Source organism: Dasypus novemcinctus, chromosome 18 (genome assembly GCF_030445035.2).
Source record: "Dasypus novemcinctus isolate mDasNov1 chromosome 18, mDasNov1.1.hap2, whole genome shotgun sequence".
Classification (NCBI taxonomy): Eukaryota; Metazoa; Chordata; class Mammalia; order Cingulata; family Dasypodidae; genus Dasypus; species Dasypus novemcinctus.
Window position 1 is genome coordinate 80,874,760 of NC_080690.1, and position 72,089 is coordinate 80,946,848.

General features: G+C 43.3%; 1 protein-coding gene, 1 long non-coding RNA gene and 1 pseudogene across 2 annotated transcripts in view; 1 reads left to right on the forward strand and 2 right to left on the reverse strand.

Moving 5' to 3' along the window:
• Positions 1-2,734: 2,734 nt before the first annotated feature.
• Positions 2,735-44,976, reverse strand: NLRP9 (NLR family pyrin domain containing 9). The gene is made up of 10 exons (XM_058280869.1): positions 44,700-44,976; positions 36,282-36,287; positions 29,605-31,142; positions 28,710-28,894; positions 22,225-22,392; positions 19,916-20,086; positions 15,395-15,565; positions 6,465-6,635; positions 5,842-6,012; positions 2,735-3,042 (listed from the first exon to the last, which is right to left on the reverse strand). The coding sequence occupies exons 1-10, from the start codon at positions 44,974-44,976 to the stop codon at positions 2,940-2,942; spliced, it is 2,961 nt and encodes a 986-aa protein (XP_058136852.1). The 3' UTR covers positions 2,735-2,939.
• A 19,508-nt stretch (positions 44,977-64,484) lies between these two features.
• LOC101436257 (calcium-binding mitochondrial carrier protein SCaMC-2 pseudogene) lies at positions 64,485-66,390 on the forward strand (annotated as a pseudogene).
• A 1,030-nt stretch (positions 66,391-67,420) lies between these two features.
• The window catches only part of LOC139436818 (uncharacterized), a 7,757-nt gene continuing 3,088 nt past the window's right edge, over positions 67,421-72,089 (reverse strand). The window contains exons 2-4 of the long non-coding RNA XR_011646242.1: positions 70,331-72,089; positions 69,781-69,957; positions 67,421-67,674 (exon numbers count right to left, since the gene is read on the reverse strand). The exon at positions 70,331-72,089 is cut by the window's right edge and continues 1,546 nt beyond it. This is a non-coding gene — a long non-coding RNA (uncharacterized lncRNA). The remainder of the gene's footprint in view (positions 67,675-69,780; positions 69,958-70,330) is intronic.

Here is a 72,089-nt window from a genome sequence, read left to right on the forward strand (position 1 = left end):
CCTCCTAAACAACTCGGGGCTCTGCACTGTTACACTGACTTTAGTTTCACTTGAAGTGATTCTTCTTCTCTTTGAGTCTCTGTTCAGGCACCAGTTGCTGAGACCAGCTCACCAATAGGTTTGCTTGAAGGGAAGGTGATGCAGAACTTAAGAAATAAAAGGACAGAAAGAAAGGCACGAGAGGAAATAAAGATGGGACCAGGGGGCTCACAGCTTCTTGAACTGAGAGCCTCGACCATAGTTTCCACATTGTATTTATTAGAAATTACCAAGCAGTAGCTATATATGCTTACTTTCAAGGTTGTTATTAGAGGTGCAACATCTACAATAATAGGTAACAGGCCATACAAAGTTCAAACTTCTGCCTACACAATTTTCATGCTGACCAGTGTTCCATCTAGTCAAGGTCTGGTGTTCCTAAGCCCGCACTTCTTACCTGCATTATGGAAATGTTTCAACTTCAAGTTCCCATGTTCAAATTCAAGCTATTTTCCCATATCCCACCAGTGAATTTTTCAGTTTTTTGCACTTTTCAGCACCAGAGTTCTATTATTTTAAAAATAATTTGTTCTTTATTAATGTTCTCACTGTAGAGCCATAATTGTCCTGGGGTCCTTTAGTTCTTTGTTCTTCGTTTCCTTTTGCTCTTGGACCATATTTAAAATAGGAAGTTTAAAGTTTTTTTCTAGTATGTTCAATGTGCTTCCTCAAAAAAGTTTATTTTTCATATGAATGAGCCATATGAATCCCTCATAGTTTTTGGTTGAAACTAGAATTTATGAATTTATTTGATGGTCTCTTATTTGAATGAGAAGTGGAGCTTCCAATACCAAGGACCCTCTTGTCTTCCTTTGATTGTACCCTCGTGCTTGCCCAAGTGCCTGTTTTGGTGAATATTCTAAGTGGTCCTTGATCCTATTTTTGCTTACTCTTGTGAATTGTCAAACTTTCAATAAAACATCTTTAGAATAGTCTTGGATTTACAGAAAGAAGGTTGAGAGAGTTCCAATACACTCCACACCCATTAGCATGGTGCATTTTTTACAAGTGATTACTTGTAAGAGGCAATATTGATACATTACTAACTAAAGTTCATACTTTATCTTTCCTAATTTTTTACCTAATATCCCTCTGACCAAGATGCCACCCAGGATACTGTATTACATTTAGCCACCATGTTTCCTTGCACTGCTCTTGGCTGTGACACTTTCTCAGACTTTGCTTTTGATGGCCTTGAAAGTTTTAAAGGATATTCATCAGATATTTTGTAGAATTTCCCTCAAGTAGAATTTTCCTCATGATTTTCTCATGATTACACTGGGATTATGGTGTTTGGGAGGAAGACCATAGAAGTAAAATGTCATTCTAATCACATCATATCAAGGGCACATACTCTCAACATTACTGAAAACTGTTGATGTTGATTTTCATTTTCTGGCTGACATAGTGTGTTAGATTTCTCTACTGTGATGTTCCTGTTTCCTACTTGAAATATTGCTCTCTTTGAATTTACTTACAGATAACTTTGCGTGTGCAACCCAATCCACAATATCAACTATGAAAAAAAAAGTGTACAGAGGGCCACATGGTCTTTCATTGGCTGAGCTTCATGTATTTCTCTTCACAGTGGATAGGACTATCAATATTGACACATCCAATCAATTTGTCACCATATCATAGAACTTGAGGAATGCCCAAAGTGATATTTCAAACAAAATTGACAAGAGTGTGATGAGAAATTCAACTATTTCCTAGTCTCCTCTCAGTTCAGCCGTGACCAGGGTGTCATTACTGGGAGGTGAATTTGACCAAAGCAAAGAATGTGATCTGAGTGTGTGCTAAGAATCTACTAACCAGCAAGAGATGATCCACTCAATTCATACTGGATTCTGGACACCATGTTTAAAAAATAGAATATTTGTCAGCATTATACTTGGAACTTCCTTTTGCAAAATTATGGTGATAGGGGATTTTCTTCAATATGGACATTGGAGACATTTCAGTTTTCAATATGAGCAATGGAATCCATGTCTTTACTAAAATTTCTCTTTACGATACAGTCTTTCTTTGCTCCCTAAAATCCAAGTCGTGGTGATCAAGAAGTCTTGCATATCTGAAGAATCCAAGCACTGTAATTCCTCTTTTTCAGAGGCATCTGAAGTTATATTCCTATGTAATTGGAATTGAATTTATAGGATAATCTAGCTTCCATGCTGAGTTGCTTTTATATAAACTATATTTTAATAAAAATTCTGCATCATGCCATGAAACATGAATATTTTATTCTAAAGGCTGTGGAGAAACAGGATTATGGCAGTGAATTGTTTATGTACATTTGAAAATGGTATTGACTTAAGTAGCTTAGATACATTTGAAAAATAGGATATTTAATTCAAAAATTCTATTGCAGTGGCATTTTTCTAAAGGGCAAACAGAGTTTTTAGAATACTCTTTTAGACCAGAAAACTGATCAAATCTAAATTTGGACAGTCAAATTAGAAACAGGAAATTCAAGTGGATGTCAGGTCTAGTGATACCAATACAATCTAATGGCATTCTAGCATCACCTCCAAGTATGATGTGTCAGAGGACTGTAGTTTCTTCAATCCAAGATCATATACTCCAATATATCCACTAAGAAAAACCCTTGCTTTCCAAAGTTTTTAACATCCATTCTTTGTTCTTCTGAATACTTTTGTGAAATAGGAAGGGAATTTTAAAGACAAGAGGATAGAAGACTTAGGCAAAGGAGAATTTCAGATGAACACTGGATCACATTCCCCAGTCCTATTACTAGAACATTGTGAAGGTGTAGCCCTGAAATCACAGTCCCCATTGCCATGATGTGCAATTGCAGGGCAGGGTATGCTAGAAGGAGAGACTTCCACTGTGACCAAAAGAGAACCCCTTGGGAGAGGATTATCCCAGTGTGTTTTCTATCAGAGAGCCCAAGGGTCATGTGAAATGATCAGCTGGGGATTTTTCTCTTCAACAGCTGAAAGCAGCATCTGTGTTTCCTCATCAAAAGAAGATTTGTTCAGCCTGGGAAAATAGAAATAAAGATTCCTTTACTTCACACATGAGTACTTGCTTCTCTACATCCTAATGCCTACTTCCTCTTCACTCTGAGAAGTGACTGGGAGAAGTGACTTAACTTTGAAGAGAAAGCACAGTTCTTTCCAATAGAATAGGACTCCTCTGACACACTTAATACAATGAAAGAGTCACATAACTTGACTTGTCAAGAAGTCAGGGTTTAAGTTGAAAAACGGTGGAAGTTTGATAAGAATAACAACTTCCATTAATTGGATGTTTATGAGCCCAGGCACACTCTCCGCTCTTTTCACTCTTTCCTATACATACCTTTGCTTTTCTAAAAATGGAAATATGGTATTATGTACTATTCTCAAACATGAAGAGTAGAGTGACTAGTACAAAGAATCTTATGTACCCATTACTTAACTTCAACTATAAGTATTCAGTTTGAACCATTTAAAACCTACCCACTTTCTGTGAGATAATTTAAAGTCAAATGCTAGGCATAATTTCACCCATAAATACTTCAGACATTCTTGTCTATTCTTGCTGTTTCCAGTTCCTTCCATGTCATTGTCTCCAAAACTAACTTCATCAAAGGTGGTTTTAATGGTCACCAATAACTTAACAAATCCTATTGTAAATTCTATCTTACTTACCAGCCTGGGATATAGTTAATTACACCTTATTCCTTGAGATATTTTCTCCCCTAGGCTTTTAGAACACTGTCCCCTCCTGGTTTTACTGCTTCCTCTCTGGTTGGTCTTTCTTATTTGTTGGAGCATTCCTTTAACACTCTATGACCTGTAAATGCTGAAGCCTCCAGCTCTCAGGGAAATATGAAAGTCAAGATGTTCATAAATAAATGGGAAGATCGGAAAAGAGGTTTTCTTGAAAGAAGATGACTGAGATTCCCAGTATTTTACCCCTAATTTGTCCTTCTTGCTTGCCTTATACTTATAATCCTGTGCTTTTTTTACCTCCAGTTGTAAAAGGATGTTGGAGAGTGTTCACAGGTTATAAAAATTATTAGATATTTAGACACTGTAGTGATGGGATTTAGTTACCTTCAGATTTTCAAAAGTAAGGAAGATAGTTAAGTTTCTTTTCAGTAGTAGAAAGAGTATGATAAACAGTTTATCTAGTAACAACCAGTCAAAATGGTTGCTAATGTGGATATGACAAATTTCGAATGGAGGATGGTGGTTGACTAAGAGGGAGACTGGCTAAGGATTATTATTTTGCAGTGCAAGTTTTAAATCCTGGCTTGCCTTATGGACCAGGGTTTCTGATGTTTTTTTTTTTAAACCACCTTTATTTATTTTTATTTCTTTTCCAGTCACATAGTCTTAAACACGGATGTGTTTCATTATTCAGACATTCAGGCAATGTTAACTTCATTAATGTTGACATAAAAGAAGCATAAAAATGTAAAATATTGTTGGCTGAACCTGAACATACCTGCGTTACCTATTATTGACCAGTTTGTGTTGCCAAAAGACTTATTCCTTGGCATTAAAATGGAGCACTTAAAAAATATTGCTAAAAAGCTAATGTCTACGTACTGGTCTTTGCAGCAAATAAGGGTACTTATACTTTTAAAATATTTCAAGTCCATATTGGACTAATATACACACCTTCTTGATTGAAAAATATTTTGGAGAGGATGGGTCTGATCTTTGAATTCATGTTGATTTTCGCTCTTATCCTGATACAGCTGCTCAGGACTTCTTGCTGACCCTGGAGAGCAGAAAGCCTGCCCTCGCTCACGCCCTTTGCACTTGCTACGCCCCTTGCTTGGGATCTTCTTCCCTAGACAGTCAGATGGCTCATTTTAAGTCTTCAGATCTCTCCTCAAAGGGCACTTTGGGAACATTTCTGGACAATGATAATGGTCAAGAACCCAGTGCCTGGAGTCTTGGTGCCCATATTCTAATTCTACCTACAGGACTTCCTAGTCATGTGTCCAAAGGCAGAAGAACTCCTCTTAAAGCACAGTGTTCCCTTAACGTGGGACTATGAGTGCTCCACTCCTGTGGGCTATTGTGAAGATGAAGTGAGCTGACATACTTGCAGCACTTAGAGCTGTGCATGGATCATTCGGCTGTCTCCATCCATTTCAGCCCTGCAGCTCGTCTATCTTCTCCAATGTTCCCCAACCTCAGCACTTTTTCCTGGCCTTGCCCACTCTATTCTCCCTACCCCAGTCCTTCTCAGCATCTCACACATTAACCCTCTACCAGTATACAACAAGATCACAAGGGTAGGGTGTGAAACATTTAGTTCACACACACATCCTGAGCTCATCACTCAGGGCCTGGCATTCAGCAGGGGTCCAAATATTCATTCTATCATTGTTGGATATTTATTCTCTAAAGGCAAATGCAACCCTCAAAATGATATTAACTGCTACTCTTTAGTGACTCCATTTCTGCGTTGAAACTCTACTTCAGCCCTTCTCTTTATGAGCTTTCCCCAACTCTACCTCTGAACTGGGGCTGCATTTTCATGGGTAATATAAGGAAGAGATGATGTTTATAAGAAAACTATTGTTCCCTCCTGGGGATGATTTTGCCCATCAGGGGACATTTGACAATGTCTGGAGACATTTTGTTGTCACAATGGGAGGGAGGTGCTATTGGTTTCTATTGGATAGAGGCCACGGATGTGGCTCAGCATCCTGCAGTGCAAAGGATGGCCCCACCTCAAAGAGCTTTCCAGTCTACACATCAGTCACACCGAGGCTGAGCAGAGCTACTACCAACTATCCTGCTCTGAAGGCACTCACTACAAGCACCCACTCACCCAAGAGTCTGCAGGGGACAATCTATGTGGACCAAGGCCTCACACAGCACCAGAGCCCCATCGTGGTCCAAGGGAATGCAGTGCAGACTCAGGCTTCTTAATGTTCTGCTGCTGGTGAGAGCAGAAGCAAGGTCCTCACAACAGGCGCTGGTAAGGTGACATCTTTCCAGCCTGCAGCAGGGAAGCACACCAAAGAAACAACCTTGGCTTTGGGCAGGCTAGAAGGAAGACTGTTGTTGGTGTCAAATCCATGACCCTGAGCAGGAGACTTGACCTTCTAGACCAGTTGTTCTCAACCAGGGTGACTGTTGTTCCTGGAGGCCATGTGGCAGGGTCTGAAGACACCTAGAGTGGTGCGAATGGCATCTTGTGGGTAGAGCCTGGGGATGTGGCTAAACACCCTAGAATGCACAGGGCAACCCACAAGGAACTATTCAGACCCAAATGTCAACAGCACTGAGGCTGAGAGACCTTGGTCTACTGAGACAGCACTTTAAATAAATATCAGATTGTCCAGACAGAACTTTTTTTAAACCTCCTTCCATTCAGCACTGTTAATCTTCCACCTTTTCCTACTGTTGATAGAGGAATCTTCCCCATAAAGACGGTCAGTGGGTACTCACCCAAGATTCTGTAATTTACATTTAGGATGCTTCAAAGCTTCACATAACTGCTTGACACCATCATCCTGTATTTCATTATTGCCAAGTTTCAGGGTCTTTAATTTTTCATTACTAATAAGAACAGAAGAAAGGTCCGTACAGCAATCTGAAGTGAGGTAACAGCCCACCAACCTAGGAGGAAATATACACACACACTCATGAGATCTAATATTAATGGCTCGCCCTATTTCTATTCATTCATGTGAAGCAAGAATTACGCGCTACATCTGAGATCATGATTCTAGTGAAGATGTAATTATGGGGAAGCGGACTTGGCCCAGTGGTTAGGCCCATGTGGCCTACCACCTGGGAGGTCCACTGTTCAAACCCTGGGCCTCCTGACCTGTGTGATGAGCTGGTCCACGTGCAGTGCTGATGTGCACAAGGAGTGCCGTGCCACGCAGGGTTGTCCCCCATGTAGGGGAGCCCCACGCGCAAGGAGTGCACCCCGTAAGGAGAGCCGCCAAGCGCGAAAGAAAGTGCAGCCTGCCAAGGAATGGCGCCACACACACAGAGAGCTCACACAACAAGATGATGCAACAAAAAGAAACACAGATTCCTATGCCGCTGACAACAACAGAAGTGGACAAAGAAGAACACGCAGCAAATAGACACAGAGAACAGACAACTAGGGCGGAGGGAAGGGGAGAGAAACTAAAAAAAAAAAGATGCAATTATGTCTCAGCTCACTCAGAATGAAAGTCTTATAATACTCAAAATCTTTGCACCCCCCACCTCCCCATGACCTATTACTCTCTACTTCCTCACTCGGCTCTAAGCTTTGGTCTCCCTGCAGTTCTGCCCTGCCTGGAACTCTCTCACCTGATGACCTCTGCTTTTGGACTCTCAGGTTGGGAAGCAACCTCTCCAGATACCAGCATGAATACTCCATCAGCCCTTCAAGTATCTCACAAATGCCACCTTTTCAGGGAGGCCTACTATGACTATTTCATAAGATACCACGTCCTCAATCCCTTTCCAGCCCTCAAGCTCATGCTTCCCTAAAATACTTATTACCTTAAAAGATATGGAGACATGTATAGGTACATATATGTACATGCCTGTCCCCTGCTCCCACCCTGCCTTTCGCTTCCTTATACTTTGCCCGCCTGTTCCTCGTAACCTCCCTGTATTATGGCCCTTCTCAGCAGCAGTTTGTGCTGCTGCCTCCCTCCGCCCCTCCTCCCAGGCACTGTTATCTTCCCCCTCCCAGCCGATCGCTGTTCTCCCCGCCTCATTTCAACCGCCCTCATTCCGTATCCGCCCCGGCACAACCTCGGAAACAACCCCCTCTGCCATCAATGGCTTACGTCATAAACCGCAGGTCCGCCCTTGCCTCTGCAGCCAATCCTCAGCTGCCCCGTGGACATGCCCCTCCCACAACCTCCCCGCCTCCATGACACTATAAAACCCCATGTACTTCCCGAATAAAATCAGACCTGCGCATAGACCTCGTCTCCGTGGTTTTTCCTCCATCGAACCGCGCGTCCCCACCAAGCCTTGAGCCGCCCGCTGCCGCCCCGGTCAGGCCGTGGCGTAGGCCCGATCCCCGGCAGCGACTCGCCTGCAGTGACCCGCCTGCAGTGCCGCAGCGGAGGCCAACAGGTGGCGCCCGAACAGGGACCCCAGCTACGGCCCCTTGTCTGGCCAGCCCGCTGCTGACCCCTCACACGGGACCCATCGCCGTCCTCCCGTGCCGCCGCTCAAGGTAGGGACTCTCCGGCGTTGCTCCCTTCACCCCCCCTCCTGAGCCCTCTGCCGCGATGGGGGCCTCCCTCTCATCCCGTCAGGTTCCTCAAGTCCGCCTGCTCGCTGCCCTCTTAGAGACTCACCACGTGAAGGTCTCTCTCCGTCAGCTACAGCGGTATTGGGACCTTCTCCTACCCTTTAACCCTTGGCTCGTCACCTGTGCTCTCTGGAGCCCAGAGACCTACGAACGTCTAATTCAGCGGGTGACGTCCGCTATGGAGCACGATCGCAAGCAGTTTCCCCCCGGCCTTATCCCGACCCTCGTCGCTATCCGCGCCTGTCTCCAAGGTGTGCCCTCCCCTGCCTCCGCTCTCGCCTGTGAGCCTAGCCACCCTCTCACCTGCGATCCTGATGGAGACGACGATGCTCGTTCTCTGTCCGCCCAGCTAGAGGCCGCGCTTGAACTGGATCCCCCCACAGCCTCCGATCCGGACCCCAACCAACATGGCGACACCCCGTCTTCTCCCCCCCCCACCGCGTCCTGCAAACAATGCCAACATGGCGCACCTCCTCCTTCTTCTTCCTCGGCGCCCTCTTCCCGCCTTTACCCACCTCTTCCTGTCTCGTCGCCATCCGGTCCCGTCCCGGATGCCTGCCGATCGCCATTTTCGGCTAAACCGGCAGAGCCTCCGGTGCCATCTTGGCCTGTACCTGGAAATGACGTGGCCACTCCTCCATCTTGGCCCGAGGCCAGAAGTGATGTCAGGCGTGACGTCACCGTGCCGCCATCTTGGCCAATCAGGAACACCGTTGCCGCCGCGCCCTCCTGGCCGGCGCCCGGTGGCACCGCCCATGCCTCACCTCCATGGCCCGCTTCACCTCCCGCCTGCCCCAGCAATAGCGGGAGCATCGGGAATCCTCCTCCACCAGCGTACGACACCGCCTTTCTCACCGCTCCCACTCCGCCTCTGGCTCAGATGTTCCCCCTCAATCCCGCTCGCACTCCGCAGAGCCCACAAGCGTGGGTGCCCTTTTCTCCCAAAGACATCCAAATGCTCCGCAACGCGATAAAAGAGGATGGCCTTGCCAGCCCTCATGCCCAAGACCTTCTCGAGCGTATGACCATCCCTGGCTGCATCCCTTACGATTGGATCTCCCTAGCCCGAGCGGTTCTCTCCCCCGGGCAATTCATTGACTGGCGAGCCCATCTCGGTGTCCTGATCGACAATCAGATTGCCGACAATGCTCGTCAGGGTGTGCATTACCCTGCCAACGCATTTCTCGGGTTCGGCCCTTACGGCGATCCCAGCGCCTACACTGCCACCCCGCCTGGGTTTTTCATCCAGCTCCGTGACTGTGTTTTTCGAGCCTTCCGTTCGTGTGCCGCGGCCGCCCCAGAGCCCCTCGTGAAGCTTTTCCAAAAACCCGAGGAGCCGTTTAATGAGTTCGTAGCTCGTGTGCAGGCCGCTGCAGAGAGGCGAGTCGTCGGCAATGCAGCCCGCGAGTCCTTCGTTAAGGACATCCTGCAGGAGGGGGCTAACCCAGCTTGCAAAGCCATCATTCATCCCCTTCGTGACAAGCCGCTCCAAGACTGGGTCCTCGCATGTTCCGGAGTTTCTGGGCAAGCATCTGCGCTTGCAGCGGCTATTGTCGCGGCAGTCCAAACAACCAACACCTGCTTCCGCTGCGGCGAATTGGGCCACTTCGCTCGTGAGTGCCCCAACCTTCCGGCTCCGCCGCAACCCGTAGTCCAGCCTATGGTGCCACCACCGCGCCCTGTTCCTGCCGCCCGGCCGCCCTCCACCCCCTGCCCGCGCTGTGGAAAAGGGTATCATTGGGCTCGCGATTGCCGTGTTCCGAGACAGCCTTTAAACGGGCAGCGGGGCAAGCCTCAGCCCCGCCACCAAGAGGCTCCAATCGCCCCGCGCCAGCCCCGCCCGTAGGCATCCACTGGTCCGTTCCCATGTCGCCCGCTTCGCAGCCGCGCCTCACCATCAAGGTCAATGGAAAGTGGATGGACGGCCTTCTTGACACCGGCGCCGAAATCTCCTGCATCCCACTCTCCCAAGCTCGTGACTTCCCACTCACAGCCGGACCCGTCATCGTAGGCGCCACAGGCCAGTCCTCCTCGCAACAGGCGGCTGAAGATCTTGCCTGGCATGACACCGATGGACGGTCAGGGTTCTTCCGTCCCCTGGTTCTCAGGGATATCAAGCAAGTCCTTTGGGGGCGCGACATTCTTCACCAGTCAGGCGCCGTTCTTTTTACTTCGCAGCCATCGCTGCCCCCCCAATAGTTTTGGCCGTTGCTCGCGTTCGACCTCCAGCACCCGTTCCTCTGCAATGGGACACAGAGGAACCCATTTGGGTGGAGCAATGGCCTATGACTGCCCCGAAACTAGCTATTCTTCAGGACCTCGTGGAAGAGCAGCTCCGTGCTGGCCATGTTGAGCCCTCCACCAGTCCATACAATACTCCCATTTTTTTCATCATCAAAAAATCTGGCAAGCCACGCCTCCTCCACGACCTGCGAGAGGTTAACAAGCACATCAAACCCATGGGCTCTCCTCAGCCCGGCATGCCTCACCCATCAGCCTTCCCGCGAGATTGGTATGTGGCAGTCCTCGACATCAAGGACTGCTTCTTCTCTATCCCCCTGCATCCGGATGACCGCCCACGGTTCGCCTTTACTGTTCCCCAGCCCAACCACCACCGGCCTGCCAAACGGTATCAGTGGAAAGTCCTCCCCCAGGGCATGAAGAACAGCCCTGCCGTCTGCCAGCTGTTTGTGGCTACTGCTATTGAGCCCTTAACCTCCGAGGCCACTATCGTGCATTACATGGATGACATCCTTGTAGCCCATCCGAGCGAGCCAAAACTACAAGCTATAGTTGCCAGTCTTCTCTCCAATCTGAAAGATATCGGTCTTCAGATCAACATAGAGAAAGCCGTTTTCCACCCACCGTTTCAATTCTTGGGCTTTGAAATCTCGGAAACGGTCACGCCCATGGCGCTGCTTATAAACGTCCCCAAAACCATGACGCTCCATGATCTCCAACAGCTTTGTGGCCAGCTCAACTGGCTGCGCCCGTTGCTGCCAGTCACCACACATCAGCTGCAGCCTCTGTTCCAGCTCCTTCAGACCACTGGCCCACCATCACAGGCACCCACAAAGAGGGTCACCCTGTCGTATGAAGCAGAGTGCGCCCTGAGCTGTGTCAACTCTGCCCTAATGGACTGCTTGCTCCAGCGAATAGACCCAGACAAGCCATTTGCAGGACTTGTCCTTCCCACCCGTGGGACCCCCACTGGCCTCATCTGGCAGGACGGTCCACTCCTGTGGGTCCATTTAGCCAAAAGCAAGCTTCGCAAAATCACCCCCCAATCCGTCCTGTTCGCGCAGCTCGCCATCGCCCTTGTTGAGCGCTCCACCCACCATTACGGGCGTCATCCAGATGTCATCATCTGGCCCCTTACAACTCAGCAGGTCACTCACTTGCTAAAGGACTCCATAGATACGCAGGCACTGTTCCTCCTATTCTCCGGCCCATTCGATAATCACTTCCCCCAGCACCGCCTCATACAAGGCCTCAGCACGCTCCCCGTCGCAGCTCCTGACCATTTCCCGTTCCCGTCCTCCAAGCCACTCCCCAACGCCGCCATCGCCTTCACTGACGCCTCCAAGCACTGCCTTGCTATAGTCCTCTACAAGCCAAACTCCACACAACCCCTCTGCCACACCCGCCGACATAGCAGCTCTGTCCAAGTGGCCGAATTGAAAGCCGTCACTCTGGCTCTCCAATACCTCCAGGACCAGCCAGTAAATATCTTCACAGACAGTCTCTACTGCCTGCAGGTCTCTCGTATCCTTGCCTTTGCGGCCTTCCTGCCGCCTGCTAGCATCGGCAACCGGGACATCAACCTGGCCTTAGCTGACCTTCAACTCCTCTTAGAGAGGCGGCGACAACCCTGGTTCATTGCCCATGTTAGGAGCCACTCAGGCCTCCCAGGCCCCTTGGCTCACGGCAACCATCTCGCTGACCAGGCCGCCCAAGGTGCTTCCATCAATGCCCTTAGCCCCGCAGCTGCCGTAGGAGACATTATCAACCAGGCAAAGACCTTGCATGCGCGCTTCCATCTTGGTGCGCCCACCCTCCATCGACTCCTCCCAGAACTTCCCATCGAGACATGCAAACATCTGGTGCGTGCGTGCCGCTCCTGCGCACCTTTGCTGCCCCTGGGGCCACTCCAGCCCCAGGGTGTCAACCCGCGCGGATTGCGGCCCAACTCTAGATGGCAATTAGATGTCACACATGTCGCTTCCTTTGGCCGATGGAAGTTCCTTCATGTTGCCATCGATACGTTTTCGCACCTCTGCTACGCCGTCGCCCTCCCGGGAGAGTCTGCCAAATATGCCACTCAAGCGCTCCGGGAAGCCATCCTCTTCATGGGAGTCCCTTGGGACATAAAGACAGATAATGGCCCCGCCTACCGCAGCGCCGCCTTTGCCGAGTTTGTGAAGCTCTACAACATCACCCACCACTTCGGCATCGCATACAACCCGCAAGGCCAAGGACTTGTTGAAAGAATTCACCAAACCCTCAAGATCCTCGTCCAGAAGACTAGAGAGACTCAACCCCGCCTCACCCCACGTGAAACAGTCACGCAAGTACTCATCCAGCACAACCTGATGACCTTTGACTCTGAGGGGCTTTCGCCCATCCACAAGCACTGGGGGCCCTCTTACCGGCCCACTCCGGCCCCTCTCGTCCTCTGGCGCGACCCGCTCACTAGCAAGTGGACCGGACCAGCGCCCCTTCTCACCCAAGGGCGAGGATTTGCCTGCGTCTTCCCGGAATCTGCACCCCAGCCTGTCTGGATCCCTGCTCGTCTTGTTAAGCCCTTCACTCCACACGGCCCTGCCAACCTTCCACCTCCCGACCCCCTTCCCCCTGATGATTCCCCCCTGCCATAATGATGGCCCCTCTCCGCACCTCACCCCCCCCCGTGAGGTTTTTCTCCTCTTGTCATTGCAGATGACGCCTCCAGTCGCCCAGTCGAGCCCGCCTGAGTCTGCCCCTCCTGCGCCATCACCCGCAGGGACCACGCCAGCTCTCTCCCGCCGCGAGCGACGTCGACGTCGTCTTCTTGTCCGCCGCTTGAGCCGTCTCTCCCTCGAAGATGCCTCCATCGAGCAGCAAATTCTCCAGCTTCTCCATCGTGCTCGCGCCTCCCCTGCCCCGCGCCCTCCTACCACCCCCCCCACACCTTCTCATCATTATGCTCTCCTTAGCCTCCTCAGCCCAGGCCACGCCCCTTTGGGCCGCCCTTCTTCAACCGCCTGGTTTCCTCTTTCTCTCCCCTCACTCCCCCACCTTCCCCACCATGTACTCCCCCAACTGCGACTTCCTCCCAGAAAGCTGTGACCCCCTCGCCCTTCCTGTCTCCTCGTCGTTGCCAAATGTCTCCATCCCTATTCCCCTCGCACAGCTGTCCTAGTCCTCTCCCAAAGCCATCCCCTTCCCGAGGAGGCCCGGCACGCCCAGGTGTGGCTCACGGAGGTGGCAGGAGGCGGCCATCGATAGGGCCCATCGTGGTCACCTTGAGCTGCGGGTACGGGTTCTCTGCCCTCCGCATGGGGAATCGGGCATTTCAGCCGCCCTCCCCTCTGCTCACGCCCCCCTCGTGCCCCCACGCCCTCTGCCGGTAGCCCCCCCTCATTCCTTTCTCTCCTATTTCCCCTCCTCTCACCCCCCTCATCTTTCCTCCCTACAAAATGTCAATCCTGCAAAATCTACGCTTTCTTCAAAGCCGCCAATGGTTCTTATTTTTGAAAGAGGGAGCAATTGTCCCCTGCTCCCACCCTGCCTTTCGCTTCCTTACACTTTGCCCGCCTGTTCCTCGTAACCTCCCTGTATTATGGCCCTTCTCAGCAGCAGTTTGTGCTGCTGCCTCCCTCCGCCCCTCCTCCCAGCCACTGTTATCTTCCCCCTCCCAGCCGATCGCTGTTCTCCCCGCCTCATTTCAACCGCCCTCATCCCGTATCCGCCCCGGCACAACCTCGGAAACAACCCCCTCTGCCATCAATGGCTTACGTCATAAACCGCAGGTCCGCCCTTGCCTCTGCAGCCAATCCTCAGCTGCCCCGTGGACATGCCCCTCCCACAACCTCCCCGCCTCCATGACACTATAAAACCCCATGTACTTCCCGAATAAAATCAGACCTGCGCATAGACCTCGTCTCCGTGGTTTTTCCTCCATCGAACCGCGCGTCCCCCAAGCCTTGAGCCGCCCGCTGCTGCCCCGGTCAGGCCGTGGCGTAGGCCCGATCCCCGGCAACGACTCGCCTGCAGTGACCCGCCTGCAGTGCCGCAGCGGAGGCCAACACATGCCTATATATATTCATCAGTGATTCTCAAGCAGAGATGATTTTCCCCCACAGGGGATATTTTTGGTGTTCACGCCAGGGTGAGGGGTACTATTGATATGCAGGGAGACAAGGGACGCTACTAAACATCCAGTAATGCATAGAATAACCCCCATCTCCACCCCCCAAATAAAGAATAGTCTGGCTTAAAATGTGAATAGTATAAAGACTGAGAAACCTTGACATATACTAATATGCCCACACAGCCCCATACACACATGTATGTGGGTGTGCATATACATACATCCTATATGCCATGAACTAGAAGTCCATGGGGCAAGGGTATAGGAGTGTTTCATTTACTAATTTATCTTCCCCATCCAGAAGAGCTTCTTGTACCCAGTAGAAGGAATGGATCATCACACTGATCTCCTAGTATCATAAATTGAGCGATTATGGGCCAGTCATTAATAACAGCTCTTCACATGCATCATTCAAACTCATCATCTACATTATTTAATGTGGGGACTATAATTATCCTCATGTTTCAGTTGTGGGACGGTGAGCCATCTGCACAATCTCACACAGCCAGTCACTGCTCAGGGCTCCAGTTCAGGTTTGAAGACAGCTCCAAAGGAGCTTGCTATACTACTCTCTCCTATCATCCTCTTAAATTGAGATACATGTCAATGCACCCACTGACCATTCCGAGAAGAATCACATAGCCTTTTTTTCTTTAACATCCACAAAGGTCTTTCTCCTTCCCATTTTATTCCCAGGATACCAGTATCAAGAAACAAAACCCTGTTGCTAAAGCAAATAAAGGCCAGACCTACCACAGCTCCTGGATGTTACAGTTTGGGTGCTTCAAGCCTTCACATAGAGACTTCATTCCTTTATCTCCCAGGAAATTGGACCCCAGATTGAGAAAGGTCAGTGATGAGGTGCACAAAAGGACCTGGGAGATGTAGTCACAGGAGATGGAGGTGAGACCACAGTGCATTAACCTGCAGACACATGAGCACACAAGTGTCAGCCTGCTGAACCTTTATGTGTTAAATTCTCATTACACCATGTAAAAAAAGTTCAAGTTGTTCCTTGCACACTCCTGTTCCTGATTCTTCCCATCATTTCTTCATTTGAGAAAATAAGGGGATTTCTATAGAAATTCAGAAGAAATAATATGGAATACATCATCCTGAACAAGGTAACAGAATCCCAGGTTCAAGTTGCACCTCAGACCACAATGCTGGATGGCCATGGACAAATCCACCGATTCCTTTTTATGTAGTGTACTTAACTGCTTAGTGGGATATATTGGGAAACATCCTGCTTAATTTTTTGCTTGAAAAATATTACTTAAAATTTCTCAGGAGGGTGGTGGCCACACTCCCTCACCAGCATTCTGTGCAGCAGCACACTTCCCTTTTCTAAGACAGGACGCTGGTCAGAAGCCCGGGTTGGCTGTTGGAAACTGCAGTCATGTCTGAGATTGGGAATCATGATGGGGAAACAAAGAATTATCAACAGAGGAGGAGGAACTAGAGGATTCATCACAAAGGGCCATTATAGAAAAAGTTATAGAAGAATATCTTAAATGTTCAAATTTTAACAAGGACTGGAAATTATACTATAGAGAATTTGGAGAGCAAGCATGGAAATCAAGTGGAACATCTCAGACCACTGACCCTCGCCTTTAGAGGAAGACCCACTCAGGAAAGTGTGTGTGAATACAACATATTTAGTAGCATCCTCCGCTTAAAGGTCATTTTTTCTGAACCACATAGAATGTCTTCTGAAGGAAAAGTCACATAAATACATATGGTTGAAAAGAGTTTACTTAAAAAAGTCAATTATACACAATGAGAAAATTAACGATATCCAGAAACTTTTGAATTCTAATGAAAGTTCTGCAGCCTTCAGCCTGAGCAAATATCTTACCAGTTACCAGATGTTTACTAGAGTAAGAAAAAATCTATATATCCAGTGAATGTGGAAAAGCCTTTGACAAAAAGCAAGACTTAGTCACCATTGGAGAATTCATACTGGAGAGAAGCCCTACGAATGTCATGAACGTGGGAATACACTTAGCCATAGCTCGACCCTTTTTTTTTTTTAAGATTTATTTATTTATTTAATTCCACCCCCCCTCCCCTGGTTGTCTGTTCTTGGTGTCTATTTGCTGCGTCTTGTTTCTTTGTCCGCTTCTGTTGTCGTCAGCGGCACAGGAAGTGTGGGCGGCGCCATTCCTGGGCAGGCTGCTCTTTCTTTTCACGCTGGGCGGCTTTCCTCACGGGCGCACTCCTTGCGCGTGGGGCTCCCCCACGCGGGGGACACCCTTGCGTGGCAGGGCACTCCTTGCACGCATCAGCACTGCGCATGGGCCAGCTCCACACGGGTCAAGGAGGCCCGGGGTTTGAACCGCGGACCTCCCATATGGTAGAGGGACGCCCTAACCACTGGGCCAAAGTCCGTTTCCCGATAGCTCGGCCCTTTATCGACATCCGATAAGTCGCAGTGGAGAGCAGCCTCACAAATGTGTTGAATGGGGGAAGGCCTTTAAGCACGCCTCATCACCCCCAAGTCATCAAAGAACTCGCACTGGAGAAAAACCATTTGAATGCATAGAATGTGGAAAAATCTTCGTTATGTTACGTATCTCATTAACCGTCTGAGAAATCATACTCAAGAAAAAGTCAGTAAGTGTCATTTAGTGAGAAGGCCCTCATTCTTAGTTCATCTCTTTCACCATCAGAAAATTCATACTGGAGAGAAACCTTATGGATGTAGTGAATGTGGGACAGCCTTTTGCTGCAACTCGCACCTTGTTTGACATCAAAGAAGGCACACTATAGAGAAGTAATATGCATGCAAGAAATGTCTGAAAGCCTGGTAGTAGCCTTTCATTTTTTCAACACCAGAGTATTCATACAGAAGAAAATCTTTTGAATGTTAAATATGCAGGAAGACTTTCAACCAGCCTGAATAGCTGAATTTGCATTTGAGAAAACCCACTAAATTGAAATCTTAAATGCAGCATATGTGGGAAAGCTTTCAGTCATAGGTCACCCCTGTTTCACTCTGAATTCACTCTGGAGTGAATTAAATATATATGAATGTATTTAAATGTGTATTTAAAACCTTCAGTTGCAAAGCAAACCTTCCTGTATATCACAGAGTGCATACTGAAGAAAAGCCATGTAAATCTAATGAATGTTGGAAAGGTTTTTTTTTGTTTTTTTTTTTCCACTATTTTTAAGTAGATACTGGCACCAGGGCTTGAACCCAGGACCCTGTATATGGGAAGCCAGCAATCAACCACTGAGCTAAACCAGCTCCTGAAAGCCTTTAGTTAAGGCCCAAATCTCATTGTCCATCAGAGAATTTATAATGGAGGGAAACCTAATAGCCCAGTAATTGTGGAAAAGACTTTAGTTCATATGAATCAATTTAGATGTGAGAAATCATACCAGAAAGAAATCAAATGGCTGCAGTATTTGCCATAGTAATCTTAGTCATTGGAAAATTTATATTGTGGGAAAATCCTATGAATGTAGTAAATACGGGAATAGCAATAGTGCAAACCTGAAACTGCCCATCAAGTGTTCAAACTGGAGAGAACCCCTACCGATGTAGTCATTGTGGGAAAGCCTTTAACTAAAGAATTCCTTAACTGAAATAGACAAATCCATACTGGAGAAAAACCCTACACATGTAACAAATGTGAGAAACAGCCAAGGCAATAAGAATACTTTATAAGCATGTCCTAACCCATACATGAAAGAAGTCCTAGGAATGTAATAATTTTGGGACATTGCTCAGTTCAAATACATCCCTCATTTTATGTCAGTGAATTCACACCAGAGAAAAATTTCACATAAGAAATGTAGCAGTGTTCACTAAGGGGTCTTGTTAGATATCAGGAGATTAATTCTAGAACTACCTGAAGGTAGTTCTACCTGCATGAATTATGCAGGAATCTTTGCTATTTAGTTTTCAGCAAGCACAGAAGTCCACAAGAGAGAAAACCAGCAGGTAAATGAATACATTTCTTATAGCATTAGCAGTTTTATTCAACATGATTCCTACATAGAAATTAATTTAGCTAATGAGCATGAAATGTATTCAGTCACTCGACTGGATGCAGTAAATACAATAAAGTTGAAAACCACAGCTGCAAAAGAAAAGGTGAGTAAAATTCTTGAACTCTAATAAAATATTTTTGTATACAGAAATATTACTTAAAATTAATCCAGTGATTATAAGATTATAAAATGAATGCTTACATGCTAAGTGATGAAAATTTGGAAAATAATAAGTCACAAACTGGTGGCTATTGACTGAATATGCCCCTTAGGTGTAGTTTGTTTAGCTGACATTGTATTTAACGTACTGCCGGTCAACATCCTACAGTTGCCTAAGCATCAAATCTCTTCATCGTCCCATAAATCATTTCATTTTTCAGTTCTGAAGATATTTCATTCTAATTTTTAATATTTTCCTCCTTTTTAGTAGTTTAGTTTTAATATTTCATTAATGTTCCTGGAATTTCACTATTGATTTCTTCTACAGTCTAATCATCTCAATAATATTTTAGTCCTCCTCTATTTTAATGCCACTTTGTTTATACATGTATGTATATACATAGATACATTATATATGTTTATAACAAAACTTTCATTTGTGTGTACATGCATATGTACACAAACATCCACATTTGCACATATTTTTGCACATACATGCACAAACTAAAACTGTTCCTGAGCTACCCACTCTCTGCCACATACTCGTATGTTCTTGCACCTGTCCCTACTTTTAGGCACCACAGCATTTTGCTTGATTTAACACTAAGCTTGAGTAGTTTCCTGGGCACTTAGATAATCCGCTTTGTTGTAGTCTCAGGCCATGAGGGGAAGTGGTTCACCTCACATATTAGCAACAAGCTAGAGGTAGAGACACTGGAGATACCCAGTAAAAACTTAGAAACTGTAGAGCCCTCTACCTGGAAAGAATCAAATTCCTTCTTCCTGATTATTTACAATCTCCTTCATCCCCACTGCTCTCAGAACCCAGGATACCTGTAAGCATCCCCCCGCCTCTTCATGATAACCAAGATTAGACTGAGTGCCAATTAGATGTGAGGCATCTAAGGGCTAATTATAGCTCCTGAATTGAACTTCATGGCACCTCTCTGGAGCAAGTGTTTGTATTTGCTCCATTGTATGGATGAACCTGTGCTTTTGAACCCCATTTCTGTTGCCTCCCTCAGTGAGCATTTGATTGCCTGGATGGTTGATGGGTCAGTATGCACACTTCTCCATTCTCCCCCAGAGTGCAGTTTTCCCAGCCCAACTTACAGCAGTGTCTCCAGGGCATGGCTTGGGTGCTTCAAGGCATCACACAGTAACTCCACGCCTTCGTCCATCAGGGGGTTTTCTCTCAAGGAGAGACGCTTCACCTTATTGTTGCAGATAAGGGCAGAGGCGATAGCTTCACAAGCATCCTTTGTGATGTCACATTTTCCCAACCTACATGCAAGATACATGCCATGGGAAGCAATCAAAGGATTTAGATGTTTTTTCCCAAGGGTGGCCATGGACCAAACGGATAACCCTGCTTCTAATCTTGCAAACTCCAACCTGTTCTCTTCATTCCAGACCTTTTAAAACCACAAATGGAATCACATAACTCTTCTTATTAATCATTTATTCTTTTCCACTGAAGTTAGGAAAATGTCTAAGCTAGTGGTTCTCAACTGAGGGCAAGTTTGCCCCTGCCCCCTAAAGGGGACATTTTGCAATGTATAGAGATATTTGTCTTGGTTGTTACAACTGGGTGAATGATGCTATTGCCCTCTAGTGGGAAGAGGCCAGGAGAGCTGCTCACCATCTTGCAATGCACAGGACAACTCCCCACAGCAAATGATTGTCTGGCCCCAATTTTTAAACAGTGCCATGGTTGAGAACCCCTGGATTTTAGAATGCTAAAAGCTGCAAAGGAAATAAACAAGATAAAATGGGTTAGCTTTTACAGTGGGGATTTTAGTAACTTATGCGTTTTCTGCATCATTTTAGCTAAAACAGGATGAATTCCCTGGTTTTGATAGTTTTCCATAGTCATGTAAGAAGTCACTACTGATGGAAGCTGAATGATTGGCACAACAACCTCTTTGTATTATTTCTGTAATGGTTCTTGAGTCTACGTTTTAAAATAAAAGGTAAAAGAATAGAACAGATGACTTAAAAAATGTTGGGCAGAGAGATATCAAGACACACATGAAATAAGACAATGGTACCCATGATGATGGTTCCTCAGGGCCACTAAACATTATAGAATAGTTTGTGCCTGATATAAGGACTCCCAGTTAGGGCTGATGTAGGCAAATATCTAGCCCACTCTCTATTGGTTAAGATGCTTCCCTCCCCCCCCACCAAAGGAGGAGCATCATTCTGATTTGCCCTACAGCACCCCATGTTGGCACTATTGACATTTTAGAATGGATAAGTATTTGCTGGGAGTGGGTATCTACTACACTGTAGGATGTTTAGCAGCATCCCTGGCCTCTACCTACCAGATTCCTGTAGCATCCTCCCAGCATAACAATCAAAAATGTCTCTAGACATGGACATCTCCTGGATGGGAAAATGGTCACCCATTAAGAAGTCCTGGGCTGGAGAGACCTGATTTTGATGACCTCCCATTTCCAACACCAAATTGAAGTCAATCAAGAGTACAATTGGTCTTCCTAACAGGGGGAAATTTTTCAGCTAGGAATAGACTTTACAATTGACTCCTGGTTTCCCAGGTCTATTACCCAGTTCTTTTGTGGGCACATAATCTAAAATATTCTGTGAAATTACATAGTTGTGAAATGAGACAAGACGCTAAATAGTTCTCTAAGTTTCCCCTAATTAGAGAGCACTAGAGTAGAAAAAAATAAGTGTTAAAATATGACTTGAGTGATGAATTATATCTATAGCAAATCTAAATGTTCAAAAACTCTTAGGCATGGGACATACTCTTTCTTCTGATGCTTCATCTTGACAAGTGAAATTCATCAAGTATATGTGAATCTGACAGTCTTATATTCAATTGTGTATCAAATAGAGACACTGAACTGGGAGAGAGAAAAGCATATTTTTTTCTTGGTGGGGTTAATGATTTGGTTTTGTTTATTGTTACCTCAATTTGTCCTTTCTACTGAAAAAACGGGTTGAGCATGCCTAGAAATCACCCCAGTAGGGCACAGGTCACCTGGATAATTTTCAAGAGGAAGAAATGACTTTGGATAAGTCATTTCCCATCTGTCTTCGGTGTTGTCATTTACCAGATTAGAAGATTACATATCATTAATATGTTTTCTCATTTTATGTTTCTGTGAATATCTCCAGGAAAAATTGTAGTTCTAGATTTAGGCTGCCCATAGAGGAGATAACCAAGAAGTGTCAGGTAAGGTGTATACACAAATTAATTAAAGTGAGTACTTGCTCTTTAGAGTTCATCCTCACCTTACTAGGAGGTCTGAAGACTTAGAGATCGAAATATTGGAAAGTATAAGATATAAAAGGAGCCACCATCACCTCCAAGGTAGAAAACAAGAACATTCAAATTGCATAGTACACCTTAGGAAAAAGTAACTTTCAGCCAGGATAACCCCGAGACTTACAACAATTGTTCTATGTTGCACATTGGGTGTTTCAATGCCTCACACAGCTGCCTGACTGCAATCAAGGAGAGGCTCGTGCCATGCAGGCTTAGGAAATTCAAATGAGGGTTATGAAGAATGGCCTTAAAGAAGTCTGAATCATTTCCAAGGTTAGAAGCAAAATGAACCCTGTAAAAGATAAGGAAATATTGGGAGTCATTCCCACCCATAAGTTATTTCTCTCTGGTATCCTCTGAAACTGGACAGAACTGATACGCTACTGGAATCTATCTTATTCTTTCTAGTGCCTCCACATCTACATAACACCGCTTACAAAGAATACAGGTTGATTTGAATAAAAGGGGGAAATGGTAAAGACATGAGTTTATATGGCTAAGAGTCTTCAAAAAAGAATCAGGAAGTCATCAGAGGGGTTGTACTCAGGCACGCCTCAACAGGATCCCAGGGACAGCCCAAGTAGATACAACCCCAGGTACTGGTGCTCCTGAGGGTTACGGAGTCACAGGTTCTATGATCATGGCAGTTGGTTCTGGAGTTCAGTGCCTTGTCAGTGGGCCCTACTTTGAAATATGTGTTCCTGAGTGTGATGGAGTTGGACTCAGATGTGACCTTTCCACACATGCCTTTACTGTCACTTTTACTGACCCTGTGGTTGGCACTGGGGGTTGATATATACCCAGGAGACTTCAATCTCTAGACTGGCCATGTGCCATCTGGGCCCTGAGCCTCAGCAGAGTTAAAACTCCTACTCTCTGGTTCATGGACTTACTCAGGTCAGCTAACAGGCAAGTGAAGATGGTCAACCACCACACCAGGTAACCGAGAGTGCCTAAAACTCCAAGCAGAAGAACTGCATCTATCAACCATGTGGGGTCTAAGCCCCCTTTCGATATAGAGATGGAGTGGACATCACCATCCCAGGGTCCACGGGATGGAGGAATAAAATATGGATTAGAGTGAATTTACTGGTATTCTACTATAGAACTATTGTGACTAGTAATGGAAGAAACTGTAGCATTGATCTGGAGAAAGTGGCCATGGTATTTGCTAGGGCAGGTAGAGGGAAGAAGAGATGAAATGTGGGGGCATTTTTGGGACTTGGAGTTGTCCTAAATGATATTGCAGGGACAGATGCTGGGCATTATATATCCTGCCATAACCCACTGAATGTACTGGAGGAGAGTCTAAACTACAGTGTGAACTATAATCCAGGCAGTGTAGCAGTGCTCCAAAATGTATTCACCAAATGCAATGAATGTGCCACAATGGTGAAAGAGATAGTTGATGTGGTAGGAGTGGGGTGTGTGTGTGGGGTATGTAGGAACCTCTTATATTTTTAATGTGACTTTTTTTTTGTGATCAATGTATCTTTTTAAAAAGTATATAATTCAATAACATAAAAATTTAAAATTTTTTTTAAAAAGAATGCAGGTTGAGGTTAAAGATGGAGTTGCTTACCTTGAGAGGGGAGGCTAAGGAAGGCATTTGGAAGAGCTTACCAAGTGAAGAACTAGGTAAAGACCACATAGAAATGACAATAACTAGCACAAAGATTTCTGGTCAAGATTACAATCTTGGGCCACAGTGTACAATGGGGAAATAAAAAAGCCAGAAGAGACCAGATCATATAGGATCTTGTAGATCATGAGAGAGATTTTGTATTTTTTTTCCTAGTGATGAGAAATCATGACTTTTAAGTTATCTTTTTTTTTTTAAATTTTCAAGGCTTAATTTATTTTTAAATTTCTCTGGCTTGTGTATGAAAAAAATATATTGACAGAAGACAAAAAAAGAAGCCAGTGACTTCTCTCTAAGCCAAACTCAGCATATAAACACACTACCTTCCCCCCAGCATGGGACATGACTCCCAGGGATGAGCCTCCCTGTCACTGAGGGATTATTACCAAGCACCAACTCACAATGCATCTGGAAAAAGACCTTGACCAAAAGGGAAATGGTAAATAAAATGTATGGTATACAAATACAAATGGTAAATACAAACCTTTATGGCTAAGAGGTCTCAAAGCCTGTCAGGAGGTTATTCCAGAAGTCATGCTTATGCATTGACTGTCACAGTGAACAGTGCCTAAAATAGCAGGACTATTGAGGGCTCTAGAGATATCCAGAAACTATAAGCAGAGCTCAGGAATTCAGCACCCTGTTGGTCGGCTTAACTTAAGAATTTATGCTCCCCAGTGTAACAGAGTTAGACTCATTTATAGGTTCGCTAAAAATGGCTCTTCTACTCCTTTTATTTGAAACTTTAAATAGCAATATACTAAATATACATCCCAGAGACTTAAATCTTTGGTCTGTCCACGTGCCATTTGAACTCTGAATTTCAACAGAGTTGCAACACACACTCTCCAGTTCATGGGACTCACCCAGGACAATTAACAAGGAGATGAGGATGGATAATGCCCATCCTAAGGAACAGAATGTCTGCAAATGCAAGCAAGATAGTTTCATCCATCTTCCCCATGGGATCTAAGCCCCCTCTCAATTAGAAGCAAGTGGACATCATCATCCCAAAATATTCAAGATTGGGGAATGAACAATGGACTAAAATATTATTATTCTACTATAGACTTATTATTATTCTAGCAATGGAAGAACTCTTATTGATGTAAGGGCAGTGGCTACCAGAGGCTCTGAGGGATGGAAGAGGAAGAATAGGTATAATATGTGGGCATTTTGGGGACATTGGATTTGTCCTGCATGACATTGCAGTGACAGATATAGGCCCTTATATATTTTTGTCATAACTTACAAAATTGTAAGGGATAGAGCGTAAACTATAATGTAAACTTAGTCCATGGTTAATAGCAATACTTCAAATGGGTGCATCAGTTGTAACAAATGTACCACACTAATGAAGGATGTTGTTAATGTGGGTAAGTGGGAGGGGTAGGGTGTGGAGCATATGGGAATCCCCTACATTTTTTATGTAACTCCTTTATATCTAAAACTTCTTAAAAATTAATTTAAAGAAAGAAGCCAATAAGCCAAGATGAAGGCTGTTGAAGTAACCATTCCAGATGGGTGATGACTATGTCCACGACTAGAATGGAAACAATGGAGATTCAGAGTAGTAGATGGATTTCTTGGGTTATTTTAGAACGGTAACCAAGAAATCACAAATGGATGTGTATATCCCTAAATATTGTTACCTGCACATTAAACTCTAAGCTTGGAAAAGCATTAGAATTGAAATGGGAAATGAGCCCAGGCTTTCCGGCTTCTTTTCACCTCAGCAATTGCATCTTTTTATCTTTTGTGCAGAAGAGTAAAGAGAAGAAAAATATTCCTCAATTCTAAGATACATGGCTAGATATTTGGGGGGGATAAATGACCAAACTCACCATCCCTATTGTCTGGGCCATTTAAAATGAATCAAATATTACTTAGTAGTCCCTGAGCTAAGAACTTTAGGGACTATATCTATTCTTTATTCTCATTTAAACTGTGGAGAGGGAACGGTCATCCTCACTTTGCAACTTGAGATACCTCAGTATGCACATTATTTATGCCTTCTCCCAGGCTTTTCCAAATTACTCTTCTGCGGTTCACACCATCAGTGACCTCACCTAAAATCAATGACAAACCTCTTAATTGTGAGGCTGCTTACAACCTCTTCCTTGCTACTGTTCCTCACATCTTGCTCTAAATTCAAATGCTGAAAACTGAAATTCATATACTAAAACCCATCCGAGAACAAGACAGACCTCTAACATTTTTCAGGAGGAAAAGCTACGAGGTCCTCTTTTTACTCTCCATGTCTAACCTACGGCAATTCACTTATGAGTCAATTTCCTTAAGCAGGGAGTGGGGGGCGGGGGCGGTGGGGTTGAATGGGACCTCATATTTTTCATAATGTAATTAAAAAAAAAAATTAAAAAAAAATTTCCTTAAGCAAAATGGATATATTTCCCAGATGCAAGGTCCATTAATTCATTTCACAGATAGATAATGAGCCCCCACACAGCTCTGCATTTTGATGGATGCTGGGGAAATGGGAATAAACAGGAAATATTCCATTCCTCTCATCATGGATGTTTATTCAACAACCAAACACTGAGTAGGGGTCCCCAAGACCACTTCCAGGTTCAGTGATTTTCTTGTAGGACCACAAGACTTGCATGTAGTCCTTATTATGCTTATGATGTATTGCAGTAAAATGATGCAAGCCAAAATTATCAAAGGGAGAACACATAGGAGGAGAAGTCTGGAGGAAACCAGGTATAAGCTTCCAAAAATCTCCCAGTAGAGTGGTGCTTCACGGACAATTGCAGGACATTGTAGATCCCCCCAGGGCCCACTGGATGGAACATGGGAGAGTGTGGGCTATGATGTGGACCATTGACTATGGGGTGCAGTGATGCTCAGAGATGAACTTACCAGGTGCAATGGATGTGTCATGATGATGGGAGAGAGTATTGCTTGGGGGGAGTGGGGGGTGGGGGCGGTGGGGTTGAATGGGACCTCATATTTTTTTAATGTAATCTTTTAAAAAAAAAAAAAATCTCCCAGTAGAGTTGAATGGACATGTTTAATTCCTCCAGGATCTAATTGTGACATCGTGTGAAATATTGTCTACAGGGAGGCTATTAGAGGCTCGGTGCCCAGAGTTTTTGGTGGAGGCTGGCTACACAGGCACACTCTATCTAGCATGTGCCAAAACCCCAGAGACCCATAAGGAAAACAGATGTTCAGTATAAACTACATTGTTTGTATGTATTGTTTAGGAAAAGTGAGCCACTCTCATCAGTTCGGTTGGTGGGAACTCTTTGGAAATCCAAGTTCCTAGACACCAACCTTACAAGCAGGCCTTTCTAAGGTGAATGATTTCAGGTTTGCTCTGTTAACTCTTTTCTGCACATGTACATTCCTGAATAATTAGACATAAGATAACTCTTGCAAAAAGGAAAGCATAAGGGGATCTGGGACCATAAAAGTCTTCCATGAAGAAGCTAAAGGAGTTCAATTTAACCTGAAGACTATAAACTGCTTGAGGTTTAAGAGAATAGCACATACAAGGAAAATCAAGAATATCAAAACATCAGGGAATAACTACGTGCTTCTCTATACTTCTAGTATTTCATTTGCAAAAAAAATGATAATATTTTAATGAAGATTAAATGAAGGGAAACGGACTTTGGCCCAGTGGTTAGGGCGTCCGTCTACCATATGGGAGGTCCACGGTTCAAACCCCGGGCCTCCTTGACCCGTGTGGAGCTGGCCATGAGCAGTGCTGATGCGCGCAAGGAGTGCCGTGCCACGCAAGAGTGTCCCCCGCGTGGGGGAGCCCCACGCGCAAGGAGTGCGCCCGTGAGGAAAGCCGCCCAGCGTGAAAAGAAAGAGCAGCCTGCCCAGGAATGGCGCCGCCCACACTTCCCGTGCCGCTGACGACAACAGAAGCGGACAAAGAAACAAGACGCAGCAAATAGACACCAAGAACAGACAACCAGGGGAGGGGGGGATTTAAATAAATAAATAAATCTTTAAAAAAAAAAAAAAAAAAAAAAAAAAAAGATTAAATGAAGGAATTATTTCCTTCATTGCACACAAAGCAACCAACTTAGTGCTAAATAAATGTTTGAAATGCTGCCTATTCTCTATGCTTTTCTAAATAATTCTTTTTGGAGAAGCTTTATATTACATAAATGTTACATCAAAAATATAGGTGGCTGCTGATGGTAGGGAAATGGAAGAAGAGATATGGTGTGGGGGCATTTTCAGGATTTGGAGTTGTCCTGGGTGGTGCTGCAGGGTTGGATGTGGATGTTGTGTGTCCTGCCATGGCCCACTGAGTGGACTGGGGGAGAGCGTGGACTACAACGTGGGCTACTGTCCATGCGGTGCAGCAGTTCTTCAGAATGTATTCGCCAGGTGCAGTGGATGTGCCGTGAGGATGGGAGAGGTTGTTGATGTGGGAGGGGTGGGGTGGGGGGGGTATATGGGGACCTCATTTTTTTTAATGAAACATTTAAAAGAAAATAAAAAAATATATCCCACATGGACAACATCTTTCATTAATGTGGTATATTTGTAACAATTGAAGAACACATACTGAAGTATTGCTACTAACCATGGACTATAGTTTATAGTTTACACTCTGTTCCACACAATTGTACAGGTTTTGACATAATGTATAATGGCCTGTATCTGATATTTCAGTGTCATTTTGCTTATTTTTAAAATTATTTCCTTTTATGCTTTTAAGGCTATTTTCTCATCTGTCTTTAGTACTCTTTCTTCTTCTCTACCTGGGAAATATCTACTCTTGGCACATCAACATCTAAGCGAATGTCACTTACTACCATGACTGCTCCCTCTTTGGTTCTCCAATCAAATCTTATGTTTCACTACACTTAACACATTGGACTATTGTTCTATGCTTATGCATTGGCTTTCTCCAAAAATCAAGTTGAGGACAAAAATTGCTATTTCCAAGGGATTAAAAAGTAGATTAATATCAACCTTACTTGAGGCTTTGGAGTTTACACCCAGGCTGTGCCAGTGCTTTACAGAGAATGGTCCAGGAGATACCATCTAGGATACAGTTGTCCAGCTCTAACACCTGGAGGTTCTTGCTGGTGCTGAACACAGAGCAAAGGTCCCGCCAAAAGGTGAGTATCTTGTGGTCACTATGAGAGAGCAAAGACTGATTCTCCATTGGACAGATTCATTAAGACATTCTCAAAATAAGCCTCTTAATGCTGATGGATACTCAGGCCTGAATAGGGAGAAGTTCATCCAGGTAAATTGACTCAACATGTCATTCTAGTGGTTAAGAAAGTGGACTGTGGGGCCAGAGTAATTGGGATCAAATCACAGTTGAACCACCTGTTAGACTTTGGGCAAGTTGTTCAGTATTGCTATGCCTCCATTTCCTCCTCTTTTCAATTAGGTTACTTGATGGCTATGTGATGAAGGGTTAATAGTTGGTGATCCATCAGTGAACAGAGAACTGTCTCCAAAAAGTGTTACCTTGAAAGACAGTAGGTATTTGAGAGCTGAAGCATGAGCTGATAATCTGAATCTGATAGATATGGAATAAAAAGTACAATCATAGGAATAATAAAAATTGCTTTTCCTTTAACCTCACATTGGCCCTGTGAGGTAGTTAAAACTTTGGCCCCTCCTAATACAGATGGGAAAACTTTGGGAAATTAAATCATTGCCCATGGTCATACAGTTACCAAATGCTAGCTCCAGGATTCAAAACAAAGTCTCCCTGACTACAAAAGCCATACTCTTAAGCACAAAGGCATAAGGATCCTGAAATATTCATAGGGAGCAGAGGCAAACTATAATACAACTATGGTTTAGAGATCTGAGGATTACTAGATGGACTCACCTTGTGATGAATTCAAAGGCATCCGAAAAGACATTTTCTATACACAGCCTAAATGTCTGCAAATTATGGCATTCCTGCAGGCAGAATGAGGATATTGCCAATTCCTCTCTGTTACTAATATGAATGGCAACTTCTTCAAAGAAATCCAGTACTTGTTCTACAAATATTTTGCTCTGAGTTTCAAATATACCTTTAAACAATTCCTTGAAATTTACCTCTGCCTTATTGGGTCCATAATGACTTAAACTTTTTAAGCATTGGATTATTTCCTGCTTTATCTCTTGTGGCAGTTGAAAACCAAAGGATATCTCCAGAATTTTGGTTATTTTTTCATTTAAAAGCCCAAAAATGAACAGCCCTGTCTGGGACAAGCGGTCTTGGACTCCAGTCATCCCTGCTTCTACAAGCTGGGTTACACTTCCAATGGCTGCATTAGGATTCTCTTTGGGTTGTTTCAGCAAATAGAACATGGCAGCACAAAACTCTTGGACACACACATGGATGAAGGCAAAGCAATCACCACTTCTTAGAAGTAGGCTCATGTTCACCCACATCAAAAGATCAGATTCAGATACACCATTCCTCCTGAGATCCCTATGGGAAAACACAAACTTCTGAGTCCATATTCCCTCTACAGCCAAAGAACACAAGCCTTTTAGTCGAGTTCTGTTCTGCTTAGGTGAACGGTTCTCACCTCCTGTTTTGAAGACATTTGTGAAAAATGATGCATACAAAAAGGTGTTAGTCTGCCAGGCAACCTCAAGGTCTTCTCCCCTCTCTAGCTGAATTTTTATACAAGTACAGATCAGCCAACACAGAAGGGGGTTTTGGCACATGGAAAACAGGGGTCCATTGTCTCTCACAAAACTGAAGGCTTTCAAGACTTTCTTCTTCTCACTGAAGAAGTGGGAGAAATACAGCTCCCTTTCATATTCGGAAAGTCCTGGAAGACATATGCATTTTGGATGCTTCAGCAAGTAATAATTTTTTTCCATACTCACAGATCCTAATGCAATAAGCAGAGAAGATTCTGGGAGCATTATTTTCTGCAACAAACTGCTCAGGATAATTGGTATTGGCTGCTGCTGTGTCCAGTCATGGCACAAGTTAGTCTTAATTTCCAAATCAAATTTCAATTCCTCAAAGCCATCAATGATGAACAGGATTTTCTGTGGCTGGGAAAAAATATCTTCAAGTGACTGTGAAGACTCAGGCCAGTCCCTGGGGATGAGCTCCAGCAAGTTTGCTTCTTTAATATGGTTCATTTCATGGGCATTGAGGAAGAAAACAGATTTGAATCTGTCTTTACAAAAGTTTCCCTCTGCCCATTCCAACATTACTTTTCTCAAAAAGGTTGTTTTTCCAATTCCTTGAGGGCCTTGTAAGACCACAGTGTGCGAACACTCTCTAAACTCCTTTGCAGTATATGCACCATTCAATTCTTCATACTCATTATTTGTGACCTCCTTGTAGAAAGACTCAGGAACTGGAAGACAAGTTTCCTTTTTCCATATATGATGGAATTTTTCCTTCATGTGTTTTCTGTATGTGTTTATATCTGAGTTAATGAGGACAGAACATAAGACAATTTTTAAAAATGCTGCATCCTTTTATACTCCTCAGAATTTACTTGAACATGTGCAGATTACCAGCTCACATCCATGGATAACAAGGCTAATTAATTTTGTTAAGACCTTATCTGCCTAAAATTTGGCCTTGGAAGCACATGACCAAAAGGGAAGGCCTACCACCACAGAGCTACAGGCAACACCAAGTGTGAATACTTGGGAATTGTATTCCAAACTGGAATAGAATAGCGGTATCTCCTTAGGAGAGAATTCATAAGCACTGCCTTTAATGAGGGTCTGCCAGGAGCCAGAGCTGGTAATGGTTCTAGCAACGCTTCATCTTTCATCTGCTCAGAGACACATTTAGGTTCATTCTATTCCTACTTTACAAATAGTGTTGAAAGAGCTCAAGATACTTGTTTTAAACCTATGAATAAGTGTTAGGGTCAGGTGTTTATCTCATGTTTGTCTGACTTGAGATCACAGGATCTAGGTATTTCTGGTATACCATGCTGACAAAGAGTTAACTTCATAAATGCACCCTGAACCGTAATTCTTTCAACTGGACTTCACGTAACAAATTAAGGGAGATTTAAAAAAATACAAATAAAGGTGAGACAAGGCCCATAGCCTGCACTGAAGAACTATACATCACAGTAGACGAGCAAAGATAAGTTTGAAGATGACTAAAATACAAGGCATACTGTAATAAAAATCCAAAGCCTCCTAGAAAGAATGGCTAAATCACTCAAATGAAGTTCTAATAAGGACTCCCCGTAGAATATAGCCTTCAAGGTGGCTGCTAAGCAAGTTGGGATTGAGGCAACTTCAAATGAGGAACTAGATCCTAAGGAGCTGAAGGCTAAATTCCTTAATTCTTTTAAGAGGCTCTTTCTTGTTTATTCTACATATGTATATCAGTAGGCTTCTTTCTAAAAGACAGAGTCAATTATGTCAAAACCAGCATAGTTGCTATTAATGACTCCCCAATACTTACCTTGCTTCCCTTCTCAGCACAGTACTGAAGGCTCTTCATAATACTCCTTAGTGAGTCTTGAAAGAGACACGGTCACCTATAGTGTACCTCATTGTTTCAAGCTGCCTTACATGTTTTTATGCCTTTGCCTTCTGCCTGTGTCCCTTTTATCCATGCTGACAGAAAGTTACATTTTTTTAAACCCATTGCTAGCTTCCCTTGCTGTTAGGAGCAGCCATATGACTGAGTTTTAGCCTATGGTTTGTGAGTATATGGGAAGTGCATCACTTTCAGGCCCGGTCCATAAAAATCCCCTGAGCATGATCCCCCACACTGCCTTCTCTGACCCTGAATTTGATGCACTTGAGCTCAGCAACCAGGAAAGTGCTGGAAATGGGAAAGCAAAAGAATGGAACAGGCCAGACGCCATGTACCAGCTCTTTGAGACAACTGTGTACCAAGAAGGAACAACTGTTATAAAATTCATGTACTCTAAAATATAAGTCTACCTTGTTCACTTTCTTGATTATGGCCAATATAGTGTCATAGTAACTGAGATTTGAGAATTTGTGCTAAAACACTCAGCCTCACCCCAACAGTCCAGAGATTCAGGTCCCCTGGGTATACACTAAACCCCAGCGCCAACTACAGATCCGGTAAAATAACTTATCTTGTGACTGTCCATGTGTCAGCTGGGCCCTGAGCCTCAGCAGAGTTGCAGCTTCTACTCCCTGGTTCATTGGACTTACCCAGGTCAACTAACAGGAAGGTGAAGAAGGTCAATCACCACACCAGGGAACCGAGAGTGCCTACAACTACAAGCAGGAGAATCACATCCATCAACCATGTGGGATCTAAGCCCCCTCTCGAGTTAGAGGCAGAGTGGACATCACCATCCCAGGGTCCACAGGATGGAGGAATAAAATATGGATTAGAGTAGACTTACTGGTATTCTACTACAGAACTATTGTAACTCTAGTAATGGAAGAAATTGTATCATTGATATGGAGACAGTGGCTACGGTAGTTGCTGAGGGCAGGGACAGGGAAGAAGAGGTATGATGTGGGGGCATTTTCAGGAGTTGGAGTTGTCCTAAATGATGGTGGGCATTATATATCCTCTCAAAACTCACTGAATGTACTGGGGGAGAGTGTAAACTACAATGTAAACTATAATCCATGCAGTGTAGCCATGCTCCAAAATGTATTCACCAAATACAATGAATGGGCAACAATGATGAAAGAGGTTGTTGATGTGGAAGGAGTTGGGGTGTGAGGTAGGAGGTGGGTATATGGGAATCTCTTACATTTTTTAACGTAACATTTTTTTTGTAATCTATGTATCTTTAAGAAAAGACAAAAAATATAGTTATAGATTTTTTACACTTTATCAATTTCTTCTAAAATTGATCTTGCTTATGAAACCATCATTTTATTCATGCATTCTCTTTAAACTGATAGTAGCAAGTCACCTGTCAGGAAAAATACGTATTTTGTGCAAAGTTTGCTAATATGTAATGAGAAGTGGGTAAGGAGAATTAAAATCATATATATGATATGAATATTCAAATTTCAGACAAAGACCCAAATCCAGGAAAGGAAAAAAGGAAGTAGACCTCAAAGAGCTATAATTGTACACAATGGATGTTCATGTGATTTCATTGATGGCCTCTGCTTTTCCTGTGCATTAGACTATAAATACTACAAAAGTGGGACAACATGCACTTTTCATTTCCACTCTATCCCCCATGCCTAGCATACAGCTGGCACACACTAGTTATTCAAGTGACTTTTACTTTTCACAAAGTTACTATTGAAAATTTGTCTAAAATTTAAAACATTCTGATAAGGAGAAAGGAAATAAAGAAATTCAAAATTTTATCACTTGCAGAATTGTGATAGAGACTTCAATTTGTGTCTATATCATTCCAGGCTTTTCTTCTGCATAATGGATACTTTTCTTCCTCTTCTACAGTGTAATCACATTGTATATTTTGTTGTTGATCATGGTTTTCACTGAGCCATACTTTATGAACATCTTTCTCAATTTATACATATTTTTTTCACTATAAGTCACTGTTATTTAATTGAAAGGATTTACCATTATTTTATCCATTTCTGATATTTATCCATAAACCTCTTTGTACACAACCAAGATTAATTTGAGGCAAAATTAATAAATAGTTAAAATTGATAATTCATAATTAGTCATTGTATATCTACTACATGTCGCAAATTTAGGGTTTGGATATAGGATTAATGATAGGTGAAGTCTACATAAGGTTTTTGGATCAAAAGACAAGAAAAGTGAAGACTTTCAGACCACAACCCATAAAGGTTACCCCACCCTATAATTTAGGAGAGTGTGTTTTTCCCTCATTCTCTCACAAACACATGCAAAGATGTTCAGCATCGTTAGCCACTAGGATAATGTAAACCAAAACCACATTGACAAGTTTAAAATAGGGAAAAGGCTTGAACAGACATCTTTCCAAAGAAAATTTACAAATGGCCAGAAAGCATGTGAAAAGATGCCTGATATCATTAGCCATCAGGGGAATGCAAATCAAAACCACAATGAGGTACCATGTCACATCCATTAGAATGGCTGCCATTAAAAAATGAAGATAAAGGAAAATAGCTAGTGCTGAAGAGCATGTGGAGAAATAGCAACACTCATTCATTGCTGGTGGGAACGTAGAATGGTGCAGCTGTCCTGGAAGACAGTGCAGCAGTTCCTAGAAAGCTAAGTATAGAACTACCATAGGACCTGGCAATCCCACTACTTAGTGTATTTCCGAAAGAATTGAAAGCAGGGACTTGAACAGATATTTGCATACAACTTCTTTAAATAACAAAAAGATTAACGTTTGGATGGACTGCACAAGGCATGGGGCTATTAACACAGTGAACCCTGCGGTGGATGCTGGACTGTGGTCGGCAGCACTGATGGGAGAATGTTCTCTCATGAACTATAACAAACGTACAGTACTAATACTTATGTTGATAATAGGGTGGTTTATGGAAAAAACGTAAGCTATGGGCTATAGTTAGCAGTAAAATTTTGATGACTTTCTTTCATATTTATAACAAATGCTCCACGACAATGCAAGGTGTTCGTGATAGGGTGATGTATGAGAATCCTGTATGTTATGCATCACTATTTTGTAAGTTCATAACTTCTATAATAAAAGGATTATGGGCACTATATAAAAGTGTTATAAAAGGTGACAACTAGAATAAAATTACAAATTTTACTAAATACATTTAACAAATTTAAGGCAAATAGAGAAAGGAACAGTAAATACAATATAAGGCACACAGTAATTTTAACACGACAAAATTGAAACCAAATGTCATCCAGAAATTGTGAATAAACATATATTAAAAGAAAAATCCTTTCAAGTTGTCTTGTAAAGCAAAACCTAACCATATGCTTTATTAGAAACACATTTAAAATGCAGGGACTCAAAAAAATTCTAAATATAAAGGAAATGGATAAAGATTTATTTAATAAATGGAAACAGTAAGAAAGAAAGGGTTATAATCCTAATAACAAAGCAGTCTCCAAACAAACAGCATTAAATGAGAAAAATAAGAACACTTTAAAATGTTAAAAGTCACATTCCACAGTGAAGATATAACAATTATGCATATTTTTGCAGCAAATAACACAGCAACCACAAAAGATGAAGGAGAAACTGATGCACACTAATATTAGATCAAAACACTCTGTATGAGACATAACAAGTGGACAAAATATAAGTAAGGCTATAAAGCATCTTGTTAAGCCCAGAGCTCCCACCCTACCTCTGTAGTAGAATTTGAGAGAGGTTCAATTATTTGCGTATAGAGAGGCCAGGACTCAGGAATGATTTTGAGAAGGAAAAATGGTTTATTGACGGCCAGCCAGACTCGGGAGATTTCTGTTTCAATCCCGAGCCCAGAACAAGACTTTTGAGTTTCTTTTATACAGAGGAAGGGCTAAATGGTCCTTTTGTTTCAGTTCTCAATAAGCTTGAATTAGCATATATATCTTCCACATTTTAGGTAAGCTTTTAGCATGGACTTCAGGCATTCTAGATAAGCATTTAGCATATTTGGTTTGCATTTCCCCTGAATACTTAAAGTTTATAGACCTTGCATTGTTAAACTGTTTCCTGGGACTGGAGTCCTTGCCATGGCCACCAAGGGCAGGACTGCAGCCTCTTACCGTTCCACACCCACAAGTCAGGCAGCTTAGGTTATCTCTGAAGAGACAAAGAGCCTCCCACCCATAGCCCACCTCACCTCCCCTCTCTACCTCCCTCTCTCTTCCTGCAGCTGAACATTCCTTTGATATAAAACCAGGGCTCCCACCTCAACTCCCTCTCTGAGCCTCCCTGTTGATACGAAAGTAACAACCCATGTCAGAGGGATGATAACCCCTAGGATGCAGGTGGGAAGTACAAAGACAATATGAGTCACCATCTGGCCAAAAAAATGGGACTTTAGACCCACCTGAATTCTTACAGACTTCGATAATTATTGTTGATGCTTGAACACAGGAGTGAAATCCCATATGTCCAAGCTTTTTTTGAGCTGCACAGGCACTCCTCTCTCAGTCCTGTCCCACTTTCCAAACTCTCCTTCTTCATTCTTCTCTCCCAAAAAACCCTCGCCTGCCTCCTGATAAACATTCTTCCATCCAATGGATGATTCTATTCTCCCTCCCTATGCAGTCCCCCATCTGCTGTTCCAGGTCCCTCTGTCCCTCCTGCCTCTCCTCCTCATCCAGGAACACCTCTGGCCCCCAACTCCACTTCCAAGTCATTTGCCAGACCCTTCTCCACCCCCTTCCCTTCATCAAGCCCGGTTGCCCCAACCATGCACTATACTTCCCATTAGAGAAGGTGCAGGTACCAAAGTCCCCTTATATGTTCTCTTCTTCCTCTCTCATCTCCCCCAGACTGAACACTATCTTGGGTCCTATTCCTTTGACCCTCTCATTTTATTAAAGAATTTCAATACCAGTCTTTTATGACCTTCCTTGGTGAGACCTCTACCTCATTCTTTCCCCCTGTCTAGCCCCAGAGGAGAAGGAACATATTTGGCTTGCAGCCCAGACCCATGCTGATACCCTAAATCAACAGGACACTGCCAACAGCCCTGTCAGAGCCACGGGAGCTCCCTGGGAAGAACCTAACTGGGATTATCAGGAAGGGAAACCCCATCACCAGTCCCACAACTACATGATAACCTGCCTGGTTGCAGGACTACAGGAAGATGCTTATAAAGCCACAGGTTATGATAGGTTCAAAGAAATGTCACAAAAAACTGATGAAAATCCCACTGCCTTCCTTGCAAGACTATGGGAAGCCCTCCTGCATTATATCAGGAGGCTTGCCAGAGGCACCCTCCTCCTTCGCATGCATTTTATCTCCTAGCCCAGCTCCAAAAATGAGAAGCCGGCTCCCAAACTAGTCAAGCTGAGTTATCAATCTAGCCTTGAGAGTTTTAAACAATAGAGATGTAGAACAAGCCCGGCAGGTGGAATAAAGGGAAGAGGCTAAAATCAAATCTCGTAATCAAGCCTACCAGCTACTTGCCTCCTCCCTTCTGAGTTCCCAACAGCCAAACCACTCCAGGCAGATGGGGCAAGATCCACAGGGGCCATGTTCCAAGTGTGAAAAGCCTGGGCACGGGGCCAAGCAGTGCCGAAACCCACAACCTTCTCCAGAACCATGCCCGATGTGCAAGTACAGAATCCACTGGAAGTCTGATTGATGCCTTCTTGCCTTGAGAGGCCTGGGGGACCCAAACCCAGTTGGACCCAAACCCAGCTTCAACCTCCCAGACCTCTGGGTCTGGCTAAGGATGACTGAAGGTACCTGGGAGCTGCGCAGGTCCCCGCATCCATCTCCAGAGCAGAGCCGCAGGTAACTCTGGTGGTGGCAGGCAAGCCACTTTCATTCCTTATTGAAATGGGGGCCACTTACGTTGCACTTCTAAATTCCCCAGATCCTTAACTCACTCCTCGATCTCAATAGTGGGAGTTGATGGAATAGTCTCACAAGCCCTCATTTGTCATGCTCACTGGAAAGCCACCTGTTCACCCTCTCATTTTTTAGTGCTCCCCCGCTGTCTAACTCTAGTCCTTGAAAGAGACATTTTAACCAGGCTCAGAGCACAAATATTCATTTTTCTCCTTCTCAAAGCCCACATGGCATCATCCTCCTTTCTTTAACAGATCTATCCACCCACAACTCTTCCTCTCCTTTCCCTTTTCCACCAAACCCTGTCAATTCAGAAATTGGGAACACTGAAATTCCTATCATTGCTGCCCACCCCAAACCAGTCATGGTTCAACCCAAAGACTACCCACACCCCATTCAAACTCCAATAGCCTGTCCCTCTGGATTCCCTGTGATGCATCAAGCCCACAATTACTTGCCTTTTACAAGCAGGACTCTTAAAACCCACCAATTCCCCCTACAGTACCCCTCTCCCATCATTCAGAAAGCCCAGTGGAACCTACCGCTTAGTCTAAGACCTATGCATCATCAACCACATTATTACCCCAATACACCCAGTAGTCCCAAACCCATACACTGTTCTTTCTCTTATCCCATCCAACACCACACACTACTCTGTGCTTGGCTGAAAAGATGCCTTCTTTACCATTCCCCGCACCCCAACTCCCAGAACTTATTGCATTCATGTGGGCAGACCCTGACACCGAGGTTACTCAGCAGTTAACCTGGACTGTACTCCCCCAGGGGTTCCAGGACAGCCCTCACCTTTGTGGACAAGCCCTAGCCAGAGATCTCCACAATGTTCATCTTTCCCCTTCACCTTTATGGACAAGTCCTAGCCAGAGCTCTCCACAATGTTCCTCTTTCCCCTCCCACCCTTCTACAATGTGGATGATCTCCATTTAGGTAGCCCCTCTTTTTCCAACTCCTAACAACACACTATCAAACTTCTGAACCACCTAGCACAATGCAGACACTGTGCATCAGGACAACAGGCCCAAATTTCACAGACCTCATCACCTCCTCAGGTCTAACCTAACCTCTGAAAAGGGAACGACTCCCAGCTGGCAAACTCTAAACACCTCAATAATATCCCCTCCTCCACTACCAAATAAACCTCCGCTCCTAACTAGGATTAGCAGGGTATTTTAAAACCTGGATCCCCAACTTCAGCATTTTAGCCAAACCTCTATATGATGTAATAAAATGACCTTTACAAGAACCCCTCCCACCCAAAAACCAATGGATCATCCATTCCTCCAACTTAAAAAAGCACTTACCAGGCTCCCTCTTTTTTTTTTTACTTAAATTTTTTTTTATTTAGTTGCCTTTTTAAAAAAAAAGATACATAGATCACAAAAATGTTACATTAAAAAATATAAGAGGTTCCCACATACCCCACATCCTACCCCACCCCACTCCTTCCACAACAACCTCTTTCGTCATTGTGGCACATTCATTGCATTTGGTGAATACATTTTGGAGCACTGCTGCACCACATGGATAATAGTTTACATTGTAGCTTACACTCTCCCTCAGTACATTCAGTGGGTTACGGCAGGATATACACTGTCTAGCATCTGTCCCTGCAATATCATGTAGGACAACTCCAAGTGCTCCCTCTTTAACCCTCCCTAACCTTAACAAACCCTTCCCACTAGACACCCACGAAAGGCAAAGCATTGCTATAGACCTCCTGGGACAAAAATCCAGACCAGATTTAAGAATCTATCTGTCCCCACAGGCCAGGGATGGCCCACTTGCCTTCTGGCATTAGCAGCTGCAGCCGCTCTCATACTTGCAGCACAGAAACTAACCTCCTCCCAGCCCATTACTATATGCTCCCCTCATGCCATTGCTGACCTCACATCCAGTCAAGCAGAAAAAGCCCTCCATCTCTCCAGACTCCAGCCACCGTCCCTCACCTGACTACAGGATCCACAGGTAACCAACGCACGCGGCGGCATATTCAATCCCGCCACTCTTCTGCCTCTGCCCAAACCTCCAAAAATCCCACACGCATGCTCTGAAATTCTCGCGGGCCTTCTCTCCCCTCTTCCACAGATCTCTGAAACACCCCTACCGGGCCCCGAAGGCACATGGCTTACTGACGGCAGCTCCTTTGTCACCAAGGGCAAGAGAGAGGCAGGATGTGCAGTGGCCCCCCACAGCCGGGTCACAGAGTGGAACCCTCGGAACCTGTGCCCATGAGCCGAGCTCATCACACTCATAGGGGCCCTGACCCTGGCCGGACACAAGTGAATCAACATCTGCACGGCTTCCCGCTCGGCATATCACACCCTACTCTGACACGCAGCAATTGGGGTGGAGAGGGGCTTCCTCACTACAAAGGGATCCCCCCTTACCAATGCTGACCTGATTTCCAAACTTTTACAAACTGCACGCCCCTCTGCCCTAGCAGTCTTCCACTGCCGAGGGCACCAGGGAGTCTCCTCTGACATTTCACTCAGAAATGAAAAGGCAGACTGGCAAGCAAAAGCTCTGCCACGTTGCAAATCCCAGAAAGCCAGCTTCTAGCCATCCCTCCTATCACCCCCCAATATACACCAGAAAAAACCCAACCATTATCTCAGAAAGGAGCGCTCTGGGAAGGAAAATGGCTTACAGCTGCCGGCCGGTGAATCCTCCCCTAAGTCCAAATGGAACAGATTCTCGCTAACCTTCATAACGTCTCACATGCAGGCTTCAAGCCCTTGCTCCGGTTTCTGTTTCTTTTAATCGCCTGTTCCCATCTAGCCTCCACATTGCCGCACATCACCAAAAAATGCACTGTCTGTACCCAAACCTGCCCCCAAGGTGGTATCAAGTCCCCACCCTCAGTTCCAACACACCAAGCCAGAGCACAAACTCTCAGACAAGACTGGCAAGTGACTTCACCCATTTGTCCCAGTGGAAAAATATAAATACCTTCTAACAGTAGTGAATACCTGCTTGGGATGGCTTGGAGCTTTCCCCAAGTCCTCAGAAACAACTTCCGAAGTGGCCCACACCTACTAAACTCCATCATATCCTGGTTTGGAGTCCTCGCTTCCCTACAGACAATGGCCCTGCTTTCATATCACAAATCATGCAAGAGTAGCCAAATCGCTAAAGATCCAGCTTTTCTCCCCTCCCTCAGGGCTGCAGTCTGTGCAGACGCAGCCTGCCTACTAGGCTCACTTTCATTAAAGACTTTGCTTGGGCTGACCTCGGCTCCCGGTCTGGTTTCTGAAACACCTCCCTTCCTCAGCTTTCCCCTCCAACCTAACAGATCTAAACAACGAAATCTATAAAGAAGAACTTGTGGATATATGCTGAATACAGCATGTTGACAGATAAGAGATCTTAAGTACACAGGGAATGTTCAAAAGTTTATCATATATCAGGAAAAAAGAAAACATCAATGAGTTCCATAAAACAGAAATATTACAAACAGCCCTCCCTGATTACAGTGCAATAAAACTAGATCTGTTGTTCTGTCCCTTTACTTAATGATGTAAATGCTAAAAAAATATCCATATCCACTACTCGGGACTCCCATCTTACTCACTAGGATTTCATCCATCTAATAGGAGCCTATCCTAACAGTTCCTCCTGCTACCACTCATTGTATTTCTTCTCATTCCCATTCTGCATGCTGCACGGAAGGCAACCCACACCATAAGGGACACTGAGTTAGATCTTAAGCTAATCTTTCCTTCACTTTTTTATCTTCACATGCACATAGCAGAGTGGCCACCTGATTTCAGGTACTAGCCCTGTCACATGATATCAAACAGCAACCAGCAACAGAGGAGGACAGGACTAGCAATGAACAGTTCCCAGATTTGGATAAACCCAGCTCGTGTTTCCATTCTGTGAAAGTTCTGGAATAGAGGCCTAAAGGGAACAAGATCTCATCTTCCATCAGCCAGTGCTTACTAGGCACTGTTCTCGATGTTGTATAAGGATCTCCATTTTACATATTATTCTCCAAATGATACAACTGAGTCACAGAGAAGGTAAGCAGCTGGCTGATGGTAACCAGCGAGCAATTGGCACGGCTTGGATTCAAGCCCAGGAACTCGAGCTTCAGATCTGTAATCCTCACTAAGTGATAATTCAGGTGGTTCTGTGTGTGTTCTGAGCAAATGGCATAGACTTACTCAGAGGTGTTTGCAAGGGCAGCTGCCTGGGGATGTGGAGAGGGCTTTTTCTCTCTGGGGCACAGGGAGGATTTGTCTATAGAAGCAGCAATCCCCTCTGGCAAGTTAAAGAAGTCTCTCTTTGGAGACTCGTAGCCATATAAACTCATTTCTGCTTTCCATTTCCCCCTCACATTAGGTAAAAAAGCATTTTAAAGTCATGTCATTATATGTAGACAGGGATATTCTGCTGATCCGCGTTGAACCTTTAATTCGAGAAACATTCCAAGGGAATAAAGCTCGAGTCTCTCCCCCATCCTTGAAAGCATCCCAGGATAATAAAGCCAAGGTCCCTCTCTGGAAGGGAGGCGGGGTAGGTCTGCCAGAAGCCCCTACATGAAATCAACATCCCTTAATCCCTGGGTTCCTAAACAGCAACACAGATCCACTGCATACACAGTATCCGCCTGAGCCCACCTCTGCATCACCCTCACGAGGCTTTGGGTACTGATGTGAACACGAAGCTCATGTTGCCTGTTGTGCTGTGAATAATAAACTCTCAATTTATTGGGGCTTACTGTGTCCTTACTGAATCTATAGGAGTATGGCAAGGAAACTAGATGCTTCTTTCTGCTTAGAAACTGCCTGACCGCTTGATCCTCTAACAATGAAGCTAGGAGTCCATAAACCAAAACAGTGTCTGCCTTCATTTAACTATGTGTGCAGTGTTAAGATATCAAGACTATTGTAATCCACCTGATTCTCAGTGTACTTATCAGAACAGGAAGTCTAGTCCCACAAAGAGATAAATTTGTGTAAGAATAATATAAAAATGGCCAAACAGATAAAGCAGATACAACCCCGAGGTATTGGTTCCTTTGAGGGCTAAAGAGACCCATGGGAGTTATGGTCATGGCCGATGGGGTTAACTACCAGGTCAGATGGCCCCTCTTTGGAAATGGTGTTTATATGTGATGAATCTGGACTCAGATGGGATTTCTCTTCATAAGACTTTCATGCTAATGTGCCGGAGGTGCAGTTAATGTTGGGGTTTAAGATATATTTAGGGGATTTGAATCTCTGGACTGACAATGTGATAGCCAGGTCCTGAGCCTCAACAGACTCCAGCACCTACAATCTGATTCATTGGACTCACCACACTCAGCTAAGATGGAGTTGAAGAAGGACAACCACCACACCATGGAGCCTGGAGTGATTACAACTGAAAGTGGGAGGATTGCATCCAGCATCCATGTGGAATCTGAGCCTCCTCTTGACATAGAGGTGCAATGGACACAACCAATCCAAGGTCCACATAGAAGAGGTGGCATTGGATTGGGAAAAGTGGACATGGTGGCTGATGGGTATGGGGAAAGGCGGGAGGAGATGAGAAGTGGAGGCGTCTTTGGGACATGGAGCTGCCCTGGATGGTGCTTCAGGGGCAATCACTGGACATTGTAAATCCTTACAGGGCCCACTGGATGGAATGGGGGAGAGTATGGGCCATGATGTGGACCATTGACCATGAGGTGCAGAGATGCCCAGAGATGTACTTACCAAATGCAATGGATGTGTCATGATGATGGGAATGAGGGTTGCTGGTGGGGAGAGAGGTGGGGTGGGGGTGGTGGGGTTGAATGGGACCACATATATATATATATTTTTAATGTAATATTATTACAAAGTCAATAAAAAAAAATGGCCAAAGCACCTTGAAGCTATCAATCACTGAACTAAAGTGAAATAAGAAATGATTTACTGATATTTTGCCAGGGCTTACAATTTAAAGGGTCTTCCTATTTTATAATGAAAAACCATGTGTCTTCCCAGAAAAGGTAACAAATCATATCAATAAGTCAATCAGAACTGGTCTGGAGATCTGCCACTTTTCAAAAAGTCATCTGACATAAGGGAACAATGTCCAACTGTCCAGTCCACAGATTCCTCATTTGTAAACCTCAGAGTTGAAGTGAGAATGAAAGGACAGTATATATAAAGTGATTTCTGTAGTACCCAGGACGTAGCTTTCTATAATGATTTCCTGCTTCAGTGGTCTGCATAGTATCTTGCATGTCTGATTAGAAGGATGAACAACCACCGTGATGGAACATAATCACAGCAAACCCTGATGATACCCACACTACTCGGCCATCTCCTGTAATAGTAGTGAATCAATTTGGGGTATAAAAATGGCTAACCACCACTTGAATAAATAGTATGGGTCAGGATACAGCCCATCCATAATCCACCTCTGGCCCATGTATGACCAGAGTTGGCCTGCAGCTCTTCTACTATTGCTGAAGTCCACACTGGCCCACAGCACACACTTAGCTGCTGGAGGATATAGTTACTCATTCAATGATTGCACCATCTTCATTATTAGAAGAACCAACCTCCCCTCTTAGATCCCTGTCCCACATTCAACACTCACCACTCATCTCTTCCTGAGCTTTCAGCCAGAGGTCTCTCCGATCCATCTGTAGAAATATGCTCAGTGTTACCTCCCATGCCATTTTTCCTGGGTAATGCTTGTCCAACAGCTTTGCTAGGTCTTCTCTTGAAGCCTTCTTTAGCTCACTCCAGGGAATTGACTTGAATTCCAACTTTGGAGGTTGTTGCTTGAGGAGCTCCTTAAATTTCCAGAACTCTTCCTTTCTGAGTTCCTCCAGGTACCACAACAAGCCAAAGTCAGAAAAAAAAGATTCAGCCATTGTGTTCCAGGATTGTGAGCTCAGAATTCTCCCAAAGAAAAGCTTCAGAAACAAGGAAGAAGTAGAATCTTGGGGAGAAGTATATAATTATAGAGTTAAATCTCAACAGAATAAAGTAGCTAAAATATTGATATTATGCATTTCTTACTAAAAATATATCTGGGCTTCATCTGGAGAAAAAGTTTCATCTTTTCTCAACTTTCCACAATAATGCATAGGAAAAGGGAAAGACATGAATTCAGTGCTATGACTAAAAATTAATTGATGCTAAGTCAGATGTCAGGGAGAACTGTAACTATCTAAAACTCTAATAAAGCTTTCATATTTCTCGGTGGGGCCAAATAAGGAAAAGATAGGTTATTTCTATTCTTATGACCTCAACTTGATATCTTGGTAGAGCTTGAGGCCACTTCTGGGGGTATTTTAATATTGACTTTCTATCATTTTGGGAGTTTCTATATAAAGTTCAAAAGACCATATCACATTGGACATTCCTTGAAGAACAACTTCTAATCTAATTTGACTACATAATGAAGACTTTTTCGTTTTCAGAAAATGTGAAAATAACTTTTGGTGCTTGGAAAAAAATCCAAATTTCAAAACAAAAGATATAGAAGAAAATCCAAGGTTGGTATAGTTTAGATATAGTAGATATGGAGGACAGAAGGAAATAGTCTTTGTCTATCTCAGCAATGGGTCAAGGAGGTACATTTCAAGAACCATGGCAGATTGGTACATGGTATAAACAGAAATGATGGCAAGGATGCAAAGTTTTAACAGTTTTAATAGCTCCAGAATCCATCTAATTGAATTTCAGAAAGAAAGAACACAGAATAATAAGGAAGAAATAAATCATGGAAGGAGGATTTCCAGATCTGAAGAAAAGATCTATATCTTCAGGACAAGAAGTCCTGCCAAGTGTTAAGGAATGTGAAATATAAAAGATCATATTTAACTTTAAGAATTATAAAAAAGATAATTCTAGAGTTTAAATCAGCACTGTACAATGGAAATATAATGAGTTACATTTGTACCATTACATTTTTTGATAGCTACCTGAAAACAAGTTTAAAACAGAAAATTTAATAATATACTACTAAACACAACATATCCAACATATCATTAACATGTGACTAATATAAAAACCATTTAAATATTTTACATATTTTTATACTGTGTTCAAAATCCAATGAGTATTTGATATTTACAGTACATTCCAATTTTTATAAAAATTTTTTGAAAATATTGATCTCCATTTAGAATTTCTATAATGTACAGTTGGAAAAAGTAAATTCACACATTCAAGTTTGCAGGCATAACTTTTCAATAACTGAATTAAGTATTAGTTTAAAATTAAAATAAAAATTCAGTCCCTCAATCACAGTAGCCACATTTCAGGTGCTCAATAGCCACATGTGGCCGGCGGCTACCTTATTAGACAGTGTAGCTCTAGACTCCCAGAAATAAAAGCAGTTTACCAACAAGAAGGGAAGATGTAAAATTATTTAATAACTGCCATGGCATGACTTCCCAAATAATGCATTGAATGTCATTTTGTTTACTAGAGGATGTGACTCCTTTTGTGAGAATCCTTACTGGGACACTAAATATAGGTTGACAATGCAAAGAAAATCTGCAAATAATTGAAGCTAAACACTTATTGGCCTAGACTTCAATACCCTGTGAAATTATCCATTGAAGCCCAAAAGAAATACAAACCATTTCAGATGCGAAAACTTTCATTGTATACCATCCACAAATTCTCACTGAATTACCAAGAGGACATACTAAAACAAAAGAAAAAAAAAACTCAAAAAAGTTCATATTGCCTACAAGTAGTGGAGAGCAAAGGAATAAAAATGACTACAATAGCATCTATTTAGCTTTGTAGTTGTAAACATGAGTTAAAAAGTGCATGCAGAAAAAGCACTATTTGGTGAATTTAAAGCAAATCTCACATAAACTACCATCCAAATCAAGAAAGAAATCATGTCCCATATTCCCCTCTTCTTATAACAATTCTTTCCTCCCAAGAAGTTATCACTACACTTATGTTTACTTTGTGGGTTTTATCTTATAATTTGACATCTTTGACATAATTTCTGAGCACTTACAATGATATTGCTTGATTACACATGCTTATTTTTAATAAATAGAATAAGGTAGTAGTCTTTTATATACAGCTTCTTTTGGTCAGCATTATATTTATAAGATTTATCCAAGTCACTGACTAGCAATAGTAGTAAAAATAGTAGTAAAAAGTAGGAGAAATAGTACTATAAGATAGTGGTTTGTTTTTTTACTATTATGTAGTATGCCACCGTTACTTTTCCTCATTTTATTTATGCTACAGTTGACAGGTACTTCTGAGTTTTACCAGTTTTGTCTATTATAAATTATGCTTTTATGAATAATCTTTTACATATACCCTGGTTCATTTAAGCATACATTTTTCTAGACTTTATAATTTTGAGTTAAAATATCTAGGTCATAGCATATGTAGATGTTTATTACGTGATTCCCAACAGGTTCCCTCATGGATGTATCCATTCACATTCACATCAGCATGCTATGAGATTTTCATTGCTCTACAATCCTGCCCAACTTTATATACAGTCCAACCCAATTTTGGTAAAGGAAAAAATAAACAAAGGTTTAGATGACCTCATTCTGAGGGATGGATGTAAAGAGGTAGATGAGGGTCATCAAAACAAATTTTGTTTTTGTCTTATTTGGGGGATAAGAATATCCTTTCTTATTCCTTACAGTATATAAGGGAAAATTAGATTTACTGCAGGTTAACACTTTTAAAGTAACACTAGAAAAACAGCGTATTTAACTTCCTTACAATTAGAAACCCTTCAGAAAATGACCTCAGTTCAACCAAAGACAAAGTAACACCACCACCATTGGCAAAAATAATGCTTAATATAATTGTAATCTCAATACATGTGAATGAAATTAAATTAATTAAAATAAAGCTCATGTTGGTTAAAAACATCCTGTCATAAGCTTACAAAAGAAACTAGAAAATGCATAGAAAAGTAAGAGTGATAATAATCCCAGAAAATTCTAACTCAAAGTATTAAATATTACGATGAAGCACTCAAGCTTGAAAGCATTAAATAGAATAAGTATTTTTTTGCACACCAAGACTCAGTGTACCAATTTGTTGTATTCCCGAACATATATGTACCTTTTAACATTGCTTCACACACAAGGAGATAATCAATGCACAGTCATAGTTTAGACTACTATAAGTCTCCCATAATTACAGACCATGAAGATGATAGTCACTTGACTAATTCACAAGAGCTGATAGTATGCATATATGAAATACATGTATGTGCTTTGTAAAGAGAAAATGTTTTGATTCAAAATTGAGTGTGCATATTCTATTCAAATAAGCTTGGGACATTTACTAAACTTGACTTTTTATTGGATACCAAGAAAACCTAAAATGGAAACCAGCATCCTAAATAAGAAATCAGGGTCTCATTCAACAATTACAATAAAATAAAATTAGAAAACAAAGACATAAGCCTAGAAAGGTATGGCTAATTAAAAAGCACACAATTTAAGATATTTTGGTTAAGAAAAAATGTTTTTAAATTGAATGGAAACAATTGTAAGAAATGTACAACACTAACACAAGGTCTTAATAATAGGGTGGTATATGGGAATTGTATTTTACACATGATTTTTCTGTAAACCTGTAGCTTCTGTAATAACAATTTAATAAGAAATGAATGGAAACTATATTGGAAGGGAATTATAGTCTCATTATAATGTATGAGTATGTAGGTATTCAAATCAGGTGTTAAAATGTAAGTTGGTATGGTTTGGGATGGAAATTTGGCAGCCTCTGTTAAAATATAAACACCATATTCCCTTCAACCTCAAAAGTTCACTGCTTGGCATCAGTTCCAAAGCAGCTTCTGCACATGTATTTAGAGATTTTCATACGTAGATTACCACAATTAAATAAGTTTTAAATGCAAAAAACTAAATAGTCACCAATCAGGGCTCAGTCAAATAATTACATGACCACGATCCATGGCCCTTGTAAGGACCCGCCACACAGTCTTTGTCATCCCACTGATTGGCACCCACGGGGTGGGCTACCTGCCAGGAGGAAGGCCACCCAAGTGGTGGTGAGGACCAGGACGTCCTGTCTGCTCCAGTAGACCGTCCTTTCACAGGCTGACAGGCTTCCTTCAGGGGGAATAAAGACCTCTTCACCAGCCTACCGTCCCTCCCTGCCAGGATTCACAGCTCACCATGCCCGTGGGCCTTGAGATCACGGGGGCTGATCTCATGGTGCCCCTGTGCTTTCACCCATATCTTTAGATCACCCACCACAGTCTAGACCCGAGCTACCCCTCAACGTGCACATACTACCTCACAAACAGCGTCACGCATCCCATTTGGGGCTCCATGTCTCACCTTTCCCCACAGCTGAGACCCTTCCACTGTGCCCTCTAGAAAAGAAAGTCCACTATCATGAAACGTGTTCTAAATCTCTTCTCTAAACTTCCTCTTCCTCCTCCTGCTCTACCTAGAACTGTCTACTGTAGGCATCAAGTCCCCTGCAGCCATCTCAGCTGCTGACTGCTCAATCTCCCCCCACACTATGGGATCCAGAAGTGGGGTGGACACCCTCACTGCCGCTCCCTTACGTCTTACAGACTTTAATCTGGCTGGCGTCAGCCTTCACTGTCCATTACCCCTTCCTGCTGTGGCCATCTACTAGTCCCTGAAACAATCTGCCTCATTCCTCGTCAATTGTTATCACCTGGCTCTATCATTCTACCATTACTCCTGTGGCCATCTGAAACAAACATTACCGCCACAGTTATTTACGTAGAAAATTAGGGCATATCTTAATGTCTGGATGGTAAATGATTAGCTCAAAACCAATCAGTCAAATCACTATTGCATTAGATCTCATCCTTGACTCTCCGCATTTGCAAGTTGCCTTATTCCTTTTGTGATTTCTCATTTTCAAAGATTCTGTTTTTCATTTGCCTCCCCAGGTTACATGAATCTCACAATCAGAACTGACATCCAATTCTGAAAAACTACTCCTTCCCTTTAACTTTTGTTATTTTCAATGTTTCTCCTCAGTTCTCTAATACCCAAAGCCCTCTGATTATTTATGTCTCAGAATCATTCAGAAAAAAAAATTTCAACCTGGCAGAGTCCCATTCTCTCACCTAATCTGGAAAGTGAAGGTTTAAAAAGTAAAGTGCTGGATGCACAATCTCTGAGTTTAAATGCTTTGCGTCCTTGCCAAAACAAAGGTGGGAGACTTGATAGTTTCTGGTACTTTTCTCCCTTGTTTTTTTTTAATGCATTCCAGGCCCACTGTGAACTATGTGAGAGGAAAATGGAAGGAGAAAGAAAGAGGTCAGTGAGAAGAATTGCTCACCCAATCTGGCTCTGGACCTCGGGACCAATACTGATCAAAGAATGGCTGTAGAAACTGAGACTAAAATGCCATGCCTGCCTCTTGATTGGGCTTTGAATCCCCCTCTTCCCATTGGCTGGCATGGCTCTAGGCACCTAGCCTCAGCCAGGTGACCTCAGTTTAGCCTCAGGTGGGACTGATCTTCCTTGGGCACTGCTGTGAACTGCTGACCACCCAATATTCTCAGAATGTTACTAATAAAGCTCTCCCAGGGCTTCTGTGAAGAATCTTCTGCTACTAATAATGGCTAATTTGAAGATGCATATTTGGAACCACTCTGCTCATAATCTGAATATCTGACTTCACCAAATTATAAGCTTCCCAAGGGAAGCGATCTTAGCTGTCTTGTGCATCTTCTCAATTTATAGGAGAACCTAGAATAGGACATTTATGTGTGAGGAAATCAATGAATATTCTTTAACAACTATCTCTGGTTCTGAAGAAGAGAAGTCAGAATTTGCAGATGCCTATTGACACCTCACTGTTCTCATCACTGAATTCTGTCATCATTATCTCCCCTCTCTCTAAATTTAGTTGAAGGCTTTATAATGAAGAAAGCCCCATTGCTAAGGTTTTATGTGAGAGCTGACATTTTTCTGTCAACAGCCCTCTGAAATAGACAGTTTTTACTCCCTGTTCAAAGGTAATTGAGGCCATCAGAGCAGAAGCTAGATTTGGTCAGCCCAAACTTTTAATCATTCCCCTGTGATTCCTCCCAGGCAGCAGAGATCCTGGTGGGGCTGGGCAGGTCTGTATTGCATCAGTGAACAGGAGAAGCTTGGTTTGGTCTTTTGAGACTGAGCGTAGAGACTTGGTGAGTCTCTTCTCTTTAATACATTGATCAGTGGTTAACCTGGACACCCTCCACCAAAATTCTGTTTCTGACTTGAGCGCCTCACCCTATCTCAACAGTCCTTAGCTGAGTCACAGCTCTCAGAGTAGAGGACTGTGTCTCGATTTCCGCTTTTTATTTTCCCGATAGCTCGTAGCATCTGGCATAGAAGGTTAAAAGTGGTTAAGCCCTTGAGCTGGAGCTCGAGGACCTCCTGGCCCTGTTCCGTGCTTGCTGTGGGGCTGTGGGCAAGTATCTTAACACGACTGTGTTTTCCTCCTTGGAAAGTGGAGATAGTGATGTTGGCGTGATGATGGTGGTGAAGAAGATGATGTTGGGGAGGATAATGAGCGCAATGGTGACGATTTATAAAGGTAATACAAATTTAAAAAGAAAAAATAATTTTCTCTCGTGGAAAAAGGGAAAGAGACCACCTATTCCTTCCTTTTCGCTAAAGCTTTCTTCAGAAAATGTGTAATCGTGAATCCTGTCACTGCCCTTTCGAGATGTATGTAAATATTTTTAAAGGCTAAGAAAGACTTTTGCCAGCTTTGCAACCCAGGAATGTCTTTCTCAAGGACCTCCAACCAGTTCTCTGAAATGTAAACATCGAGAAAGGTAACACCCTCATTGATCGTACACTTTGGATGAATTGTATGATATATGAATATATCTTCTTTTTTTAAACAAATCAATTTTATTGATACACGTTAATGAAGCATAAATCTATCCAAAGTATGCAATCAGTCGTACTTGGAATGATCACACAGTTATGCATTCATCATTTTAATCATTATTACAGCATTTTCATTATTCCAATAATAATTAAAAACAAAAAGCAAACAAACAAAAGCTCATCACCTCTCAGTCTCTCTGTGCTTCCCCTGCCATACCTACCCACTATTCTGTTTCTTGCTCTCTAGTTTATTTGTATTTATTACTTTATAAAAAGTCTTATATATGCAATATTACCCATATTCATATTGCACATGAGGTTTCAATATAGTATACTGTCTCATGGTATATTTTTAACTTTTCTTCTAGTAATATACATGTCCTTAGACTTTCCCTTTCAACCACTGTCATACCCACTTCTAGTTACAAACACTATGATGTGCTTTCAACATTTCTATTCATTTCCAAAGATTTACATACAACTTTTTTAGCAATTCTGCACAGATTATCCCTCAGCTTTCCATTCTCTACCCTCATTCTATTTTCTGGTGACCTGTATTCTAATTATTAGCTTCATGAGTTCACACAATATATTTAGTTCATAATAGTAACAATCATACAGAATTTGTCCTTTTGTGTCTGGCTTGCTTCACTCAACATAATGTCCTCCAGGTTCATCCATGTTGTCGTATGCTTCACAACTTCATTTCTTCTTACAGCTGCATGATATTCCATCATGTGTATACACCACAGTTTGTTTATCCATTCATCAGTTGATGGACACCTGAGTTGTTTCCATTTTTGGCAACTGTGAATATTGCTGCTATGAACATCGGTGTGTAGATGTCTGTTCGTGTCACTGCTCTCAGTTCTTCTGGGTATATACCCAGTAGTGTTACTGTCAGGTCCCATGGTAAGTCTATATTCAAATTCCTTAGGAACTGCCAAACAGTCCCCCACAGTGGCTGTACCATTCTACATTCCTACCAGAAGTGAAAAAGCATTCCTATTTCTTCACATGCTCTCCAATACTCATAGTTCTCTGTCTTTTTAATACCAGCCATTCTAATAGGTGTGAAATGATATCTCGTTGTAGCTTTGATCTGCAACATCACTAGTGATGTTGAACATTTTTTCAGTTTTTTTTGCCATTTATGTTTCTTCTTTGGACAAATGTCTCCTCAAGTCTTTTGCCCATCTTTTAATTAGGTAGTTTGTCCTTTTATTGTTGAGGTGTAACATATCTTTATGTATCATGAGTATTAAACACTTATTGGACATGTGATTTCCACACATTTCCTCCCAATAAGTCAGCTGCCTTTTCACCCTTTTGGTAAAATCCTTTGAGGTGTAAAAGTGTTGAATTTTGAGGAGTTCCCATTTGTCTAATTTTTCTTTTGTTGCTGATGCTTTAGGAGTAAGGTTTAAGAAACTGCCATATGATCTTGAAGATGTTTCCATCCATATTCTTCAAGTTTTATGGTTTAGGTAGTTGATCCGTTTTGAGTTAATATTTGAATAAGGTGTAAGATAGCAGTTCTCTTTTTTTCTTTTGGATATGGAGTCCAGTTTTCTCAGCACCATTTGTTGAATAGACTGTTCTATTCCAGCTGGGAGGACTTGTCAGGCATGTCAAAAATCACTTGAGTGGGAGCAGATGTGGCTCACCTCCCAAACGGGAGGTCCTGGGTTCACTTCCTGGTGCCTCCCAAGTCAGGGGACCACTTTTCAGTCCCTTCCTCTCTACCTGTAACCCATGATCTGTTATATTTTCCCATTTCTCACCCCTCCCTGCATGAATAAATTACTGGCCTAACTCACCCGACGTGCTCTTGAAACTCATTTCTGCAGCATAGTCAAGAACCTAGACAAAATCTGGTAACAGAATGAAAAAAATATATAGCCTTATTTTACCTATCATTATCAAAAGATCAGTGGTATATCTGTTAGCTGAAATTATGTCATGTTTATATTACTCTATCTGATCATCTTGAAAATGCACAAATACCAGTTACATATAGGTTCAAGGAGCCGTTAGAATATTCACCCTACACAGAATGAACACTGGACACAATTAAAGAGCTCCTGATTGCTGGAGCTCATGTTCTCATTCAAAAATTGTCCTTTCCTTGGTTGGTTAGCTTCCTCCATGAGTCCCCTCCCTTGTCCTTCTCCATTCATGGATTGGAATCTTGATGGTGGAAATAATTTGTCTTGGTCTATAAGGAAATATATCACAGGAAGACTTGAGCTTGGTAGTTTTCCAAGACAAGCAGACTTAGCATTGTCTAGAAGAAGGAAAGGTGTGTGGATTTGTGCATGGAAGTCTCCAAAAATAATTTGTCCTTATTACCACTTATAAATTTAACTGAGAGGATTTTAAACAACCAGTAATAAGCAGGTTTGCACCCATTCCATCAGGAATCAAGGGTTAAAAATGTCTCAGTGATCAGATAACATCTATGGTTTTAGAATACTTAAGTGTGATAATGGAATAGAGGAGAGTATGGGCCATGATGTGAACCAATGTATATGAGGTGCAGAGGTGCCCAAAGATGTACTTACCAAATCCAATGGATGTGTCATGATGATGGGAACGAGTGTTGTTGGGGGGGGGGGGGGAGAGGGGGGGTGGGGGGGTGGGGTTGAATGGGACCTCACATATATATTTTTAATGTAATATTATTACAAATTCAATAAAAAATAAAAAAATTAAAAAAAAAAATAAAATGCAATCAAGTGCATTTGGTTTTGAGATTGATAGAATTATCCTTTATTGGTAAATAGAATTGTTTATAAAATTCTTTAATGGGCTCAGATACTTGTTTCATGCTTTTGATATTTTGGAAAACAAAAGCCTGTGATAATTGGGGAAATAGTTTTCAAACACAGCAATGTTTACTCAGACAAAGGTAGAAAACCACTCACATTTCACTGTGAGGGGTGGCCAGGGAGAGTACCCGAAGTGTCCTGTCCTCAAAGGTGGCCACATGTTGGCCAAAGTGGCCTGAGCCCAGTGTCTTCTTTGGCCCATTTCTCTGGGTACAGATGCAGTGGGGTGCAGACAAGGAGTGCGCTACATGTCCACAGCGTGACTCCAAGTTTAACTTTATTTTCAGAAAGTGCTAGAGTCTCCTGTGGGAAAGTGCTTCGGCGACAGCGCTGCGGGCAAAATGGATGTGTTTTGGGGATGTTCCCACTTATGGTGCCGGGCGACCTGGCTCAGGCTTGAAGAAGGCTCAGCTCAGGACGTGCAGCTCACGGCGAGGAAATGCCTTTGCTCTAACATCTGGAAAGTCAGAGAAGTCTGAATCCAGGTAGTTGACTCTATGCAGAGGTGGCCAAAGGACAAAGGAATTATATTCAGATACTTGGAGAAGCATTTGCTCCAGGGGCAAGCCACATCCAGAGGGGTCGGGGAAGCCTGTACCAGATGCGGTCCCTTTGGGAGGTGGGGTTGAAATAGGAGACATCCACGGCTTGCTTGGTGCCAGGCACAAGACGGCACTTTGCTCCACGTGTCTTGGGACCAGGGAAGACACAGTGCCCGCTGTGTGCACGCTGAATGGTCCTGGGACACAACGCAAGTATTTGGGAGAACAGACCATTCACTTACCTAGTGCTACCTTGTGCAGCATGCCCACAGATTGACATAGCTGTGCAGAACTTCATGTGTAAGAATTTGCTTGTGTGGGTCACAGCTTCTGGCCCCACTGGGTGGGGAAGGAAGGAGATGCTGAACTAGGCCACGGCTAAGCCATTTTAGCAGAATATGTGACTTGGTTATATAAATTCCCAATTTTATTATAAGATTCTCAACCATCAATGTCCTGTTTGACATGTTCTTCATGGCAACATTAAAAAAATGTTTAGTCTGGTAACATTTATATAACGTAAAATTCCTCATTTCAGCCAGTTTTAAGTGTACACTTCAGAGGCTTCTTTACATTTACAGTGTTGTTCTACCCTCAACACCGCCCATTACCAAAACTTTTTCATTAGGCCAAACAAACTCTGTACTCATTAAGCACCCCATTCCCCTCCCCCACCCTCTGGTGCCTCTCACCTACTCTCTGTCTCTATGAATTTGTTTATTCTAGATATTTCATATAGCTGGAATTTTTTGTGTCTGGCTTATTTCAGTCAGCATGCATGAGTTTCATTCATTTTTATGAGAAAGTAATAGTCCATTGTATGTACAGCCCACATTTTGTTTATCCATTCATCCGATGACAGATATTTCAGTTGTTTCCACCTCTTGGCTTTTGTGAATAATGCTGATATGAACACTGATGTCCAAAATATCTGTGTGAGGCCCTCTTTTTCAATTCTACTGGGTACGGAGTGGAATTGCGGCGTCACATGGTAACTCTAGGTTTAACTTTTGAGGAACAGTTACGCTGCACCATTTTATAGTCCCATCAGTGTCCTTTTAACTAATTCTTCCACAGAACCAGGCAGATTTTTGCTCTGTATTGGAGCCTCTCTAGATTTTTATTTTAACAATTTATGAGAATGGCTTAAGTGCCTGTACAGAAAGTCTGTTAACTGGTCACTACTTGGATCATGAACCAATTCTTGATACTTCTCCAGCAAAGAGGAACTAGTTTCATGCTTTGTACATTTCATGTAATATTTCACAGTAATTTTTAGGAAGTACTGGGGATTGAACTTTGGACCTCGTACAGGGGAAGCAGGAACTCAACCACTGAGCCACACCCACTCTGCTATTTCATATTTTTAAAATTATGTATCTCACACTGTATATAAAGATTAAGACTAAAAATTACTTTAAAAATAGAAAAAATTACATATCACTGTGAGTCAAGTAATATCTAATGAAATTATAAATAGATATAATTCATGAACTATCATTAGGATATAACTTTTTCTTGCTTTCAATAACTCTTTAAAATATCTTTCCAGATTCTAATAGATGTATTGATTTACATTTAAATAGGCAGTCCATTAATATTCCAAGAGATCTCTTGGCAAAAAAAAACAAACTGAAGAGGATAATCTAGCTTTCAAAAATAGGCAATAGTGCAATTCAAATTCAGTTTTATCTCTTCCTTTTGACCTACTAACTGCTTACTATGCCTGATCAACATACTTATTATTTGACCATATCTACTCAATTTAGAAAATAGCAGCACTGTGCTAGCCAAGAGGAGAGCACTGAGTGTGGATGAAATGACTGACCATGTTAATTGCTATCATAGATTAAAAAAAAAGATTAATGTCTATAATATAGAAAGCATTGTTGGCCTAGATATGCAGAGGCCCAGTGAAATGTTAGGGCCATTTTCCATATTGTAATGATAATAAAAAGTTGTTTTTTCCAACTTCAGAAGTTGTCCATGCATTTATCCTTTCCTCTATTGGATATATAATGTTTGGTTTCTATTTTTCTAGAGGTCTCCTAACTTTTTGATTAATTACACAATTAATTGGATCAAATCAATACATTTTTGCTTAGTTTAGGGATTCTATAGCACATGACAGTCCTTGAAAGAAATTTTAAAAAATATATATAGGCAGTTGACCTGAAATTTCAGGAAAGAGATCAAGGACAGAAATTTTTTAAAACTTTATTTTTAAAGAAGTTTTAGAAACAGAGGCCTTATATAAAATATATAGGGTATTCCCATATACCCCACACTCTCCCCTCTCACATTTTCCCCTATTATTAACATTTTACGTGAGTGTGGTCCATTTGTTAAAATTGGTGAAAACAATATTGAAGCATTGCTTCTATCCATGGTCTATAGTTTGCATTATGGTTTATAGTTTGCACCATACAATTTTATAGGTTTTGACAAAATGTATAATGGCCTGAATCCATCATTGCAAAAGCATGCAGAAAAATTCCAGTGCCTTAAAATGCCCCGTTACACCTATTCTTCCCTCCTCCTTCCCTCAGAAGCTCTGGCAACCACTATCTTTATATCAGTGTTACAAATCTTCCATTACTACAATAGTAATGTCTGCTATAGTCCATGGCTGCATTTTGCTCTTATGCTTATTCATTCCTTAATCTTGAGGTTTTGGGGATGGTGATGTCCACTCTACTTCAGATTGAGAGGAGTTTAGGTGTCTTGGGGAAGATAGAAGTTGTAGATATTCTTTGCCTTGCACTTTGGGATGGGGATTGTCCATCATTATTTAGTTAGTTGTCCTGGGTGAGTCTGATGAAATAGAGAGTAAGTTTCAGCTGCAATTCTGCTGAGATTCCTTTAGCAATGTTGTGTAGTTTTCTATGCACAAATTCTTTTACATCCTTAGTTAAGTTGATTCCTGGATATTTAATTCTTTTAGTTGCAATTGTGAATGGATTTTTTCTTGATTTCTTCCTTAGATTGCTCAATATTAGTGTACATAAGTGCTACATGATTTTTGCATGTTGCATGTTGATTTGTATCCCACCAATTTACTGAAATCATTTAACAGCTCTAGAAGCTTTGTTGTAGATTTTCGATAGCTTTCTATGTATAGACTCATGTCATTATGCAAATAGTGTAAGTTTTACTTCTTCAGAAAGGAAATTTTAAGTCTCAAACAAGACTTTTGAACAGATTTTTAATAGTCAACATGTAATATATTTTTAATGTGTTTATTTAAATTCATACTTATTATCTAAAAGAATCTTTTTTCCTCCTTTTGCTTTGCGATTTATGTGAATAAGAGGAATCTTTGTAATCTTATGAACATTTTATTTTTACATATATCCATATTTTGAGAACAATTTTGTTTGCCTTCTCTGGTTATTCTGGAGGAACTGTAGTGCCTGAATTTTTCACAGGACAAATATACAAGGAGCCTTGAATATATTTTTCATTTTTATTTTGAAGGGGCACAGAATGGACTCATTGGCTTAGAAGCAACAATTTTGGTAAATGTGAATATATGGGATTCATCACTCACCTTGTAAAAGGAAATGTTAGCCATGTCCATATCCAGGAAAATGCCTGCTAGGGAGATTTAGGTCTCACTGAGAGGGCAGTCTCAGGAGTAGTGCTGGCAGAGAAGCAGCTTTCATTTTAAACTTGCAGTCCAGAATTCAAGTTCTGAAGACAGTTGAAATCTCCCTCTTTGATTAACAGATTCTTTGGAAATGCCCAGAGCCCATTCTTTGCTTGTTCCCACCTCCCAGGAATGGCAGCCAGAGGTGGACAGACAATGGATGGTTGAATCTCTCAGCACACTTTTTAAATTTCTGTTTGACATGCCCATTTTGAACACTCCTCAGGTCATCAGAAATGTTGAGGAATTCATTGGCTGTGTCAACATCCATGGTCATATCCATTGGGAATAGAATATAAGTAATTTATCAAATGGATGGGACACCTATTATGGCTGTCACTTCTATGAGAAGGGTCCAATGCCTTTTTTTCTCTTCAGCTGGCTTAATTCTCCTCTTTCTTCACTTCATAGAACTTTTCCAGTGAAATATTTCCTGACTCCCTACTAGGTCAAATTACCTAAATTTATTTGTAGTAGTGCAGGCATCTTATTGATAATGTTTCTTTTTTTCCTTAAAGCATGTCTCTTCCTTCAACAAGTAAACTATGTGTGGTCAGTGATCCTGCTTTATTTTTATCAATTTATTATCCATTTCAATACAAGTCCTACCACAAGATGGATAATAAGTAATTTTTAAAATGCATGCATGAGGAAGATAAAGGATACATGTGGTGGTAAATTTTTTGAAAGATATAACTTTATTTTCTTCACTGTGCCAGTTTTTCCTTCCCAAATTAGCCATTTAGCCACACCTCTGAGTTACCAACTTGTTTATATTATATCTAAAGAAAAATGACAAGATTTTGCCAGGTGTCTTGAGGGGTGAGAGAATGATCTCGAAGGAACTTAAGAATAGAGAGGGAGGTATTTTCCCCTGTCTAAAGGAGCTGTTGTTAGACTTGGACATGGGAAGGGAGAAGTTGGGCTATGATTTAGACCCATACCTGATCATAGATAGGGCCTAGAGAAGGTGTGAAGACATGGGCTAGGTGGGGATTTATGAAATAGCAGTCCCTCCAGATAATGAGTGTATTGGAGGCAGCCAATCTGGGCTGGAGACCAACTCTGCCAGGTAGCTCCCTAATGCCTAGAGAAGAATGCAGACATTGGTCTTTAGAACAGATCGCAATGTGATTCTCCTCAGCATTTAGGAGGAGTACAGATAAGCAAATGCAAAAATGTGGGTAATTCCCACCTGTAGGAAGAACCAACGTCAGTTACCCCTGAGTTCTTAGCATGGAAGAGAGCAGGGAGAACAAATTCCTTACCTTGGAACTTCAGCAGCTGTGGGTTCATCTAGAGAACTCATCTTATTTAGAGCTTCGGTTTCTTTACCTTGGAAACCAGCCTCCCAACGTTCCAACTGACCCTGGTCTCATTCTCCTGGGAGATTTCAGAGCAGCCAGGGTACAATATAATAACCTCCCCTCGATTTTTCAGAAGCAAATTGATGCATTGTAAACAGCGCATGTATCCACCTTTGAAGAGTTTGGGTTTCTCAAGATAGGACTGGCAGGTAGGGTATGAACAAACACACTTTTAGAAAATTTTCAGCCATGGCCACTCTCCAGAGGAAAATACCATACAGATAAAACAAATGGTGCTGTTTCCTGAAAGTTTCCACCCTTTACATGCAGATGGTTAAGATGCCTTAATTAGATGTCATTCCTAGTGCTAAGCATTGAGCACACAAATACAAAGAGCACACGATCGAACTTCACAGACATTTGAAATGCATGTTGGAATGACAGATTGGAACCATTATTTGGCTTTGAGTTGAAACGGAGGAAGGGTCCACACCAATCAGGACTTCCAGCTCCCCTTGCACAAGTAGTCTAAGAGCAGCACTGAGAAGTTTAAAGAGACAAGGGAGGCTCACAATATGCAATGCTGTTCAATAGAAATAAAATACAAGGCACACGGGTAACTTCAAATTTTGTAGTAGCTACATAAAAAAGGTTACAAAGAGGTAAAATTAATTTGATAATGTTTTATAACCCAATATATCACAAGTATAACCATTTCTATTTGTGGCACTAGTACTCAATAGCTAAGGGGCTGGTGGCTACCATAATAGAAAGCAAGGATATAGAACAATTCCATCCCATAAACTTATACTGGACACCTGTCTTCTGAAGCACGAGTGGCACACTAGACTGTGGGCCAAATCTAGCCTGCTGCCTTTTAATGAATACAGTCTTATTGGAATGTAGCCACACACACTTGTTGTTCTATGGTCTATGGCTGCTTTTGAGCTATGTGACTGCAGAGTTTTATGACCCACAAAGCCAAAAACAGTTTCCATTTGGCTCTTTATAGAAAATGTTTACTGGTCCCTTTTCTAGTATATCCCAGGATAATTTTTGATTTTTAAAAATCATTAATTAATTCATTACCTCAGCATAGGTATTGAAAATCAAATCCAAGCAACACAGCATGGATTATACAATATAAAAAGTGTATATATTATATACTTTTAACACTGCTGAAACCAATTATTCAGTATGATTGCATCTGCATTTTTACTAAAATGGTACATTTTATGTACATTACAACCAATGGTGCCATGCTTATATCCACTTAATGAGAATTTAGGTAGGTTTTTATTTATTTATTTTTTACTTTCACTAATGTATATTTCATTTAGAAAAATATGCTAATTCTTTATAAATGTGGGAAGAGTCATTAAGCTCTTCATCCATATTGGACACTTCAAGTAGCATCAGCATTGTTCATTAGAAATTTAAATATCTTTCATTTTGGTTTCTATTGCTGGCAAAAATAATTTTAAAGAGACAATTTATTGAGCTTACAAATCACCTCAGGACAGTTTCTAGTTTGTTTAACAATGTTCTGAAAGTAAATCTCTGTAATAAAGGAGAAAAAAACGTATTTGAGGCATAGTTTTGTCCAGTAAGTAAGCTTTTAGGGAGTACTTCTAAGGAGACTTTATTGATTTTCTTGATCAAAACATTGAAAGACATTTTTTCCCCATTAGGCAACAACTATATAATCCATGCTGTGTAGCAGTGCTCCAAAATGTATTCACCAAATGCAATGAATATCCCTCAATGATGAAAGAGGTTGTTGATGTGGGAAGAGGGGGAGGGGTATGGGGTATATGGGAACCTCTTATATTTTTAATGTAACATTTTTTGTGATGTGTCTTTTTTTTAAAAAAAAAGACAATCATAAAAAATTAAAAATTAAGTGTACACTATATAAAGAATCCTCCCAACTGTCAATTGATGGGGAAAATATCTCTGAAATTAGCTTGTGAAATTAGTTAAGTTCATTCTAGTTCAAAGTGATAGCAATGAAATCTTATTTTCATATTAGAATGGGAGAGGTAAGTCCAATGTTAAATATTTTCTCCCTATTTCCTAAGTGTTTAGAGATGACTGTTATGAACAGGGGGGTAAGGGGAATTAATTAGTTACTTAGAAAAAAGTTGTCTAAGTGCCGCCTCAATCACACTGGGTCCTGGCACTCTAGGAGTGGTAACCAATAAACTGGGTTTAGTTCCAATTCTGCACAGATGACATATTTCTTATTTTTGTAAATCAAATAGCTGGTTACATGGGTTACTCTAGAGGTTGATGAATTGCCAGTCCTTACCTGCTTCTAATAGAGATGGCGCCAAAGAACATGACCAGGCTGCATCCATTAGCAGAACTGGAGGTTCCTATAAGCCTAGACCCTTCCTCTACCTCAAGGCATAGAATAATGATGATTTCTGCTTTAATCCCAATTAGAACTGCAAACCTCCAAGAGAGGACAATAGACTTTCATACTTGTTCTCACCTTGCCTCAATCTAAAGATGAAAAGAGTTGGGGCATAATAAATCTGTGCATGTCAAGGTTGCCAGGTGTCAGAACTAAGAGTCACTCAATTATTGGAAATTCATTCACATGTATGTTTTGCCCCTTGTCACAGATACTGCTGAACTCCTGCAAGAAGCAAGGACACATATGATCTGACCACACTACATGAGAAACCCACGTATCTGACCTGTGGATGTTCCTTCTGCCTGAACTGCAGACTTCCCAACTGGAAATAAAGTGAAGGGAGTCCTTGAAGAAATGCCAAGTGCCCTTCACACAATTACAGTTTTGATTCTGAACTTAACATTATTCCACAACCTATAGATCAAAGTTTTTCTTCCAGTTTTTCAGGGTATCACTAGGAACTTCTCATCAGTGGTTGAAAGTTTTCATTAATCACAAGAATCAGCTAGTGGTGATTTACACGGGAGTTAAAATTTGCTCCTCATTGGCAATTCCTTTATTCTCTATGCAGACATAGTCACTGATATGATAGATGACTTGCTAATGAGATCTCTATATTATACATTACATCATTAAAAATAAAACAGGTCCTTGACTGATTTCCAGGGAACAGTATGGCATTTTAATTACCAAACTTCTAAAACTGTAATTGTTCACATTTTTTGAGTTGTGCAGTTGCCAGTTTGCCTTAATGAGAAAATGTTCCTTAGATATGCCTGTGCTTTGGATTTGAAATGAAGAGAGTATCCAACAAAACCCAGTATATGATGATCATGGGAATGAAAGAAAATTTAATTTAATCACCTAAATGTAATCTAATTTCCCACACTCACCTTCTGAACATTTCCCAGGTTTACATTCACATGCCTCAAAACCTAATCACCTGTAAATCATCTAAAACCATGAGAATTTATTTTGAAGACAACAAAAATGATTTCTTTAAAATGACAAATGTATGCAAAGTAAATAGTAAGAATATAAAAAAGATTCTGCTGGATTTCTATCTTTTTATCAGTCAATTCTATTATCTGTTTGATTTCAGATGTTCTGTCTTCCACATCACTAATTCTTTCCACTGCCTCTTCAAATCTGCTGTTATTTGCTGAGAGTGTATTTTTGATTTCTTGGATTGTGCTGTTTATCACCATCATATCCGTTATATTTTTGCTTGTGTTTACCATTTCTTCTGTATGCTCTCCAAGTGTTTCCTTAATATCCTCAATCTTTCTTCACTTCATTATATTGGTCCATGATATTTGTTTGGAGAGCTTTGATTAGTTGTTCATTGTTCTGCTCCGTTTCCTGGCTTTTAGTTTGTTCACTGAATTTGGCCATGTTTTGCTGATTATTGGTATGGTTTGTAATTTTTGTTGCTGCCTGGTCATCATTTTATTTTGATGGGTTTGTTAAGTTGATTAGCTTCTCTGTCTAGTCTCAGGGTTTATTTATGTGATGTTTTTGTGTGTGTGTTAAGTCTTCTCTTTTACACTTTGTTCTTCTTATTCTATTTCCTTGTTGTCTAAGTTCCCTTTTGGGAAATATTAGGATCAGGGAAAGCAAAAGAGGTGAAAAAATAAAAAGTGTAACAGTAGTATGGGTAGTAAATGTTAGCAGAAGAACCGTATGAGACTTAGGAGAATGAACATTAAACTCACATAAGCTGTGTAGAGTTACAAGAGTGAAAAAGTGGAGTACCTACGGTGAGACGGTAAACTGAACATGGAGAAGAATGCAGCAGGAATTAAAAGCCAGTGTGGGCGGCGGGGCGGGGCTCCGGGCGGCCCTCCTTCCGCTCGCCGGTGGCTCGCAGCCCGCTTGCCGCTAGGACCCCCGGCGCGTCCTCGGCTCTGCTCGCCGCTGCCCCTGCGCCCCGCGCCCCGCGCCCGGCGCCCGCGTCTCCCGCCCGGCGGCGAGCAGTGTGCGGTGCCGCTGCGTGGCCTCCCCACGGCCGCTGCTGCCGCCTCGGCGCGGCGTCCTCGCGGGGTCCGTCTGCGGGGTCCGGACCGTCGGCCGCGCCTGTGGAGCCTCTCCCAGCCTCTCGACGTTAACCGCGACGGGGCCTCGGTGTCCCCCGCCTGGCGGTGGGCTGCGGCGCCTGGACCGCCCCGCCCGGGGGCGAGCTCCGGAACATCGCACAAGCCGGGGATCAGGACCTGCACGGGCAGCTCGACTTGGAAGCGTCTGTTCATCATCTCCAGGGTCACGAGAAGACACTGAGGCTGGTGTTTACGAGGCTGGACAAAAAGAACGATGCTCAGGAGACCGCGCAGTCCCTGCGGGACCTGGGAGTCGAGACATCTGAGCAGCAGGCGGAAAGCGTTCTCGAGAGCAGGGATAAAAGCGGCAGGACGACCGTCGAGGCGCACGAGTGGAGAGAGCTCCCCTTCTGCATCCTGGAAAACGTCCCGCACCTCCGCCTGCGCTGGAAGCGTCCCACGGTCTTCCATGTGGGGGACATCTGACGGCCCCTGAGGAAGTCGCAGTGCAGCACAGGCAGACGGGGATGTGGTGGCGACCCTCGTGGCAGGAGGCGGGGCGGGGGCGTACCCAGAACCCGCACAGCCCCCCTGGGCAGCCTCGACGTGCTCGTGCAGGTCCGTGCCTCCCGCAGCGCCCACATGTGCGTGGTCCACCCTGACGGTTCAAGAGCGAGGGCCCGGGTCACTCCGGCGGGCAAGGGCATCAGCGTCCTCACAGTTGCCCCCAGGGTCAGCCGTCAAGGTCATGGCACGTGAGCAGGTCAGGCTTCTGCGGATGGTGATCAGGAGACACCGAGGACTCACGGGAGGCTTGTGGCTGGGCCCCTGGCCGGCGCCACCGCGCGGAACAGCGTCTACCCAGCGGAGGTTCTGAAGACCCGGGGGCCTGCCGAGCACAGGCCAGCACTCGGGCACGCCGCACTGTGCCAGGAAGGTCCTGGCCAGAGAGGGACGGCCGCCTGCGACAAAGGCTGCATCCCGCATGCTTGCGGATCATCCCCTACGCCGGGATGGACCTGGCCGTGCACGAGACGCTCAAGCACGCCTGGCTGCAGCGTTACGCAGTGAACAGCCGACCCGGGCGAGTTGGTGCTCCTGGCCTGTGGTGCCATGCCCAGCACCTGTGGACGGCTGGCCAGTTACCCGCTGGCCCTGGTCAGGCCCCGGAGGCAGGTGCAAGCACCCTCCACCGAGGGTGCTCCGGGGGTGACCGTGAGCAGCCTCTTCAGGCACATCCTGCGCGCCGAGGGGGCCTTCGGCCTCTGCCGGGGCTGGCCCCCGACTTCGCGAAGGTGATCCCCGCAGTGAGCCTCAGCTGCGCGGTGTGTGGAACCCTGAGGCTCACTCTGGGCCTGCAGTCGCGGGGACGCGAGGGCGGGCGGCCCTGCGCAGCGGGCTCGCTGCTCCTGGGCGCGTGGCCCCGGGACGTGCAGCCCTCTCGTTCTGTGAATGCGCCCACGCTAAGGGGACTTGAGCCAAGCTGCGAGAGCCCCGGGAGGCGCTGCAGCGGGCGGGGCACGGGCGGGGGGCACGCCTGCCGGCTTTGTCCTGCGGGCCCTGGCTGGCCCTCAGGTCGGGATTCGAGGAAGGCCTGTGGGTATTCCTCAGCGCCCAGGGGTCGGCAGGAGTCAGGCTCGCGTGCGTAGGGACAGGGACATTTCCTGCAGTGCTGCCGTAGAGCAGAGCCTGGGAGCCGGCTCAGTCGGTCCATCCTGCCCTCGCAGCCAGACCAGCAGCCGCAGGCTCTCTGCCCTCTGGCTGGCCGAGCGTTTTCCCCATGCCCCCTTGGCGCCTCTCCTCTGCTGTTTTAATGTGGCAGGAGGTGGACTGCCAGCCCCCTCCCCAGCCCCGCCTCGTTTGTCTCCTCTCCATCCGTGGTAAGCGGGGATTTCGGCTGACTTGACAAACCTTGCTCCCCCAGCCTGCGGCATCAGTGCCGACCTGCTCATGCAGGGAAGAGCGGGGTCTGGCTTCTGTGCTCTTCCTCCCCGGAGCCCCTCCGTGGCTTGCCCCAGATGGCGCCTGGATGTCCGTGTGCAGGCGCCCTGCTGGAGGGGCGGGATCAAAGGCCAAGCCCACCCTCTGCTGCCTGGCCTCACACCCACGGCTTCATGAAGGTGATGCTGGGTCCTGGAAGCCAGAGGACCCTGCTCCCTGCTTGGGGTCGCGTGGGGCTCTGAGCTGGCCCTGCACGGGCAGGACTGACGCGGGCTCAGAACCAAACGCCCTCTCCCTGCTCTGAGGCAGGAGGGCGGTGGGGGGAGCTTCCTTGGGGGAAGGGCAGAGTTTCTCTCCCATGTCTGCATCCCCTGGTAAGAAAAGGAAAAGGTGTTAAGGGCCTTAATTACGTACCGTTGGGAAAAGGGTTTTGCTCAGAGAGGCAAGCTGGACAAACGTGCAAGTTCTTTGCTTCCAGAGAGAAGACAAAGGGAGTAATAGAAAGGTCTGCTGCCTGGGTTCAAGTCTATTTCTGATGTCCCCGGGGATTTATTTCCAATCCCAGTTGGGGCAAAGTGGGACCAGCCTCACATTCCACTGACATAATGTATCACACTGCTTGCAGCCCATTTATTTCATATTTATTTGAACAGAGTATACCCTATTTTTATAGATTTGTTTAATTAATAGCCTGCCATTTTCATGTCCATTTTTCATTCATAGTTATATTGGTGGTGATTGTACCTTCTCAGCACCATGTGGTGGGGTGGGGAGAGGAAAGGAAGGAGGGCCTTCCAGCTGCCCAAGTGTATGTCGTCTCTCCAAAGAAATTCCTCCCAGGTGGAGCTGGAGAAGGAAGGCCAGGAGGGCGTAGGGAGCCGACCACAGGGGAGGCGGGGAGGCCTTTGGCAGGTCGGTCTGGGCTGGCACTCCCTGGGAGCTTCCCGTTACTTAAGCGTCCAGGAAGGAAGGAGCTCAGGAAGCCTCGGAATCTGAGGGAATGAAGGCCTGCTGAGGGGTAGAAGGCCTGGGAGAAATCTCAAAAAACGACGATGAAAGTCCAAGTCATTTCTTGGACTGGGAGGATTTCTCTAGTTCACCCTTTTGGAATCGAAAGGCAGTGAGGTGCCTCTCCCTGTGGATTTGGGTTGGGGGGTGGGGGCCTTGAGGAGAGGGCAGCCAGCCCCCCATTCCAGGTTGTAAAGTGGGCTCCCTCCCGCTGCCCCCACTCAGCAACGCTGGTCAGCTTGCAACTCGACTGTTGCACTTCATTCTACTAGAATGGCCTAATGAGGAAATTTTAAATAGGATGCAAAGATCAATGTGAAATTATTGTTCCATGTAAATATATATAGTTATAACTGGACTTTGTCAAAAAGCAAATTAAGATTAAGAATTGGACGCTGTCATTTAAAACAGCCTCCTAATAAAGTTTCAAAGCCAAAAAAAAAAGGGTCATGTGGTCAGGAGAGAGGGAAAGAGAAAAGAAATGACAATAACATAAAGAGTGAATAAAAGAAAACAGATTGAGGTGTTAGAAATAAAAAGTCAGAAAAATTGGGGGCTAAAGAAAGGTAGAATGTAAGAGAAACAATAAAAGACGGAAGCTAGACAGATGTAAAGGAGGGAAGTAGATATGGCTCAATGGATAGACCTTCTGCCTCCCATATAGGAGGTCCAGGGATTGATACCTACGGCCAACTGTCCTGTGTGGTGAGCTGGCCCCACGTGGAGCGCTGATGCATGCAAGGAGTGTCGCCCCACACAGTGGTGCCCTCGCACAAGGAATGGCCCCCAAGCAAGGAATGCAGCCCCTCGCAGGAGTGCAGAGCTCCCAGGAGTGGTGCCACCCAAACAGAGAGCTGATGCAATGCCAAAAAAAAAAAAAAAAAAGAAACACAGAGAAGAGACAATATGAGATGCAGGGAACTAGGTAGCTGAGGTGGAGCAAGAGAGTCATTGCCTCTCTATCACACCGGAAGGTCCCAGGATGGATTCCCAGAGCCGCCTAATGAGAATACAACAGACACAGAAGAACTCACAGTGAATGCACACAGAGAGCAGACAATAGGGGGTGGGGGGGAGTTGGGAGAAAATAAGAAAAAAAGAAAGCTGTAAGGTAGCCAAAATCAGTACACACAGAAAAGAGGAAATCAAGGATGAGGAATGACAGCAAACAAGAAACACTGCCTGTAGCACCTAATAGAAAAAAAAGGGGGGAAGAAAGGAAAAAGGGAGAAAAAAAGGGTGGTGAGGAAATAAAGAGGAAGAAAAAACAAGAACACAAATGAACAAAAAAGACCAGACAAGGCCTCAAGCAAGGAGTCCTCTTTGCAAATGAATAAACTGCTTAGGAGCCCATCCTTCCCTCTTTCCCCCTTCCTCACTTCCCTCTCTCCCAGGGCAGCAGGAAGCCCGTGTGAGAGCTCCCCTCCAAGATTCAAATGGGACCCTGGTGAACCAACAACCACAGAAAACAATGACTCTTAGTGTCTTTGAGAGAGAACACCCACACCTTGCCAGGAACCCTAAACATGCTTTTGGAAGCCTACCAAGCACGTCCCACTGTCCCCCTCTCTTAGGAGTGTTGCACAGGACTAGTTTATTGCCTGACTCCACCTTCTCCCAGACGAATTTTCCTATCCCAGGGCATTTAGGTAAGTCAGGCTCTCCCAGCAGATTCACCTCCCCTCTCTTCCTAGCCTTTCCTCAAGCCAGCTGGCATGCTCCTCCTAGCTCAACAAAAGCGGGACCAGACCATTGAACCTGCACTCCTCAGACCCCGCAGCACCCCTCGCCGGAACCCTCCCACTCTCGGAGTTTGTCTGAGACCTGTGGACTAGGGGAAGCCCGGGGCTCAGGGAGTGCTGGGCTCAGGGAACGTGGGCTCAAGGAACACAGGTTATGGGGAATGCGTGGTTCGGGGAATGCAAGGTTCAGGGAACATGGGTTCGGGGATCACGTGTTTGGGGAACAAGGGGCCCAGGAACTCCGCCTTGTGACAGCAGTGTTCAGGGAATGCTGTGGCTAGCAGCTCGAGGGGAAGGTTTAGCCTTCCCACAGCTTCCTGCTCAATTACCAGGAACCCACCATTTTACCTTGAGCAAGCACTCCTTTGGTCTCACTCTCTCCAGATTGATATCCAGAAACTTCCTGCTTTGTGGGTTCCAAAAACAGCTCACTTGGGCAGGATTCTGTTCCCAATCAGCCGGTTTTTTGCAGGAGAGATGACGAGGGTGCGCTCACTTGGATGCCATCTTGCCCCGCCAACAACACTGAATGTTAATGAATTAAAGTATCCAATCAAGAGACACAGATTGGCAGCATGAATAAGGAAATATGACCCATCTGTATGCTCTCTACAAGAAACTCACCTTAGACCCAGGGATGCAAGGAGGCTGAAAGTGAATGGTTGGAAAATAATTTTACATGCAAACAATGACCAAAAAAGAATGGGAGTAGCTATACTAATACTGGCACAAAATAGACTAAATGCAAAACTACTGTGAGAGACAAAGAAGGACACCATATATTAGGAGAGCTAATCTATCAAGAAGAAAGAACAATCATAAACATTTATTCAACTAACCAGTGCACCTCAGAATACACGAGGCAAACATTGGAGAAACTAAGTGGAGAAATACTTACCTCTCCGGTTATAGGGGGACTTTAATACACCATTATCACCACTAGACAGAATATCTTGACAGCAGATCAATAAAAAACAAAGACTTTTAATAATACTTCAAAGGATCTAGACCTAATAACTTATACAGAGCATGACAGCCAAAAACAGCAGGATATACATTCTTCTCGAGCACACATGGATCCTTCTCCAGGATGGACTACACGCTAGGCCACAGAACAACACTCAACAAGACTGAAAGTACACAAAGTAATTTCTCTGACCACAATGGAATGAAACTTGAAATCAATAAGGGCCAGAGAACCAGATTTGGTATGACCTGAGGTGAACCCAAGTGTTCCTAGGAAAACATTTCCTTGGACTCTCTCAGCCCATTCTTCATAATTCTGTTTGCATAACCCACATTTCACAATCTTCAGGTTCTCAGAAATGTTGAGGTTGTTGTTGACTGTGTCAACATCCAGGGTCATATTCACTGTGGAAAGGAAAGTAGGTAGCAGATATTGACCCACTCTTCATTTCTACCAAATGTCTCATTCACTCTCTGTTTGAGTTGTACTCTTCTTCCCTTCATTGGAATTTTCCTTGAGAAACTTGTCTGGCCTCCCTGATCAGGTCAACTTTTGTATATAAAATGAATTAATACAATTTTAACAATCTTCTTAGAGTGGGACTTCTTTCTACATTGTTATGTGATTGTTTGTTGAAATAGTTTTTCTTTTCTTATGATTGAGATCCATGATGACAGGGACCATGGCAGTTTATTGACATAAAAAATAATTTCATAAATTAATGCTATCTGGTAAAGAGTAGCTATCTAGCTGATATCTTGAAGGGCAGAAATACAATTTCACTGTTTGCAGAATAATATTTACATGTTAAGGTTTGTTTTTTCTTTGCATGAACACTCCTCATTTGCTCTTATTGACTAAGCTTGTACAAACATTTCAGTGTTTTGTTTTCCAAAAGTCATAATACAATGAAGGGATAATGCTAGCAGTCCTGGTTTGAAATGAGCAACTTTTGTGGAAGTTAAGATAGATGAAAGGATTCCTTTGGTAAAGAACAAGGATGTCTTTGTGTTCTGGAATCATCTTAGTCCCGGTACTTATATGGTGTAGTGGAGTATGGAAATTTATATATGAATGTTTCTGTGGACTGCCAACATCTCTAATGCTTCCTAATGATCAGGAATGGAGCCCAGAGCTGATTGTCCTAACACAACCATGTGGGAAGAGCCAATGGGAGTCTGTGATGTGAACCCCGTGGACCATCAAAAAATACCTTCATTCCATTCCCTTGGGACGTGGCTCAGTAAAAGATACCTAAAACTGCATGGTCCTTGGTGAGGGTTTATCAAGGACAAAAAGTGTCTGGGATAAGTTTCACCATTCCAAATGTGAGTTTTCAAGGAGCAAAAAGCATACTATGAATAGAAAATAATTCATTTCCTCACAAGTACTACATATTTAAGCACTCTCATTGCATCCCCACCCAACACAGCCACTGCTGATTACAGACACATGAAAACAGACCCTGGGCTAGAGCGAGAGCCAGCCTGGAGTCGGCCCCTTACCACCAGCCTGAGTTCTGGACTCTGCTAGGTCTGCCCTGGCCTCCTGACTTTAGTACAATAGGCATGCAGATGAGTTCAGATAAGCTCACTTAATTTTTTTAATTTCATTTTACTTTATTTTTAAATTATGACCCCTGTATGATGTTATGCATATTTGCTTTGTAAGTACACAACTGTTACTATAC

Coding starts and splice junctions, on each gene's coding strand:
- NLRP9 (XM_058280869.1), bottom strand. CDS start 44,976: ATGGCTGAATCTTTTTTTTCTGACTTTGGCTTGTTGTGGTACCTGGAG. Junction 20,087..22,224: donor TGCAACATAGAACAATTGTT/GTAAGTCTCGGG, acceptor TCTTGCATGTAG/GTTGGGAAAATGTGACATCA. Junction 6,013..6,464: donor TGTAAATTACAGAATCTTGG/GTGAGTACCCAC, acceptor TCCCTGCTGCAG/GCTGGAAAGATGTCACCTTA.